The sequence below is a fragment of the Camellia sinensis genome, chromosome 14 (genome assembly GCF_055761805.1).
Source record: "Camellia sinensis isolate YWXY chromosome 14, ASM5576180v1, whole genome shotgun sequence".
Taxonomy (NCBI): domain Eukaryota; kingdom Viridiplantae; phylum Streptophyta; class Magnoliopsida; order Ericales; family Theaceae; genus Camellia; species Camellia sinensis.
This window is the reverse complement of record NC_138974.1, coordinates 49,350,115-49,422,203: the sequence shown is the minus strand read 5'-3', so window position 1 is coordinate 49,422,203 and position 72,089 is coordinate 49,350,115.

Below are 72,089 nucleotides of genomic sequence, written 5' to 3'. Positions count from 1 at the left end.
ACCGGAGAATGGCGTGGCTGCCGTATTTCTTGGGGAAGGGTTAGTGGTGACCATACTCACTTCGGAGGTCCTTGTAGTCGCAGCGCCGCTCGGGCCTACGTTAGCATTACGGTTGAAATTTCTGCGGGGTTGCTCCCGATCATTATCAATCCAACCTTGTCTCAAGGCGTCCTCGATCTGCACCCCCATTTCATGCAGATCAGCAAAGGTAGGAAAGGGGACTACAATCATCTTTTGCATTAGCCTCGGCTGGAGATTGCGCACAATCATCCGAATCTGGTCTTTGTCCGTGGGTCTTAAGGTCATCATCGAAGCCTTAGCTCGCCATCTGGTTACAAATTCTGAGAAACTCTCCTTGGGTTCTTGTCTCGTTGTCTCGAGATCTCGGGTCGTGATCTCGATTTGTGTGTTATATGAGTATTGCAGGATGAAGGCCTCAGCCATCTCGTCCCAACTTCTCTTGACGTCATCCTCCAACTTGGCGTACCACGCGGACGCTACACCCGACAGGGTACGGCCGAATAAAGACAGCTTCTGTAATCTGGTGAGGCCCATTGGCCTTAGGACGTCTGAAAACAGTCGCAGGTGTACCATGGGATCCTCAGATCCGTCAAAACGATCGATTTGGGGCATCTTAAACCGATCTGGCAGCGTCACAACTGTGTCGATGTATCCATCTCCAATGTCCGGAATGGACTTCGCACCTTGAGATTTCTTGAATAGCTTTTCAAGCTTGTGCATTTTTAACGTCATGGGGTCTACCTCAGACTCAAAGGGAGAATCCGATACATTAATGGGAGTGGGTGCCTTGGATTGTTGAGGCGGAATCGGGGGTGGAGCCTGCCCCGTTGGGATGTCTGTATCTTCTTGGACATTCCGGACGTTTGGTGTCTCTTCGGGTATTGGAACCCTTAATGGAGGAGGGATTTGCTGCGAAGGTGATGCCCCAGTTTGCTGTTGCAATCTCCCAATTAAATCCACTTGCTCACTCATAACTGTAGCCTGTTGCCTGGCAAATTCTGCCTGTCGGGCAGCATCTTGCTGCATCATTTTCATGCTTTCCTGAAGTTGGCGCACCATCTCCTCTAAGCTAGCCATACTGTTCTGCTCTGGTTGAATTGCTGGTATGCGTTCCCTCTCTGTGGGTGAAACGGGATCCTGATCCCTACTATACACAAGTGGGGTAGACAAAGCCCTCTGTACTGATTGTTGAACTGGTGTCCTCTGCTTAGTTGCTTTCCGTTTAGTAACCGGGGGTAGAGAATGGTACACTGGTTGTCCTTCTATCAGATCCTCAGATCGATGGAGCCGGCGACCTCTGATCCAGAGTGCTTGGGGAATGTCTACTGGGTTGGACGCAATGATGCTAAACTACCTAGCAAAAAGATAAATAAAGCAATAAATAAACCAACAACTGGACAGCACAACGGCATAAAATAAACAAATAATATATAGTTGGATATTCAAAACACATAGTCGATAAGCCAAACACACTGTTCCTTGATACTGATCACTGTTCTCAAAATCTCTATTCCCAATACTGAACCCTGATACCTGCAGATAACTGATTCTCTTAAAGCTGATACTGACGCCCTCAGGCCTGATGCCCAGACTTACAAACTGGTGTGTTCATTTCCCTGCAGAAATACATTCTAACAGCACATAGCAAGTAAAGAGAGCCAAAACACCCCTATGTTGGGGTAGGGTTTCCCTGTCCTATTTTGTCAGGAGCTAGGGTTTCACTACGCACACAGCGGTTTCAAACAACTTAGCATCGGGTAAGCAACCTGTCCAAGCTTGGAATGGTCACTATGGTTCCGAATATGCACTAGGTCGAATGGTCAAAAAGGGTGCCCCGGTAAACCGGGGTTTGTGTTCTCATGCTGTCAGAGCCCATAGCCGGTCAGCCTTATGGACATGCCTTGACAAGGCAAGCCTCCGGCAAACCGTTCAGGAATGGCAGATGGCAAACACTGTGTTCCTAGGCGCACCAATGCACATGCAATGCAAAGAAACACATAAATGAGATCAAAACAGGATATCACAAGTTCGAGTCAAGCTCTCTAAATTTCCCCAGCAGAGTCGCCAGAAACTGTGGACGTCCCCCGAACACCCCGGGAGGGTTAGTCCCGTTCTGTTCATTTGGGGTTACCACAGTTCGGACTCGATTTGTGTCACGGTTCTTAATCTGAACCAAAGAGTCCAAATCTGGCAAATCGTTTTGAGAAATGGATTTTTGAAAAAGTAATGCCGAACATGGACTGCTTTGCCAGATACAGAGTCGCCACCTAAATATTTTTAAAATGGGAAATTTAGGAAACCCTGACTCGGTGCCGAAGGCCACATGTCCGTCATCACCGGAGTTGTCTCGGCTCGGGAGCTTGGGTACGATCGGGGAAGGTCAGCTATGAGCACCCCCTTTCGCCCGGTCCGAAGACCGGCCTCTACTAACCGTGATATCCAGTTTTGAAAACGTTATGTGTTCTTATTCCAATTATTAGCCTAGAATTACTATGTTATGTGCACAGCAAACAAGTATAGACCAAATTGCCCAAATTGGAACAAAACATTCCATGTTCGTTTTGAAAATGGTTTGCTACTCGCAAGTAGGCTAAAATGCAGATTTTGCCACCCTCAAGTGGGTTTTTGGAAAAGACGGTTTTACCACTATCTAGTGGGCTTAAAACAAATATAGTTTTAACGCATTATCCCAATTTAAGCAATTTGACCTCCACCCACAGGCATTTAAGCAATTTATCTCATGTAAACACTTAGCCGCATGGCAAGCATACTATTATGGCAATCATTCACACGCATGCTGGATGCTAAAGCATAACCACTTACATTATACTCCGTGCCAAAACAATAAACTAGTTAGCAATTGTGCATGTCCTAGTTCATGTTATTTTGCCTAATGCAACACATACAAGATGCAATTTTAGTTAGGCTCGGTTAACCTAAATATTGGCATATGATATGCAACCAATTGATTCATGTATTCAATTTTGAAATTTGAAAATACGAATGCGGTTAGTATGATGTACCGAGCCTGGTGCATGTCAACAAATGCATGAATGCACGCATGCATATCATAAGGTATGCTAATTTCAAAAATGCCCTAATCTACCATCATAAGTAGGTAAATAAAAGGGAAGAAAGAAATGGGGATTGGAAGACATACACACACTCACCCACACTTATTACACGTTTGCCCTCACTCAGAGGGTTCGAATTAATATTACAGTCCCAAAATAATGAACAAACGAAAATATTACAAAGTTTCCTAATTAATTAAAAGAAAGGAAGCAAAAGAAAGAAGAGGGTGGCCACAGCCTCTGCCTCGGGGTGCACAGATGATGCATGCTCGGAACTTGGCTCGCCCGAAAAACCCGTACCGTACCCCTGCCTCCTCTGTTTGTACTGCCTCGTCTTTCTAAAAATTGCCAAAGCACTGGAGCAAGTTCCCTGCATCCAGCAGAGCACCACCGGCCAGACAGAATTACCACCGGCACTTCTCAATTACCATCGGCACTTTATTGGATTCATCGGCACTCCAGATAGTGCCGGTCGGCACTAAATTCTGCCGGTCGGCAGAAACTTCCTGCAGAAGACAATTTGACAGCAAACAGAGAACAGACAGTGCATGGTATGGAGTTCTTGGACACATGTAAGCATGGTCCTACTTCTTATCATATTTTGAACTCAAAGAAGCATGACCTTCGACCTTTGAGCCATCAATGGTGCATGATGACTCAAGGGATGAAATTTGCCACTTAATGTGAGGATGTATGCAACAAACAACATGAAAACCGAGGCCTTATCAAGTTGGAGTCAAAGGTCCCGATGACCGGGAATCGAGGCACATTGCATCACTTGAAGTATGAATGGTCCTTGATTCCCAAACTTAGTTTGACACCCCAAACCAAGTAAATGCAATGCATGTAATGCTCAACAAGGCTCAAATGTATCATGCCACCAAGATATAAAGCACAACAAGCATTATGCAACCAACATGACAAATGTACAATGCTAAGCATACAAGGTACAAAAATGATGCAAACATGGACCAAATTGACCATGGGATTGATGTGCTACAAGGCTTAATGGAGCAATCACGCAACAAACATGGAGCAAGCATGCAAGAGGGCTTAAAATGGTAAAGGGGCAGGCCCTCACCCTTCTCAAAACAGTGGCCAAAAGTGCTCAAAATGATGAACAATCAACTCATGTTAACAAGTAAGCTCATGGTCCCAAAGTTAAGGCACAAAAGGAGACAACTCCCCCCTACTAACATGACCTCTCATGGCATGATCAAAGCAAGTAAAAACAGAGTTTTTGCATGCAAAATAGGACCCCAAAAACTCCTAATATGGCAACTAAAGTATCCCCCATGAAACGAATGCGCTAAGGCTCACTCCTAGGCATAAGAGGACACACCCTCAAGGTATGAAAGAGGCCATGCATGCACACATACAAGCATGATTCTTGGACTAAAATGTGGTCCTTAAATGATGTTAAATCATGAGGATAATCACAAACATACATGTTAGAGGTCAACATGCTCAAAGCTTTTAAGCTAAAATACAAAGCAACCCTAACAAACATGTCAAGCATGACTAAATGGATAACCAATAAACCTTAAGCATGGAAAAACATCACTAAGAACTTCATGGAACTAAACCAACTCTCACAAGAATCATGGCTTAATCATGAGATGTATTTCTAAGCAAGATGGAGCAATACAAAGCAAGTATTACAAGCATACAAGGAAGCCCAAATCCGACCAAAAACAGAGGTTATATATGACCTAAGATGCCTAAAAAAATACTGAAATGAAGCCAAGAAACAACAAGCACACATGCTATCCTTTTGAGCCCAAAAAGCAAGGAAACAAAACCATAAAGGGAGAGGGGTGTCCCTCCCCTATGCAAGACTTCAAACCAACTTTTTTGACACTAAAATACACTGATTTTTAGTGATGAAAAGATCAAAATGCTGAAGTGAACAAAACCTTATCAAAGAGGCACCAAAATAGACCAAACAAGGCCTATGAGGGTGAGTTTGCACTCAAACCACAAAATGACCTTAATGAAAGTGCTAGAGCAGGAAAATTTAAGCCTTTTTCATGTTATACACAAGAGCTAAAACAGTAAACAAAATAGGTAGAAAACCAATGCAAGTTTGGGGAATAAAAAGGAAGATGCTCACCCTTGAAGAACCCTTGAAGAACAAATGGTCTAGCCTCCTTCTTTGGATCAAAACCAGTCCAAAACTCAAGAAACAACTCCTCCAAGTCCCTCAATCTCGGAGTAAGGTGTAATGGTGTGTGTAATGGTGCAAAAGTAAGGTAAAACACACCTTTTGAGCTAAAAAACACACACAAAGGAGGAGAGAGGGGGAGGTATAGAGATAATATGTATCTATATTGCTAAGGGCTGGTTTTTGCTTCTGTTTTTCTAACCTAGAACCAAGAGGAAAGCCCCTCTCTTATAGGACTCCCTCTTGCAAAGCTTATACAACAAGCTTGGCTAGAGGGAAATCCCTCCATACACGTGTATGGAGGGGAGAAGAGTTGGTGCCAGCTATCACAGCTGGCACAAAATATCTCCATAAAGTGGATGAACAGTGGTCGGCTGCCCAAAAATGCTATTTCGGCAAAAAACAGTGCCGACCGGCAACAAACTATGCCGACCGGCAAACAAAAGTGTCGATGGCAGAAAAAGACCAGCCGGTGGCCTCCAGCCACTGCCGGTGGTCTGTGGGGATGCCTCACAAGGCATTCCCTGCCTCTCAAAGGCAAGATGTAAGTGTTTGGTGCAAAACCAGACACTAAACGGTTGAGTTCGGAGATTCTGAGGCAGGGCACGCGAGCCGAGACCTCCGGGAACTCCAAACGAACACAAACATGGATGATCACCGGGTGTTCAAATGGTGACGTCCAAGTCTTGAGGACGGTCAAAAATGGGGTGTCTACACTACCCCATACCCGTATTGGTTTGACACTCCGTCAAAGTACATCGTCCAAGTTTCGTCTTTGATATGCAAAATGGCCTCATCTGGGAATAAGTACTCAACTGCTTCACCTCCTTCCACTGGATGATCGGCTAAGAACTTCACTACCGCTCTTCCCTTGACTGACTTGCGTGTTACGTATTTCAGGTCGAATTCAGAAAGCAAAAGCAACCAACGAGCTAGCCTACCTGTAAGTGCTGGTTTCTTGAAGAGATATTTGATGGGATCTAATCTTGAAACCAACATTACAGAGTGAGCTAACAGGTAGTGTTGCAACTTCCTGGTAACCCATACCAAGGCTAAGCAAGCCTTTTCCAACGGTGCTTAGCGGGTTTCATACTCCAGCATTTTCTTGTTCCGCTAGTAGATAGCCCTCTCCACCTTGTCCTCAGACTCTTGCGCAAGCATGCAGCCCATTGTAGCCTCAGTTACTAAAAGATACAAAATCAACGGTTTCCCCGGCTCGGGCGGTGACAACACGGGTGGGTTCTGTAAGTATTCTTTGATCTGTTCAAAAGTAGCTTGGCATCGGCCGTCCCATTGGAACTTCTTTCCTTTCTTCAGGAGACCAAAAAGTGGTTCACAAGTCAAGGTTAATTTTGAGATAAACCGTCTCATGAATTGCACTTTACCCAGAAAGCCTCGCATCTCCTTTTCAGTCCTTGGTGGTGGCATTTGTAAGATGGCCTTGATTTTAGAAGGGTCGACTTCGATACCTCTCTGTGTAATTAGAAACCCCAGCATTTTCCTTGCTGTAACACCGAAAGTACACTTCTGAGGATTCAGCCGCAACTAAAATTCTCTGATCCTTTGGAAGAACTTTTGCAAGGCAGTGTAGTGGCCCTCTCTTTCTTTGGACTTGACAATCATGTCGTCCACATACACCTCAACCTCTTTGTGGATCATGTCGTGCAATATTGTGGTCGTGGCACGTTGATATGTAGCTCCAGCGTTCTTCAACCCAAATGGCATCACCCTGTAACAGTAAGTCCCCCACGGGGTGGTGAAAGCAGTCATCTCTCGGTCTTCAGGTGCCATTACTATCTGATTATAGCCCGAGAATCCATCCATGAACGAAAGCAAATCATGCCCCGCTGTGAAGTCCACTAGCTCATCAATATGCGGTAAGGGAAAGTCGTCCTTCGGACTGGCTCTGTTCAAATCCCTGAAATCCACACATACTTGGATCTTACCATCCTTCTTCGATATCGAAACAATGTTGGCCAACCAAGTTGGGTATTCGGATACCAGCAGGAACCCTTCATCAATTTGCTTGGTGACCTCTTCTTTAATCTTGAGGGCCCAGTTCGAGCGGATCCTTCTGAGTTTCTGTTTAACGGATCGGGCCTTTGGGTCAAGAGGGATCCGGTGCTGTACAATCTCAGGATCGATTCGAGGCATGTCTTCGTAGGACCACGCGAAAACATCTTTGAAATCTTTTAATAAAGCGACTAAGCGCTCGCGTTCCTCTGAAGACAACGTGGACCCGATATGGACCAGCCGCAGGTCCTTCTTAGTACCCACATTAACTGTAGTGATTTTGTCAACCAAGGGTTTAACAAATCTCTGCTGCTCTTGATCAATTAGACGTTGTAAAATCAGAGGAATTTCTTCCTCGTTGTTTTCATCAAAATTTTGAAAGTTCTGAGTAATACAATAAATCAAAGGCACAGAAAAGTACTCAGAAACCACAGCTATTCCATTCTCATTAAGCATATCCAATTCGTCCGATTCCTCTGTTACAACAGACTCAAAAGAGAAAGAAAAAGACGACCTGGACAGGACTGTGGTATCCGGGTTATCACCCCCAGGATTACCAGACTCAGACTAGACAAGCTGGAACCTGATTCCGACTCAACAGATTCGGTGGAATCAGATTCCGGCTCACTACCTGACCCGGTGCTACTTGATAAAAATCCCTCATCGTACTGCCAGATGAGAGAGGGTACGATGGATGCATCCAAAATGTTTGATGGTAGGCCCGCAACCGTTTCATTACCGATCATGGACACCGAGAAGTTATCCCCCAAGCACTTTTATACAATCGGAGGATCTGAAAGTAGACAAGCCAATGCTATCCCCATTTCAAATTCGGTGCTCTCAGAATCTACATTTTTACACTGCTCAACCTCAGCTGATAGGTCTGTCTGCTCCTCGGCAATATCATCCCCGGATAACTGCAGGTCGAAGAAGATCTCAAAGCCTGGCATGCGCTTCTTCTCCGCATTCAACCATGGCTCTGGGAAGCCGCAGAATGGAAAATCCTCCCTCTCCCGAACGAACCGTCCGTTAAGGGTACCCTGAATGGGTCGGTGCATTAACTCATATGGCTTCCCCGCCTTCTTCGCTCTTGCTCTTCCAGCCATGTGTTGAAGCTTGTTCATGAGGTATATTGATTGTGCCCTGACATACACCCCCTCATCAACAACCAAGATGTTTTACACGACTCGAGCATCAGCCAGAGTAAACCCCGATAAGAATACATCCTCCGTGCCGTGCTCAATTTCCAAGACTGGTGTAGACACCTCCGGTGGCGGATGGATTGATGAATTTTCAAAAACTATAGCCACCCCCTACCCGTGAGGGTATTTCAACATCTGGTGCAAGGTGGAAGAAACTGCCTTTACCTGGTGCAACCACGGTAGCCCTAAAAGTAGGTTAAAGGTTGCGGGAACGTCCAAGATATGGAAATCGATCTCGTGTTGTCCTGGACCAACCTGGGTCTGAATTTTGACAGTCCCCATCACCTCCCTGCTTGTGTTATCATACGCCCGAATCACCTGGGCAGTTGGCACAAAGTCCGTGGGCTTCAACCCAATTGCATATGCCGTCTTCGACGGGCACACATTAATAGCGGATCCCATGTTGACAAGAACCACCGGTACCCACTTGCCTCTACATTCCACAGAGATGTAGAGAGGTTTGTTGTGATTTGCGCCCTCAGGCGGTAGTTGTTTGTCAGAAAAGGTCAACGTCGGGGAACCTCCTCCCAGAAAAACCAATCCAACTAGTTGCTCCGGTGTGGTGTCTATCGAGAGTTGGCCTTGTCCATGGCTGAAAGGATGGCCTGTCTATGTACTCGAGAAGCCATAAGCAGTCCCCAGATGGAGATGTCTGCTTGTATCTTTTTCAATTGTTTCAACACAGCCTTTTCTTCGAGTTGTTTCTCTTTCTGTTTATCTGTCTCCTTGTCCTTCCTGGACGCCTCTGGCTGATCTAGGTGTGGGGGATTGAAATACCACCCGCTCCTAGTCATATGGTTAACTTCGCCGATATACCAGGTATCATCCGGTTGATTGTTCCCCTAGTCCTCATCCGTGTGGGCAAGACATAGATCATCGTCTTCCCACCACATTCCCTCGGCAGCCGACAGACACCTGTCCGGCTCTGGTATGACTGTCCTTGTACTCACAGTATCTTTTGTCCATGTGCTCACAACACCCTCTGTTCTTGTGCACACAGTACTTTCAGTCCCCACAGGGGCTTTAGCTTTTCTGATTCTCTCGGAATCTTCGATCCCTTCCTGTTCCAGCTGCGTTAGCACAACCTGCTGTTCGATATTTCCTATATCCAGAATGTCCAGGTCCCGAGCGAAGTTCTTTGCACTTACACTCTCTGTCCTCGGCCCTTCTGGCCACAACTGGTGTCCTTGTCCCTAACAAGCCCTGTCCCGGCTGAGATTCCTCAACAACATTTGGTTGGTCATCAAGCCACCCCATAACCTCTGTTAACTCATTAAAACCAAACCAGTTGACTGCTGAGTCTTGTCTTTTGAAAAACTGAAGGTTGGCCATGTTCTCTTCCAAAGCTGCTAAGTCGTCTATCCTCTGATCAGATTCATCCCCTCGTAGTACACAAATTTCTCCCCCTGTCGGTAATTCTAGATTCGGCCCAGCTTGACCTGCTGACACAATGTAATCACTCGGATTATGTACCTCCTCAACAAAACTCCCAGATTTCTCTGATTCTGAACCAACAGCCCTATTTTCTTCCGAAATCATCCTTGTTCCACCTTCAATGATCACCACTATTGGTTTGGGTTGGGCTCGGGAGATGTCCAACATGCATAAGTCTATGTTGTCAAGAAGTAACACCTCTGGCTTAGGTAGATGGGAAGAAGTGATGTATATGCTGGGGTCGTATGTCGTAACCCCGGTCTGGATAAAGTTGATGCGTTTGGGGAGTGGAGCTTGGTTGTGTGGTGGGAGAGGGTTGGTTGTGACATTGGGTTTCTCTGGAGGCACGATCACCCTATTATCAATGAGATCCTGAATCTCATGACGTAATCGGAAGCACTGGTCGGTGTCATGACCGTGCTGTTGGTGAAACGAGCAATATTTGGCTGGGTTATGGGAGGAGGGAAGTTTCTCCGGCAATGGCCGCGGCTCTAGGGGCTTCAAGTGCCCTTTTCTGATTAAAACCCCCAAAGCTTTGGACAGGGGCATATATAGTGGAGTGAAGGTTCTTTGGCTTTTAGGTGGGTGTCTGGCTGTTTGCGAGCTACTACCGGACGTACCGGTGAATGGCGTCGCTGCAAGGGTTCTTAGGGTGTTGGTGGTGACCATGCTTACTTCCTGAGATCTAGCAGCTGCAGCACTGCTTGTGCCTGTATTCATACTGCGGTTGTTGAAGATTCTCCTGGGTTGCTCTCTATCATTGTCAATAAAGCCCTGCTTCAAAGCATCCTCGATCTGTACTCCCATCTCATGTAGATCTGGAAAGGTGGGAAAGGGGAGAACAATCATTTTCTGCATGAGCTTGGGCTGGAGATTGCGCACAATCATCTGAATCTGATCTTTGTCCGTGGGCCTTATGGTTATCATTGAGGCCCATTTCCTCCATCTGGTTATGAACTCAGAAAAGCTCTCCTTAGGCTCCTTCTTGGTCGTCTAGAGATCTCGGGTTGTAATCTCGATTTGTGTACTATAGCAGTACTGAGCAACAAAAGCCTCGGCCATCTCATCCCAACTCCTTTTAACATCGTCTTCTAGTTTTGCGTACCAGATGGCTACCACACCCGACAGGGTCCGTCCAAATAAAGAAAGCTTCTATAGTCTGGTGAGGCCCATTAGCCTTAGAATGTCTGAAAACAGCCGCAGGTGTACCATGGGATTCCCGGATCCATCGAATCGATTGGTATGTGACATCTTAAATCTGTCTGGTAGCGTCACGGCTACGTCGGTATACCCATCCTCAATGTCTGGGATGGACTTCACACCCTGAGATTTCTTGAATAGCTTTTCAAGCTTGCTCACTTTTAATGTTGTGGGATCCGTCTCAAACTCAAAAGGAGAGTTCGGTAGGTTGGTGGGTGTTTTGGATAGCTGGGGTAGAACTGGGGGCGGAGCTAGCCTTGTCAGAATGTCCGTCTCTCCCTGGACATTTGGTGCCTCCCCGGGTGTCGGAACTCCTGGTGGGGGAGGAGCTTGGTGCGAACTGCTGTAGCTGGGTAATTAGCTCTGCCTGTTGGGCCATGACAACGGCCTGCTGTTTGGCAAATTATGCTTGATGAACAGCGTCTTCCTAAATGGCTTTCATTCTCTCCTGGAGCTGACGCACCATGTCCTCCGTCTCTGACATACTGCCCTGATTTATCTGAACTGCTGGTGTATCTACCTCTGTAGTAGACTCGGAAATCCCAACCTGACTGTTCAAAGACCACTGATCTGGCAATCTCGGTACCGATACACTGTGCCTCACTGACCTCCGTCTAGCAACCGGGGGTAAAGAATAGAACACGGGCTGTCCGTCTACCAGATCCTCAGATCGATGGAGTCGGCAACCTCTAGTCCAGAGTGCTTGGGGAATATCCGCTTGGTCGGAAATTGTGCTAAACTACCTAGCAAAAAGATAAATAAAGCAATAATAAGGAAATAAACAACCAGACAAATGGACAGCATAACAGCGTAAATAAACACACAACACACAGTTAGGCATCACAACACACAGTTGATAAGCTGAATAGACTGTTCTCAAACACTGATCATTATTCCCAAATCACTGCCTCCAAAACTGAATCTGATACCCACAGATAACTGATTCCCAAAATACTGAATTGGTGCCTGCGGGCCTGATACCCAAACTTGTAAACTGATACATGCATTCCTGTGGAGATGCACTCTAAAAGCACATAGCAAACAAGTGAGAGCCAAAACACCCCTATGTTGGGGTAAGGTTTCCCTATCCTATTTTGTCAGGAGCTAGGGTTTCACTACGCACGCAGCGGTTTCAAACAACTTATAATCGGGTGAGCAACCTGTCCTAGTTTGGGATAGTCACTATGGATTCCGAATATGCACTAGGTCGAATGGTCAAAAAGGGTGCACCAGTAAAATCGGGGTTTGTGTTCCCATTGTGGCAGAGCCCGTAACCGGTCAGCCATATGGCACGCTTCTCGAAGTGAGCCTCCGGCAAACCGTTCAGGAATAGCAGACGGTAAACACTGTGACTTAGGTGCACCAATGCAAATGCAATGCAAAGAAACACATAAGTGTATTCAAAACAAGATATCATGAGTTCGAGTCAAGTTCTCTAACTCCCCAGCAGAGTCGCCAGAAACTGTAGACGTTTCCGAACGTCCCGGGAAAAATCTCGTTTTGTTCATTTGGGCTTACTACAGTTTGGGCACAAATGTCATGGTTCTTAATCTAATCTCACAATGTGCGATGTGAGATTGATAAATCACCAAAGAGTCCAAATCTGGCAAATCGTTTTGGAAAACTGATTTTTAGAAAGAAGTGCCAAACATGGACTGCTTTGCCAGATACAGAGTCGCCACCTAAATATTTTATTTTGGGAAAATTTAGGAAACCCTGACTCATGCCTAAGGCCACGTGTCTGTCATCACCAAAGTTGCCTCGGCTCGGGAACTTGGGTACGATTGGGGAAGGTCAGCTATGAGCACCCCCGCTCACCCAATCAAAGATCGGCCACTACTAAGAATGATATCGAGTTTTGAAAACATATGTGCTCTTATTCCGGTTATTAGCCTAGAATTACTATGTGATGCGCACAGCATACAAGTATAGACTGGGCTGCCTAAATTGGAACAAAACATCTCATGTTCGTTTTGAAAAACGGTTTGAAGGTGCTACTTGCAAGAAAGCTAAAACACGGATTCCAATGAATTATTCCAATTCAAGCAATCCAACTTTCACCCGCAGGCATTCATGCAGTTATATCACATAAGCAATTAGCCTCATGACAAGCATGCTGTCATGTTAACATTCACATACATGCAAGATGCTAAAGTATAAACACTCACAGTGTACTCCGAGCCAAAACAAGAAACTAGTTAGTAATCATGCATGATCCTAGTTCATGTTAGCAATGGCTAATGCAACGCATGCAAAATGCAACTAAGATAGGCTCGGCTACCCTAAGAATGGCATGTGAAATGCGACAACTCGATACACGTATTCAAGTTGGAATTGAAATACTATGCAATTAGTATGATGTGCCGAGCCCGGTGCGTGCAATACGAATGAATGTATGCAAACATGCTATCACAAGTATGCTAATTGAAACATGCCCTAAGACTAACCATTGAAAGCAGGTAAGTAAAAGGGAGAAAGACGTGGGGTTGGAAGATATGCATCACACACACGCACGCTTATTACAAAATTCGCCTTCGCTCGGAGGGGCCAAAAGAATAATACAAACCAAATAAATAATTAACTACTCTAGCTAATTAAATATTACAAAACCTTAATTAATTAACGAATTAATTAAGCTATTAAAGTAGTAAAGTTGCCTCGGGAAGAGGGTCAAATGCATGCATGCTCGATTCGTCTCACTCGGAAACCCATTGCCATGCCACATGTTGCCTCTATTTGCACTGTTCCGCACCTCTGAGAACTGTGAAAATCCTTGAGATGCCTCTGAATTACTCCCTGAGCATTGTGGGATGTCACCGGCCAAAAGATAGGACCACCGGCCATTAGGAAGTTGTCACAACCCAAACCCGCCCCTAAAAGTTCGGTCCATGACCGGCCTGTACGTAGGCCTCAAAATAGAAATTTTAGAATAATATTTAACCACATACGGGGCCTTAAGCGGAAGTAATATCAATAAAAGGCAACATCCATTGAGCTTGTGCATACATGATGGCTTAATTAATTTAGCATTTACATACATTCCCATAATTACATATACAATCACAAAATTATGCAGATCTCACACAAACTTAAATAAGACTCCAAAAATTACATAACTCCCAGTAATCAAAATTAAGGCCTCAACACGGAGGCGTACCCCAGGCGGCTTGGCAAACAGGTTGACCCCAATACAATTCTAGTGTGAATCCCCGATGGCTCACCTACATAAACATACATAAAAACAGAGTGAGCAAGGCTCAATGAATAATAATACGTGATAATCCAATAACCAACTTGAATCACAAGGTATATAAATGCAGAGAACTTATAGTTAATCTGATTTTGTACTAATTTTAGAATGGCCTTAGGCCCAGTCTTTAAACAAAATGGCTTTAAGCCCTTGAACAGAGTGGCATTAAGCCCTTAAACAGAATGGCATTAAGTCCTTTAACAGAGTGGCATTAAGCCTTTAAACAGAATGGCATTAAGCCCTTTTCATGCATGTATGAACTCAAGAGGTGGCTCGCACAGATTCTAGAGGTGACTCGCATTGCAGCACTTAGTTCCGTGCAGCATTTTGTTTCATACTAATAGATCATACAAAATGGCCATAGGCCCAGATGTCACAGTTTGGCCAAAGGCCTCACACATGTCACAGATCGGCCGTAGGCCTCTTAACTTTCACAGAACGGCCATAGGCCTCAGTTCATATATGTATGGACTCAAGAGGTGGCTCGTACGGATTCTAGCGGTGACTCGTATATCAGCACTTAGTTCCGTACAACACTTTGTTCCATACCAGAAATCCTTAGGTCTTAAAGACCGAATCATCCATATGGTGTCATAGTATAGCATAACATACATGAACCACTGTATTATTACCCCCGGGCAAGGGCCATAAGACAACGGTATTTTTACCCCCAGGTAAGGGCCTTGTTCTATGGATGCCATGAATATTTATATATATGTGGACAATCACTCATTGATTCAAAACGTAACATATCAGAAAATAGAGCATTTCTTATCATATCATGTCATTACAGTACACTTAACAAAGACAAAACAATTCACATTCTAACGTGGGTCGCATAATGACGTTAAACCTTTGTATTCATGTCATAGGTTCTGAATGACCTTAGGTCCATACGTAACACAACAGAATAATTTTAGATTCACACAGATACCATTGCTCAAGGATAAACATAAGTTCTATCTATTTTTTTAGAAGTAACGTAGTATGCTGATAAATAATAGAGGGTTAATATTCATTATTAACAGAACATAATGATTCCCAAGTCATACCGATGTACGCAAATCTTTCAGCGTTCACATTGATTTCCAATCGTCATAAATGTTCGTGTAACACTTACAAGGAACAGAGCGTTAGTAACAATAATTGTCAATGGCAAATAAAATGTACATTTTTGTACTATTACTCACAGTGGTAGGTCTCTGAAGCGGTGGAACGATGTCCTCGTCTTGACCTACAAACATAATGCACATAACAGAATATGAGAATAAAACCAATCTCTTTCTTATTCTTTAATCAATAGCCATGGTGGTTCTAGACTCATTAGTCCTTCATAGGTTATAATCCATGCCTCAAGATAAGAGGAAGCGATAGGAGAAAGGTTCCGACGAAGAAACGGTACAAAACCGGTAGACAGAAAATGAGCAACTCTCATTAATTTAGGCATAACTATTTCTGTATTTAGAATTTGGGAGTCAGACAACCACCATTGGAAACTAGACTTCCGGGGCTTCATTTTAGGCTCAAGAATCACTCAAAACAGAGTCCGAATGCAAAAGATATGCTTGTTCAAAGTTGGCTGAACAGAGCTGTCTCCCCCGCACATGCGGGAAACAGGGCTGCACGTGCGGGAGAACGTGCTTTTTTAGCAGATTCAATTTTGGTTTTGGTACTGTAGCGCCGCACGTGTGGGAAGACCCGCCGCACGTGCGGCTCTGGGCAGTTTGGAGTCCAAAAATGGCTCTTTTTGCTCCAACACTTGGTTCTTCCATTCTTAAGCTTAGTTTCTAATATAAATCACTTAAAAACATGTAAAATTGCCCCATAACATGATAATTTAACATTAACCAAATGTATTTTCATTTCAAACAAATCAATCTTTGTTTCAAGGTTCAAGATTCATGCTTAATCTTTCATAATCTTCAAGGGTCTTAGAACACCACCCACAACCCACAAATTCACTTAATTCTTGCTTGATTTTATTCTTTGGACAATTCTAAAGTGCATTTCATATGGTATTCATAAGATTGAGCCCCAATCATAAACAAACCATAGAACCCAAGGTCTCATTCCTTAAATTGAATTCAATTAAATACATGCTTAGAACCTTAACTTAAATGGTCTCAAATCTTTCCATATCATTATGATTTCATGAAATTAATGTCTTAAACACAAGGATTCAAGATAAATTATCATACCTTAGTTCAATCTTGGTCATCCTCTCAATTCTCCTCCATTTCCTCAAGCCTCCATGGTTGATTCCCCTTCTCTTTCTTCAATTCCCTTTAATCATCTCCAAACTCCCATGATTGTTGAGTTGTTTTTTTCTTCAAGAATCTTGGTCTCTTTCTCTCTCACGTTTCTCTTCTCTTCTACCTTAGATATTTTTGGCTCAAATATCTTGAGTTCCCAACACACATAACATGCCTATATATATATATATATAAATATACACACACTTAAGCTTTTCACAATAAGGAGGCCAAACACGCCCTTACGAATCGCAGAAAATCAAATTTCAATTAAACTTCCCAGGTGACTCTAAAAATTGAGCTGATCATAAATATGTCCTCTGTTCGGGTTTTTGAAGACTCTAAGGCCTTCAATTGGCAGTATTAAGTTAACCACCCAAACGTATTGGATTTCCAATTAATTTTCCCAAATAGGTCTAAAAATTCCCATTAACATACCCAAGTACTCAATTGTGATTTTTGAACCTGTAAACGTCGGTAATTTCAATTTTAAAGCCGTGACCCAACAGATAATTCTTCCATTCAAGCAGATATCATTAAATTAAAAAGGCATTAACTCACAAGGCATAAGGGTAATTTCAGATACAGATTTTGGGGTCGTTACAAAAGTGGTCACCGACCAAAAGTGGGGCCATTGGCTGGACTTTGGTAGCCGGCCGGCACTGAAGAGGGCCGACCGGCCATCTGTTCCTGTAGAACTCTGTTTTTGCTGCAGCAGAGGACAAACAGTGCATGGCAAGGAATTTACAAGACAATGTATGCGCGACCACCCTCCCTATCATGCTATGAACTCAAAGGGGTTTGGTTCTCGACCCTCGGGCCACCAATCACGCATTTCAATGCATGATGGCCAAAGGCGCCAAGTTTGCAAATCAATGTAAAATGAATGCAACGAAAACAAATGAATGCTATACACTCTATCATGTTGGGATCAAGAGTGTCGGCGACCGAGGATTGAGACGTGTTTCGTCACTTTAAGTACGAACACACCTCATACCTCATGTTTGGTTTGACACCGCAAACCAAACACAATGCAATGCATGTATGCAATATGGCTCAAATATGCAAAATGGCTCATGTATGCAATATGAGGCTAAGTTAGCAAAGCATGCCAAATGCAATGCAACCTAAACATGCAAATGTACAATGTGCTAAGCATGCAAGATGCAATATAATGTGACCTAACATGCAAGCTAAGCTAATGTAACGCAAACACACCAAGTATGCAACAAGATTATGTGATGCAACTAGCTAAATGACATGCAATATAATAAACACGCAAACATGGTATAATGCAAGCATGCAACAACACACAAATGCAACATGTCAAACATGCAACTATATGCAAAGATGGGCTTAAACCGAATTGGGAAGACCTCAGCCAATCCCAAAACAGTGGCCAAAATACCAAAATTAAGGCACCAAAATGCAAGATAAACATGCACACATGTTGGTCCATCAATTTAGGCCACGATGCACAACCTTCAAACATGAGCAAGATGTGATAAATATGAGGATATGGCATTTTAAATAAACTCTGAAATCACGTGAAGAATGACGCCAAATCGACTACACAATGCAAACATGGCATGTTAATGGAGTTAAAGCTCAAAGCTAGCTACGGGACTTAAACCATGACTATGTCAACCAAGCCCCAAATGGTCGAGGTGACCCAAAACAGTCTCGAGGAAGACCAAAATGAAGCTAAAACTCATATGGAACAAAGCCAAAACATGCTATGAAGAAAGGCACAAAACAAAACGCATACAAGGCCTAAAAGGGCAAATGCACTACACCTCTTATAACCGAACATGGCATGACTTAGACTAATGAAGTCAGAGTTAAAACAAGTCAAAATAAGCCCCAAAACCCACTGATATGGCAGCCCGAAGACTTAAACAAAGAGGCATGTGTAATGGCCTAAACATGGAGTATAAGACAACAACTCTTCAAAGCATTGAAAGGGTGTTAAATGCAAGCATACGAGCATGGAACATGGACTGAAATAGCATGAGAAGTGAGTCCAAATCACTGAAATAACCCAACTGAAGCATGTTCAAGACTCACACACCCAAGGCTAACAAGCCAAAATGCAAGGTGGCTATACAAAGCATGGCAAGCATGACCAAATTGACACCAATCAGAGCTTAAAAATGGTAAAACATGACTAAAAACTTCACAAAGCTAAGTCAAAACATGCAAGCATGGTGGTCTAAATGCGTGATGCATTTCTGGGCAAAATAGAGGAATGCAAGGCAAGTGTATTATGCATGCAATGGACTAACAATCCGACCAAAAACAGAGGTATAATATGATCAAATAACACCCAAAGCCCTTTGAAATAAAGCCAAACAAAGCTATGCCAACATGCTACTATGGTGAGCCCTAAATGTAAGCAAAGGAGACTCGAAGGGAGAGGGGTGTCCCTCCCCTATACAAGACCTCAAAACCACTTCTTCACCACTGAAAATCCTCTGGATTTCAATGGTGAGAAGGCGAATACACGAAGGTACCAAAGCTCAACAAGAAAGGTACCAAAAGAGGCCAAACAAGGCTTAAGAGGGGGTAGACAACCCCCAGCCCAAAAGCAACCTTAAACAAACATCTTAAGCATGAAAATACAGAACTTTTATTAGTTATACACTAAGCTTAAAACAACATGAAAGATAGGCTAAAAGCTTTAGGCAAAATGGGAAATAAAAGAAGTAATTCTCGCCCTTGAAGAACTCTTTAAGAACAGCAACTTCAGCACCTCCTTCTGATCAAAACCAACTCAAAAACACCAAGAACTACCTCTCAACACCTCAATAGCCAAGGTATAGTGTAACACCAGGTACTTTAGTGCAAAAATAAGAACAAAAACACACTTTTGAACACTATTCCACACACAAATGTATAGAGAGAGAGAGAGGAAGATATAGAGGGAGTGATATATGTGATATATATCTCTGATTTTTGCTCAACCCCTCTAAAGGAGAAGGGAGGCCCTCTTTTATAGAACAAAACAAGGCCCTAAGCTACTTGGAGAAGCTAAGACGAAGCGGTCAAGCTTCCGCAAGAAGCTAGAACAAAGGTTCAAGCTTCTTGGGGAAGCTAAGACAAAGGTTCAAGCTTCTTGAGGAAGCTAGAACAAAAGGGTGCAAAGGGTGAAAATCCTTCATACACGTGTATGGAGGACATATATGTGTGCTCCAGCTGGCACAACTGGCATGCACAATGCCTAAAAAAAGGCAAAAAAGAAGTCCCGGCCAGAAAATATGGCCGATTGACCAAGCAAACGGCCGGCCGACCAAAAACAATGCCGACCGGCCATCACCAATGGCTGGTAGCAACAAAACAGGGCCGGTGGCCACAAGCCAAGGCCGGTGAGGTGTGGGGATGACCAACAAGCCATTCTCTGCCCTCAGAAGCAAAAACAAACAAGTTCTTGGTCCACAACCAAGCACAGAACAAGCAAGTTAAGAGATCCTGAGGTAAGGCGCGCGGCCGAGACCTTCGGGAACTCAAAACGAACACGAACATGGATGATCATCGAGTGTTCAAACGATGACGTCCAAGTCTTGAGGACGGTCAAAAATGGGGTGTCTACACCAGGCTACCATGCTATCAAGGTCACGGGCATGCAAGACTGCCATGCCACCTAGGTCGTGCACATGACATGTAGCAAAAGTCCCGCGCAAGCCAGGCTGTAATGCTGACAAGGCCGCACACATGCTTGGCTGTCATACCACCTTGGCCAAGTGCGTCCCATGTTGTCGAAGCCACGCATAGGCCAAGCTGCCATGATGTTTAGGCCACGGGCATGTCATGCTGTAAAGGTCACGGGCATGCTAGACAACCATGCTACCTAAGCCTAAGGCTTGATATGCAACCAAGGTCACGTGCAAGCCAGGCTGCCAAGCTGCCTAGGCCGCAAGCAAGCCAAGCTGCTAAGGCTACGAGTAGGCCAGGCAACCTTAGTGGCTAGGCTGCGGGCATGTTACGCTGCCTAGGCCATGTAGGCCATACTGCCATGTTGCCAAGGCTACGGGCTTGACATGTTGCTAAGGCCATGCACAGGTGTAACTCAACTTTTCAAGCTCCCTTTCAGAAGAATGAAATAGCCCTTACTGTTCGAACTCCACTTTGTGTTGGTTCTGAATCTGATTTCACAAGTGCAATGTGAAATAGTGGAAACACAAAAAGTGTCCAAATCCGACAATTGTTTTTGGAAAATCGATGTTTGAATCAAATGCCAAAAATGGACTGCTTTGCCAGATTTCAGAGTTGCCACCTAAATATTTATTTTGAAAAATTTAGGAAACTCGTGACTCGTGCCAAAGGCGATTAGTGCGTCGTTACCAAAGCGTCTTGGTTCGGGAACTTAGGTATGAGAGGGGAAGGTCAATAATGAGTACCGCACTCACCCGATCAAAGATCGACCTCTACTAATCATGATGTGATTCTTACGTATAGTATATGTACTTATTTTATCTTTAACATACAAGTATAGACTAATTTCACAGACAGTTGGAACGTTTGATTTCATGTTTGTTTTAGAAAACAAGTGTTTTGCATATGTATCACTTGAAAAAGTGATCTCATATGTATACATTAATCAAAGTATCCCAATGTCAGTGAATAGCCTTCATCCACAAGCATTCAAACAGTTTATCATTTAAGCACTTAGCCTCATGGTAGTATGTTTGATACGACAGCAATCACACTTATGCAATATGCTAAAGTATAAAAACTTACCTTGTACTCCGAGCCAAAAAAAAGAACTAGTTAGAAAAAAAAAAATGCATGATCCTAACTATGTATTATGACTAATGCAACACATACAATATGCAATTAATAAGCTCGGCTACTAGCATGGCATGCGAGTCAATTCAAGGCATGTGATAGCGCACATATTCAAGTAAAGAGTTTGAATTTGACATTTGAATAATATGATGAGCCGAACTTTTATGCATGCAATACAAGTGGATGCAAACATGAGTATGCTAAATTAAACATGATGTCCCTATGCTAACCACCATAAGTAGATAAATAAAAAGGAGAAAAAATGGAGGTTGGAAGACATACAACTTATTACATATTTGTCCTCGCGAATGAGGGTCCGAATGTCCAAGTGTCCGAATGAATAAGTATTACAAATCTGAATGAATAATAATGAAAAGGGGCTATCTAATTTATTACAACAAATAATATGTAATGATCACGCGATGCTCCTCATGAATTACTCTGTCTACCTTGTTGAGATTTGTTCTGTTTCACATTATCATTGCTTTTGACCAAAAATGTATTGTTTGCAATTTATTGGAGCCTTGCCGACCCAAAACAAGACTTAGTCAAGCCCCAAATAAATCCAAGCATACCTTGTTTTCTTTGCGGAAATCTTTTTATTTTTTTATTTTTTTTGTGCCTGAGGTGAAACAGTCCAAACATGCAAGCAGGGTATTCCTAGCCATGTTTGTCTCTTCTACTCTTCTCTATCATGGAAAATACTCAAGAGAGGAGCGAACTCGGTTCCCAAACCATCTATGGTTGCAAGTTGATTGCATGATGATTTTGGACACGATAGGACAAGGATCAATAAATGCAATGCATAACGACCACCCTTCCCTCCTATCATGAAGCAAATTCAAGAAGGGAAGTACAGACGCTTCAAGGTTCATCAAATTATCATGAATTGATGTAAGACACACCTTGACAAAATAATAGATAACATCTGGCCGTAAAGACGCGTCAAGATTCATCAAAACATTATGGACTAATGTAAGACAAGCCTTCACACAATAAACTCAGTATAACGTCCGATCGAATTCAATCAATCATATTGGTTCTTTATGTTGGTTGATTCATTTTAAGCTCAATTTTATTAGCCGCTTTTATATTACCTTCCCTTTTCTTTAATCCATTAAGTCCACGGTGATATTTACATCCACTAAGTCCGAAATGCAATAAAGGAAAATAAGTGTCGACTTAACCCGAGTAAATAAACCTTATTTTCTTAGGAGGAAATTACAAAGGAAGAGTCAAACTTATTTACAAGTTAGGGATTTCAAGTCAAACTCAGGATGCAGAACAAGAACTAGTCAAACTCAGAAGAGTGATAATGACTTAGAAAAACCCATAGTGAGCGATAATGACTTGAAATCCAAACTTGATAATGAGTGATAGTGACACTTTCCTTGGCGATTTCCAAGGGTCAATTAATCCCTTAACAGTAAACACACTGATGATAAATTCTTTGAGGGAAATTATAAAGGACGAGTCAAACTCATTTACAAGCAATAAGGGATTTCAAGTCAAACTCAAGATGCGCAACAAGGACTAGTCAAACTCCAAAAAGTGATAATGACTTAGATAAACCCATAGTGAGCGATAATGACTTGAAATCTGAACTTGATAATAAGTGATAATGACACTTTCCTTGGCGATTTCCAAGGGTCAATTAATCCCTTAAAATTAGACACACTGGTGACAAAAAGAACTGAAAAATAAATGATTGTACTTTAGTACTAAAAAGTTTTTATGCCTTTGGTAATGAACCTCCAGAGAGATTAAACCATTAAGCATGAGAAAAGTTTCTTTCTTATACTTGAACCACAATCTTTATTTTTCACAACTTTTTTAATCAAAATACTCGAAGAATGGAGAGAGGTTGCAGAGGTGGTTATGCAAAATTGATTAATTGGTTAATATAACACAAACATATTATGTAAAACAAAATTATTGAAGTAAATTAAACAGCCCCCAAATAATATACAATAGTGCTGGAATTAAACTATAGAAGGTGCACAATCATAGAGAGATTAAAGCTAGTATAAGTATGAGGAAGGGTGGCTAACCCCTCCCCACTTTTAGAACTTCAAATCACACATTTAAGATGTTGATAAAAAGCCCCAAATCAGCCCCAAATCAGTGGCAAAAATTAGAGAAAACAAGTTGGAAACACAAGGACAAAAGCTTGGAATAAGGTTCAAGCAAGGGTGATTAACCCCTCCACCTTTGGGTAGCTTTTAATCACAAGTTTCAACCCTTAAAACTGTCCCTAAAGCATAAAAAACAGTAGCAAAAACCATGTTAAAAGAGCACAAAAGATAGGCAAAAACAAAGAGATACAAAGCTAGTAAGCAAAGCTAAGGAGGAGCGGCTAACCCCTCCACTTTTGGGACTTCTAAACCATATTTTAGCCTGTGAAAATAGTCCAAAAACAGCCCCAAAATAATGTATAAAACAAGAAAAGGAGGGAAAAAGAGTAAGAGAGAAGTAAGGAAAAAGATGTAGAATTGTATCTTTGAAAGAGAGGTAAATTCTTAATTAACAAACTTGATTCCAACACCCTCAAGTTTCTGAAATTAGCTTTGAAATCTCAACAAAAAGCTCCAAGAACCAGCTATAATCGTGTATGTATAGCTAAAAGTGTAGACACCCCATTTTTGACCAACCTTAAGACTCAGATGTCATCGATTGAGCGCTCGGTGATGGTGCATGTTGTGCTCATTTAGAGTCTCCGGAGTTTTGGCTGAGAGCCTTGCCTCGGGGCCTCTGAACTCTTTTGTGCTTCAGCTCGGCTTGTGGACTGAATTTTGTTTTCTCTTCTCGGAGGGAGAGAGAGGTCTTGTAGACCATCTCTTTGTGGTCGTAAGCCTCTTTTCCCGTTTGGAGACTAGTTTCCAATTTTTTGGAGCCTTTGGCCGCGCGCCTTGGCTCGCGACCACTTAACGTTCTCCGTTTGGTGTGGTTTTCAAACCACACCTTGTTGCCTCTACCTAGAGGAACACTGTGATCCGAGAGACCACTTTTGTGGTTGCATACCACTTTTGGTGCTCGTCAGCTAGTTTTCGGGGCTTTCGGCCGCGTGTTTTGCCTCCCGATCTCTCGTCTTGCATCCGTTTTGGTTTGTTTCTAGTACAAACCTTGTTTTCCTTGTTTAGAAGGTGGTACAAGGGTGGGAGACCAGTATTTCTCCTGGCCGACCACTTCTTCCTCTACCAGCCAATTTTCTGGTCGGAAATTGGCTTTCTTGGTCTTGGGGGCATCTTTTCTGGTCGGCCACCACACCACTGCATTGTTTTCATGCCCTAGACTCTCTCCCACCATGGCCAACCAGTTTTTTCTCTCAGAGACCACTTGAAGTGGTCGGCCAACCACTTTAAGTAGCAGGCTGACCACTTCAAGTGGTCGGCTTCTTTTTGACACCTTTTTGGAGATATTTTCCTCCAGCTGTAGCTAGAGGACATTAGGGACATCCTCCATACACGTGTATGGAGGGATTGCCTTGGTGCTTAGCTTCTCCTAGAAGCTTTGCCTTTCCTCTTCTATAAGAGGAAGGCTCCTCCTCCCTCCTCCAAGTTCAAAAACTTGAGGCTAGAGAGATAGATATAGCTTTATATCTATATTGCCTTGTTTGCTTCATTTTTGTGCCTTAAAGTGTTATTTTGTCTTACTTTAACACACAAACACACACTGAAACACCATCCTTTTGCTACTGAGGTGCTTAGGGCCTGGTTTTGGTGTTCTTGGGTGGCTTTGAGCTTGAAAAACCTGCTGGAGTTGCAGTTATAAAGAAGGTCTTCAAGGGTGAGTTTCTAACCCATAAATTCCCCTTTCTTGCTTAAGCTTTTTGCCTATCTTACATGCTATTTTAAGCTTAACTCTTAACAGATAAAAGTTCTGTTTTTGCATGCTTTTGATCTTTGTTTAAGGTCATTTTTGTATTTGGGGTTGTTTACCCCCTCTTAGGCCTTGTTTTCCCTTATTTTTGTACCCTTTTTGTGAGCATCGGGACCACCTTGTTTTGGCCTTCTCATCACTGAAATCCCTGGATTTCAGTGGTGGGGATGGTGTTTTGAGGTCCTAAATAGGAGAGGGTCATCCCCTCTCCTTGTTGTCTTGTTTACTAGCTTCATATGCCTCATGTTTGAGCACCTTTGTTAAGCTTGTGTTGGCTTGTTCTTAGCATTTATTTGTGGTTATTTTGCTGAGGCATACCACTGTTTTTGCGTGGTTTGGTCACTCCATGTATGGTTAATACACTTGTAGTATAAATCACACAAACTAGCTTTATCTGCTTCATGAAATAGCATGTCATTCTAGCTTGTTTTCTTTCCATTTTAGCATGTTTTTGGTGATGTTTTGCCATGTCATGACTCTGTTTGGTTTGGTTTGGTTGGCCCTTGCATGCTCCATACACTTGTAGTGTAGTTCTATGAAATAGCCTAACAAGCATCATGTTGTAACATGTCACTTTAGCATGCTTTTGGCTTAGCTCTGAGAAGACTTTGTTCATGTTTTAGCATGTTTAAGGTCTGATTTGTGTTGTCTTGGCAATGCATGACTTGCTTTGTATAGCTATGGTCCAACCTAGCTTGTTAGATTTGTGTGTTGAGTCCTCTAGCATGCATTACTTGGACTATTTGAATGATTTGGCATCACTTGTTATGTGATTTTAGTCCATGTTTTATGGTCATACACTTGCATTTATCACCTATTCCATGCTTTGGATAGTTTGTGTTTTATGCCTTAACATGAATCATTGTGTATGCCTTCATGCCTTAGCTTGCGAGCGATCATTTCAGTGCTTATTTGGGGTTATTATGCCATGATATAACTCTGATTTTTGTTGGCTAAGTCATCCCATGCTTGGTCTTAATAGGTGTAGTGTAATCCACCTTATTTGCCTTGTATGCATCATGCCTTATGCCCTCCATGCTAGCTTATTTTGGCTTCCTTCCATGCATGTTTTAGACTCATTTTAACATGATCTAGGACTATTTTAGGTTGCCTTGGTCACATGCTTCATGTTTTGTATAGTTGTAGTGCAAATGCTCTTGCTTGCCTCAAGCTTTGAGCACCATTGCATGCTTCACTTATGTTGTGTACATGATTTGGCATCACTTAACATGACATTTCAAAGCATTTAGCATTGCCATGTTCCTACCTCAATCATGCTTTAAGTGCCTTTGAGTGTTATGCATTGTTGCCTAGCTTATGCCTTAGCTCGTATACTTGCATGCCTAGGTATTTGAGCCATCATCTTAGCATGTTTAGGTCCTTATTTTGACCTACTTGAGCTCTGTCCATGCTTAGTTCATGCATTTGTACCATGTATTGCATGCCTCATGTGTAGTCCTCTTTGCTTGTCTTAAGCTTTAAGGACCATTGCATGCCATGCTTGTGTTGATTAAGTGATTTGGCATCATTTCTTGTCTAATTTTAGTGCACTTAGTGTTGCTACACTTCCATGTTTTTCACTCTTTAAGTGTTCTTGAGAGTTGCACCTTAGTGCCTTAGTTGGTGAGCCAATTGGCATGCATGCTTGTATGTGTTTTTGGTGCCTTCATTTTAGCATTATGGCCATTGTTTTGGCATGACTGAGGTCTGTCCATTTCGGTTTAAGTCCATTGAGTATATGGTTTGCATGTTGTTGCATGTTTGGTGCATTGCACATTGTTGCCCTTGTTGCATTGCATTGTGCATGCATGCATTACATTGTGTTAAGAAACCTCATGATTGCCTTGCATTGAGTATGCCATCTAGTTCTTAGCATTTAGCATTGTGTATGCCATCTTATGCCTTGCATTGTGTATGCTAGGTTGCTAGTTGCATTGAGTATGCCATGTAGTTGCATGTTTGCATGCTAAGGTTGCATTACATAGCATTGTGCATGCCATGTTTCTTGCTTGCATTGTGTTTGGAATAGGTGTTAGTCCAATCACGGGAAACTAGGGACGTTTCATACTTAAAGTGATGAAACGTGCCTCAGTTCCCGGTCGCCGACACTCTTGATCATACATGATAAAGTTCTAGGCCTTATGTGTTTACTTGTGCATTCATTTTAATATTGAATTGTGCAACTTCGCCTCTCGGCCATCATGCATTGAAATGTGCAATTGGTGGCCCGAGGATTGAGAACCCACACTCCCTTGAGTTCATGACATGATAGGGAGGGTGGTTGTGCACACATATCTTGCAAATACATTGCAATGCCCTTTCTTGCTCTTTGTTGCAGTGTGGGGGCCGAGAAGAGGGAGTCGTAGAGATTCCGGATAGTCGAATCTCGGAGAGTCGAGATTCGAAGCACTCGGCAATTGGCTCGCATGCTCAAATCCAACCCTATTCGGCCAAATAACCGATTAGGCAAGGGGCCAAGTGAAGGTCGGTCTATTATAAAATGTGTCGAATATGAGTTGGAAATGGACCTAATCCCGAGGCCCATGGAAGAAAATATATAAATAGAAGAACATCAGCTAGAAAGAGGTATGTGAGAATTGTTGTAATTTACTTAGAAAAACAAGCCTTCTTGAGTGTGGATTCTGACTTGTCCATCGGAGTGCTAATTCCGGCACCCCGACCGGAGTGTTTATTCCTTTTTAGGTGACCAGAAGAGGATCACAATCGTTCTCCAGGATCAGAAGAGTATTTCCAAACCACTTCTCCACAACTGGCGTCGTCTGTGGGAATACTCAATCACATCCATGGCAAGCGTGACGGAAGATCCTCCAACAGTCACTATCGACCCTTTACTGCAAGATGAAACCACTCCAACAAACATGCTTGGAACAGAGACTATCGTCGCAAGACGTGCCTTGAGTTTCGCCTCACCCTTGACTTCGGAGCATGAAGCAATGCAAGTGATCCTGCAACAAGCAAAGCAAAACGAACAAAGATTGGAGAACATGATCGCAGAGAACGAACATCTCCGTCAGGATTTCGCCTTGGAGGTGGCGAAGTCCAAACAATCTGCATACCAAGGCCAGGGACGACTCATGAGGGCAGCTGGTCAACGTTCTCGAGCCCGACAACAAGATACTGATAGCAACTCCGACTCATTATCCTCGGAGCCAAAAAGAAGGGACGATCTAAAATTTCCTCTGAAGAGAGTCCCCGTACAAGGCGTAAGCAAAGAAGGAACAACTCGGATGACGATCAACACATTCTTTTTGTACGATGGATTGCAAAGGCAGTGCTACCCAAGAAATTCAAAGCACCGTCATTCACCTTGTACGACGGTAAATTAGTACAAGATGGCCGGCTACAACGGTACGTCCGAAAAGGCAACCCAACCAAAGCAATAGCCTTGACACAAGATTCAAATGCGATCCGCGTGATCCACATGATATACAGCCTGCCAATGTCATCAACAGTGCACGCGATTCAGTCGAAGTCCAACCCTCAAGAGTAACTCACTCCAGCTAAACGGCCCCATGAAGCCGAAGTTATCACTTTTGATGATTCGGATTTGGCTGAAGTAACACTGCCCCACATTGATCCCTTGGTAATTGAGTTACGCGTAAACCGATTCACAGTTAAGCGCGTACTCATTGATCCGGGGAGCACATCGGAGATTATGTACTACAAGACATTCACCAAACTCGGCTTCTCCAAATCGGATCTCTCTCCGGCCCCTTATCCACTATTTAGCTTCAATGCCAATCCAGAGTACCCATTAGGGAAAATCAGACTTCCCGTTCAAGGAGGCTCCCGAACAGTGGATGTGGGATTCTTGGTCGTCAAACTGCTGTCGCCATATAATCTCATCATGGGGCGATCCTGGTTGCATACTATGCGAGCCGTGCCAAGCACCTATCATCAGCTGCTCCGCTTCCCTACAGAATGCGGTATTGAGCAAATCCGTGGCTCCCAGAAATCGACACAAGCATGTTATCTCCTCGCTGAGAAAACGCCAAAGGAACTACAGGTGAATTCCATTGAGTTGTCGGATCGAGAAAGCCTCGACGATGTCGGGCGGCTCCCAAATGAAAAGGCAACGGAAGACTTGGAACGAGTTCAAATCGATGGAAGCCCAAACAAGTTCTTCATGGTCGGCGCCTCCTTGAATCAGGCCGACAGATAGCAGCTAATATCTTTCCTGCTTAACAACCTCGATGTCTTTGCATGGACTCCGTACGAGATGCCGGGTGTAGATCCGTCAGTTTCACAGCACCATTTGAATGTCGATCCTAAGTGCAAGCCGATCATTCAGAAAAGCCGGCGGTTAGCCGCAGAGCACACTGCTGCCGTTGTTGATGAGGTTGACAGGCTGCTTGACGCTGAAGTAGTTAGGGAGGTGACATACCCTATATAGCTCTCTAATACAGTGGTGGTGAAGAAGAAAAATGGGACTTAGTGAGTGTGCGTCGACTTCACGGACCTAAACAAAGCCTGCCTAAAGGATTGTTTTCCTCTTCCTAGGATAGACCAGCTTGTAGATGCTACGACGCGCCATCAGCGTATGAGCTTCCTTGATGCATATAGAGGTTATCATCAAATCGCTATGCATCCCGAGGATCAAGAGAAAACTGCATTCCTCACCCCAAGAGGAACTTATTGCTATAAGGTAATGCCTTTTGGGTTAAAGAATGCAGGGGCAACCTACCAGAGACTGGTCACCACCATGTTCAAGGAGAAACTCGGCAAAACTATGGAAGTGTACATTGACGATATGGTGGTTAAGTCCAAAGAAGAGCAGAATCATATAGCCGACTTGGAAGAGACATTCGGCATCCTACGCAAATATGGAATGAAGTTGAATGCTTCCAAATGTGCGTTTGGTATCGGATCTGGCAAATTCTTGGGCTACATTGTCAACCACAGAGGAATCGAAGCCAACCCAAGGCAAATCACAACAATCCTGGAGCTCGGCTCCCCTCGTTCAGTAAAGGAGGTTCAAAAGTTGATGGGGATGGCTGCTGCACTCAACACGTTTATCAGCCGGTCCACAGATCGCTGCCGACAATTCTTTCATACACTACGGCAGGGCAAGGCCTTTGAATGGTCCGTTGAGTGCGAAGCCGCTTTCAACGGCCTAAAGACCTACCTCTGCTCAGTACCACTCCTGACAACACCCTCTACTGGCGACCCACTAATTTTGTACCTGGCAGTTTCTGACCAAGCCGTTAGCGCCATATTGATAAAGGAAAAGATGGGGGAGCAGCAGCCAGTGTATTATATGAGCAAGGAAATGGTTGACGCCGAAACACGCTACCTTTCGTTGGAAAAGCTTATCCTAGCCCTAGTTATGGTTTCGCTGGAAAAGCTCATCCTAGCCCTAGTTATGGCGGCAAGGAAGCTCATGCATTACTTCCAGGGGCATAACATTGGGGTGCTAACAGATTATCCCCTCCGATCAGTACTACGTAGTGCAGAAGCATCTAGACGTGTTTCAAAGTGGGCTCTAGAACTTGGCCAGTACGATATTCAATTTCTACCCAGAACCTCAATCAAGGGACAGGTGCTTGCCGACTTTATCGCCAAATTCATAGGGGGCCTTGCCGACTTCAAATCTGATGTCGCCGACTTCAAGTCAGATGAAATTCGACCAAAGCCGAACTGGAGGATTTATGTTAGGGACATCTGGCAGTTGTATTGTGATGGATCGTCCAATCAGCGGGGCAGTGGAGCTGGAGTTGTAATCATGACCCTCAACAGCGCAATAATTGAGCAGGCCGTCAAACTCGGCTTCGAAGCATCAAATAACGAAGCCGAATATGAAGCCCTTTTAGCTGGTTTGCGGAATGCGCATATTCTGGGTGCTCGGCGTCTGCTTGTGTTTTGCGAGTCAAAACTGGTGATCAATCAGCTAAAGGGGGAGTACGCGGTAAGAAATGACCGTATGGCGGCCTACATGAAAACGGCCAATTCCCTGTTGGCAAAATTTGACCATCATGAGTTGAACCAGATAACACGTGATCAAAACACCCATGCAGATGCCTTGGCTTGCCTAGCCTCCGCAGTCAACTCAAAGATTAAACGGACCATTGAAGTAGGATTCATCCCAGAGCCCTATCTTCTGAACAACTCCCAGAAGACAAGAAAGAAGCACACAAGCTGCGAAACAAAGCCATGCGATGCTACTTGGACCCGCAAGGAAGGCTTTATAAAAAGTCACTCTCTGGCCCATATTTGGAATGTGTGCACCTGAATAAAGTCGGGGAGCTTCTGACTGAAATACACAAAGGCAGTTATGGAGCCCATTCTCGCGGATGCTCTTTGGCCCATCGAGCTATAACGCAGGGGTATTATTGGCCGACAATGAGACCGGATGCCGAATGTCATGCAAAAAAGTGTGAACAATGCCAGAAATTCTCCCCATTAAACCATCTACCTGCTGAAGAGTTGAACTCAATCACCAGCCCTTGGCTATTCGCCTAGTGGGGGCTTGATATCGTAGGACCATTGCCGAGCGCCCCAGGGAACAAGTGATACCTGATCGTCGCAATAGATTACTTCACGAAATGGGTCAAAGCAGAGGCATTAACACACATCTGAGATGCTGACGTTAAGCGCTTTGTGTGGAGGAACATCATAACACGATTCGGCATTCCTAAAGCTCTTATCTCAGACAACGGCACCCAGTTTGATTGTGGCATATACCAAGAGTTGTGCAGTAAATACGATATTTGGCCTTACATTTCTACGCCGGCTTATCCCCAAAGCAATGGCCAAGCCGAAGCCTCTAATAAATCCATCTTGGACGGCATCAAGAAGAGGCTGGAGAAAGCCAAAGGCAGATGGGTCGAAGAATTACTGAGTGTATTGTGGGCTCATCGAACTACACCGAGAAGATCGACTGGAGAAACGTCGTTTGCCCTATGCTTTGGAACCCAGGCAATCTTACCCCTGGAGATTGACCACCTGACACTCAAGTCACAAGTCTTTGATACGGGCCGAAATGACACGATATTGGCTTTGGATTTGATTCTAATCGAAGAATGAAGAGATCGAGCCCTTGCATCAATGGCGCGGTACCAGCAGCAGCTAGCAAAGTCGTATAATCAACGGGTTCAGCTGCGCCGCTACACACCAGGAGAATTGGTCCTGAAGAAGGTGCTTCCAGCTGACAGGAAACCAGCCAATGGAAAATTGGGTCCTAACTGGGACGGCCCCTACCAGATTGATTCGATCGCCGGAGTAGGTGTATATCGGCTCAAAGACGTGTCAGGAAGGAGTCTGCCACGGCCCTGGAATTCCACGCATTTATGCAAATTTTATCATTAACCTGACTTGTGGGACATGATCCTTACTCCGAACTGTTCGCTATGTACATTTCTTTTCCTGTAATACAAAGATTCCCATTCACCTACTACAAAATCTAGTTCAAAGATGTTCCGATTAAAGTCTCCGAATTCGGAGCGTCCTTCGTGGATATCATGACTGGCCAATTAAAGTCTCCAGATTCGGAGCCCCATCGGCGAATGACATCTTTGGGCCGATCAAGCCTCCGGATTCGGAGCGCCCTTCGTGGATATCACGACTGGCCAATTAAAGTCTCCGGATTCGGAGCCCCATCGGCGAATGACGTCTTTGGGCCAATCAAGCCTCCGGATTCGGAGCACCCTTTGTGGATATCACGATTGGCCAATTAAAGCCTCTGGATTCGGAGCGCCCTTCGTAGATATCACGATTGGCCAATTAAAGCCTCCGGATTCGGAGCGCCCTTCATGGATATCACGACTGGCCAATTAAAGTCTCCGGATTCGGAGCCCCATCGGCGAATGACGTCTTTCGGCCGATCAAGCCTCTAGATTCAGAGCGCCCTTCGTGGATATCACGACTGGCCAATTAAAGTCACCGGATTCGGAGCCCCATCGGCGAATGACGTCTTTGGGCCGATCAAGCCTCTGGATTCGGAGCCCCATCGGTGAATGATGTCTTTGGGCCGATCAAGCCTCTGGATTCGGAGCGCCCTTCGTGGATGTCACGATTGGCCAATTAAAGCCTCCGAATTCGGAGCACCCTTTGTGGATATCACGACTGGCCAATTAAAGTCTCCGGATTCGGAGCCCCATCGGCGAATAACGTCTTTGGGCCGATCAAGCCTCCGGATTCGAAGCGCCCTTCATGGATATCATGATTGGCCAATTAAAGTCTCCGGATTCAGAGCCCCATCGGCGAATGACGTCTTTGGGCCGATCAAGCCTCCGGATTCGGAGCGCCCTTCGTGGATATCACGATTGACGTCTTTGGGCCGATGAACCCTTTGGGTCGTACGTAACATAATGTCGATTAAATCAGGCCGAACAATGTCCATACAATCGTCTGAAATACGTTTATTCAAACATTTATATAATAAAACACATGCAATCATGTGTGTGCCGAGCAAAACTTATAACAAAACATTGAAAATAAAATTCTTTTTCATTCAACCAACCAATAATTACATAATCTTAGACGCAATCCGCGTTTGAACATTTATAAGGAGTATTTTTATTCGGCGTCTCCCTCATCATCGCTCTTTTTAACTTCAAAGGCGGAAAAGGGCAAATGATCATGATGATCCAGGCCACATAAGTTGAAATCGACTCCCTTCGCTCGGAGAGCCTCCGCGGCCTGAAGAGCCGCGATCCAACCATGCTTAGAACCGCGATTCTCGTATTGGCAGACCTCCTCAGCAAGTGTCTATTTCATTTTGTTGATCCCAACCTTCTGGCCATCATGGAAACCCTGCTCGTAACCCTTGGCCCTCGCATTTGCTACGACAAACATGCATACCGTATCTCGGTCGGCGATGGCATGACTCAATAGCCGTTGGGTCACCCTCTCGTCCACAATTGGGTTAGGCTGACTCGCCACATGCAGATCGGAGACTTGAACCTTCCTAAGCTCCCTAAGCTCGCCCTCGGCCTTTTCCGCATGAGCCTCCGAACTGCGGACCCGTTCGCCCATTTTCTCCATTTCCCACCGTACGACGCGCAGACGTATGCCGACTTCGTAGGCGATGTACAGCCCCTTCACCGCCCCATGAATACCTTCTCGAAACACTGTGAAATCTCGTCGTCCAACCATCGATTGTTGGACTTCCGGTGGAAAGATCTGTCGAGCGAACTTGACCGTTACACCCGGATCATTGACGATGGAATCTGCCTCAGTCATCGGTTAATTCCCCACAAACACCGCAAAACTCAATGGTCGTGGCGTCATGTCTGACTCATTCCTCGGTCGTGGTCGGGGGGAGCTTCCTCGTTGATACTTCTCTCTTCAGGGTGATCTGCTTCGGTGGCTTGAAGGTTGACATTTTTCGCCTTCCTTGGACGTCTTTCCTCCCGTACACGCAGGTTCGCTGCTGTGATTCATCGCAGTATCTAGCTCAGCCAACGTTCGTCCCTCTCCTCTACTATTAAAGAACAACCTGTTTGACAATCGCCGTGGCCTTAAGCTAGTTCAAATTGAGTCTGAATAAGAATAAGTGGACCCACTGGCACGAACCCACCCCATTTATTCGTAGGTATGCAGCGACCCCGAGGCAATTTCTCCAAACGGCGGAGATTTATTAATCTTACTGGCCGAGCATCTTGGTCCCATGCCGATTGATATATGCCACAGTCACTTCATGCACTGATTTTTGGCTTGTTAAAACGGCCTAATTATCTAAACGACAATTATGGAAGAATGCCTTGAAATCCATGCACTGGCTGGGGCAAGGGCAGTGTCATGACCCGAACTCGGCCCCGTGGGTTGAGGACATAACCGGCCAGTAATCATGAGATTACCTACAGCCTCAAACCACACCAAATGTTTGTTAACAGAGTTAATGGGAGCCAAACGTAAGCAGTTTAAAACTTTGTCCATAGAGCTGTGCTTACATGGCACGTCAACAAACCATACATATGCATATTAATAGCTCACAACAAAATATGTACTACACAAGGTTCTGTACATACAGGATCATGTAAGTCTAAGTCAACCCAAGAAAACTATGTACAACATATTCAAAGACTTCGCCCACATGACAAAATAAAACAGAATGACAAAAGGCGAAGACGGGTCTCGTGCGTGAGACGCAAGGGCTGACTCTTCAAAACCTTTATTGTTCCACACAGACATCACTAGGGCTGGGTCTGGACTTCTCTTGGCTCACCTACAAACATATGAATGAGCGTGAGCGAAAGCCCAGTGAATAATATCAAATAAAGAAATTATACAAACGATATGTAGAACAACATACTTCAAACTGCCTTGGGCCCAATTCATACTTTCATTTATGTCAAACTGGCCTTTGGCCCATTCATTTATTCATGTCGAAACGGCCTCTGGCCTATTCATTCATTCGTGTCAAAACGGCCTCTGGCCCATTCATTTATGTCAAAATGGCCTCTGGCCCATTCATTCAAGTCAAAACGGCCCCTAGCCCATTCATTCATGTCAAAATGGCCTCTGGCCCATCCATTCATGTCAAAACGGCCTCTGGCCCTTCTATTCATGTCCAAATGGCCTCTGGCTCATTCATTCTAGTATTCAGATCAGACTGGCCTCTGGCCCACTCATTTGGTATAGCAAACATTGTCCACCAATCGAATCGATGAACTTATAAAACTTACCGAAAAGTAAGCAATTGGACAATAACATATTTCAGATATCTCTGTTAAGATATTACTCACAATGATCGGTTGGTTGGTTTGCCCTGGAGCTCGACCCTACACATTCTGTCACGCCCCAAACTCGCCCCTAAAAGTTTGGGCATGACCTACTCAGGAACGGACACTTAACCTGCCGTACATAACATATGGGGCCTAAACGGAAGCATTAAATATGAGAAGATAACATAAAGTAAACGAATTACATCCATTGAGCGACCACTAACATGCCAGGATCACAAACAGTGCATCAGATGATAATTACATACATACATACATATACAAACCCCGCCCCTTAAATAGGCGGATATCGAAAACATTGGAAACTTAACATATAATATACAATTAGAGTGCAAGCTAAAACTTAGCAAAACTCCAAAGAAATGATCAGGTTTCACCCAAATGCCTAGACACACAAAGGTTGGCAAAAGAGAGGCAAGCATCGAGGGTTAAGGTTGACCTCCAGGCTTAGTACCTACAACATCAGACAAAATACAGAGTGAGACAATCTCAGTGAATAATAGTACTTAAACAAATTGATGCCCACTAACAATATAATACATATTAATGCGTGTGTAAATGCAGAGGTCATGTGGTTAATATGATTCTGTACAAATTTTCAGAATGGCCTTGTCTGTTCATAACTTAACAGATTGGCCCTTGGCCTGTTGGGTTCACATATTCACAAATTGGCCCTCGGCCTTGTAGCTTCATGACTTCACAAATTGGCCCTTAAACAGAACGGCATTATGCCCTTATCAGAATGGCATATAGCCCTTATTAGAATGGCATACAGCCCTTATCAGAATGGCATACAGCCCTTATCAGAATGGCATATAGCCCTTATCAGAATGGCATACAGCCCTTATCAGAATAGCCATAGGCCCAGATGTCACAAATTGGCCATAGGCCACACAAATGTTACAGAACGGCCATAGGCCTCATAACTTTCACAGAATGGCCATAGGACTCTTCAACTTTTACAGAACGGCCATAGGCCCCAGTTCACATATGTATGGACTTAAGAGGTGGCTCGTACGGATTCTAGAGGTGGCTCGCATTGCAGCACTTAGTTCCGTACAGCACTTTGTTCCATACTAGAAATCATTAGAACGGACTAGTTCCGAAGTTACACAGAGACACACAAATTCTTTCAATCATTCACATGAGTCCACATGGTTAATTTACGTTTAATAGAATGCTACTGATTATTTACTAGCAAATGGTAAGTGCATTCTACAGATTAAACGATTCCAGAGACACGTAGGTACCGTAGTTTCGTAACGCACATGCATTCCTTTTGTTCATCATGAATCAGTACAACTGGCTTGCAGATAACAGAGTGTTAGTATTCATTAACAGTAATAAACAGAACATACTACCCACTCTCTTAGATTTTCCCCTGGTTTATCATAAGTTGACATAATTGTCCCTCGAATAACAGAGCAATAATATTAACGATGAACAGAAGGTAAATGCTCCATTACATCAATAGAGGTGGAGCCACTCACATCACAATGTGGGTCACGTAGTCATGTTATTGATATTCAATTCTTCCCTCAGGTTAAAGCATATGTAGATCAATCCGATATTTATCATTTCTTCTTGTCAACTAAAACCATAGTATTAATAGTTCGTATGTCATTCTTATGCGGAGTCAAAGGTAATCTATAGGTTATAATACCTTGCTGATAACCATTAGCCGTAACCGGAATACAGAGTAATTTCAGAGTCATATTGATGAACACAAAATCTTTCAACGTTTACATAAGTTCACCCCGGCTCTCAATCAACATGAATATTAACATAATAACTTGCAAGGACAGAGTGTTAATAGTAAGAACTATTAACGGTAAGCAAATGTTCAATTACGGTACTATTACTCATAGTGCATTGATGGAGCGGTAGCCCCTCCCGGTAGATGCCCTACACATGCGCGCAAGACAAGAATTAGTTCGTTTCCTTTTCAAACTATTTTCTGATTCATTTCACTTTGAATGAATTTACAAACATTAAAAGGCATCAGATACATATTTCAACAACATCAGAGGGTTAAGCACGTAAAACGGAGCAACCCGAGTTTTTCACCATGGGCCGCACGTGCGGCTGTGAGCCCCGCACGTGCCTTTTTTTCAGTGTTTTCAGCCCAATTCTTCCCTGTTTTCCACACATGCGGCTGTGAGCCCCGCACGTACGGCAAGGCTTCCCGCACGTGCGGCAATAACCCCCCGCACGTGCGGCGATTCTGCCCTGTTTCAGTCTGAAATTCCAACAAAATCTCATTTTTTGACAAGTGTTTATAAGGCTCCAAAGAGGTTTAAAACTCATGTTACTAGGATTCACAACACATAACAATTCAACTATAACTTAGACCTTCAATCTTTAAAGCTCATAAACACACAATTCAATTCCGTAAATTTCCATCTTTACACACACTTAGACATGGATAGCCATTTGTTTAACAATTGAGTTCAAGCATGCCAAGAAGAGATGAAATGCAATTTCCTTTACATGGTTCAATTTGACACAACCAAGAACATGATGAAACCCTTATTCAACTCTTTAGGTGACACACACAACAACACAAGCCTTAATTTACATGAATACCAAAGAAATTCCTCACCCAAACGCAAGAGAGAAGTCAATTAAAGCAAAACTTCCATACCTTGAGCTTTAGATTCACAACAACACTCTTAACTTCTCAATTTTCTCCTTGTAGGACTCCTTCTCAACCTTTTCCCTCTCTTCCTCTCTAATTCTCTCTCTCTCAGGGGATATTTGTGGAAAATGGGTTGCCAAGTCAAATATTTAAGGGACCATTATAATTATAAAGTGAATAAGATGAAATTTAATCAGTTTAATCATTCCAAATTGAAATTTCACAGACATGCTTATTATTACCTAAAAATTATGCTGATCTCGAATATAAAATAAATTTTGGATTATCAAGCCTCGAAGGCCCTCCATTTCTGATTCAAACATTTTTAATTGTGACAGATGCTTTCCGTACTAAACATGTATAGTTTCAAATCATAAGATCCATGTGCTTAAACTTAATTTCTCATGAAACTTTACATTAAGCATTTAAATGCACAGAATAAGGGACTGAAAGTACATCAGAAAACATGTACGAGGGTCGGGTTATTACACATTCCATGAACACAAAAGGGTCACAAACAATTCGATCCGTTCTAAATTCACATTTTCCTCTTTAGGCTTCATTCTTATCTCTTTAACTCAATTACAATGCTCAATGCATGCCTAAGAGTACTTGGAAGTGAAAGAGAACAGAAAATGAAACACAGAATGTCTTTTCAAAATTTCAGAAAACAGGGTCCCCGCTCGAGCGTGGACTTCCTCGCTCGAGCAGACCCATGAGGTTTGCAAAAGTGCTGGTTAAATCAAATTTATGCTCGAGCGCACACTCGGACGCTTGAGCGCGAACTCGGTCTACATAGCTCCTCGCTCGAGCGTGAACTTCCCCGCTCGAGCGGACGTCAAGTCTACAGAATATACTGGGAGCTCATATTTCCCGCTCGAGCAGCGGTTCCCCCGCTTGAGCAGACATAAAAAATTCTGGGTTTTCCAGAACATGTTCTTGAGCTTCAACTTGATATTCAAAGGCTCTAAATGCATGATTCCAGCTCAAACTCCACATATACATGTACTAACATGGTATAAACACTAAATTAAAACATTATGAAGCTTAATTCCATGAATCAAACACATGCATGGCTCAAATTGACCCAAACTCATTACCAACACATTAAATTCAAACATTCAAGACCAACACCTCCATGATTTGCACATGCATGTGGGAGACACCCATTATTCTGAACTTAATTGGTGAAGAGATGATCAAATACATGGACTTAAACCAAAAATTCAACATGGATCATACACATTGTGCTCAAACATGGAAATTTATAGCAATTCCTTACATGCATGTGTTCTATGACTTTCAATTCAACAAAACCAACTCATTTCTTGCTTTAGATCACTATTTGATCTTCAATTCACAAAATCACAACTCTAATTCATATGTTAAGGGTTGATTACTCACCTAGGAGCTTTAATCTTCCCAAACTTATGCTTAATTCTTGAGTTACACTCCAAAATCTTCAAGCTTCTTGAGAAACCTTCAATCTCCTACACTCCCTCTCTCTAATTCGGTTCTCTCACTCTCTAAGGAGCTCAAAATCAGCCAAATGAAATAAAAGAGAGATATTGCGTGTATAGTTCCCTTAAGGTAAGTCCCACTAATCAAAAATATCAATATTAAATAATTAGGCAATTAATTAATCGTTCTGAATCTAATTATTTTGATCTGACTCAATTTCTAATTAAATTTCACCATAGGCTCTAAAAATTACGCTAATCACAATGGCGTAGTCAATTTCGGTTCTCATGGCCGATAAGACCTTCAATTTAATTTCTAGAGCAGATAATCAAACAGACATTCCTACGGTGAATAGATAGAAATTCAAAACCACATATTTTCACAAAATGGCACACAAAATCATATGAAACACATAATCACATTCATGTAAAGGACCAATTAACATATTACGGAACAGGGATATCACAGGCAGATTTATTAATCTAACCGGCCGAGCATCTTGGCCCCATGTCGATTGATATGTGCCACAGCCACTTCATGCACTGATTTTTGGCTTGTTAAAACGGCCTAATTATCTAAACAACAATTATGGAAGAATGCCTTGAAGTCCATGCACTGGCTGGGGCAAGGGCAGATATATTAATCTAATCGGCCGAGCATCTTGGCCCCATGCCAATTGATATGTGCCACAGCCACTTCATGCACTGATTTTTGGCTTGTTAAAACGGCCTAATTATCTAAACGGCAATTATGGAAGAATGCTGTGAAGTCCATGCACTGGTTGGGCAAGGGAAGATTTATTAATCTAACCGGCCGAGCATCTTAGCCCCATGCCGATTGATATGTGCCACAGCCACTTCATGCACTGATTTTTGGCTTGTTAAAACGGCCTAATTATCTAAACAACAATTATGGAAGAATGCCTTGAAGTCCATGCACTGGCTGGGGCAAGGGCAGATTTATTAATCTAACCGGCCGAGCATCTTGGCCCCATGTCGATTGTTATGCACCACGGCCACTCCGTGTACTGATTTTTGGCTTGTTAAAACAGCATAATTATCTAAATGGCAATTATGAGAGAATGCCTTGAAGTCCATGTACTGGCTGAGGCAAGGGCAGATTTATTAATCTAATCAACCGAGCATCTTGGCCCCATGTCGATTGATATGTGCCACAACCACTCCATGTACTAATTTTTGGCTTTCTAAACGGCCTAATCATGTAGTCGACAAGTATACAAAATGTTTTATCCAAAACAGCAACCAAACAATTCTGTTCATTAGTAACAGCAAAGTATAAAATGATTTTCATTAAGTAAATTGGACACAAATTGTAACCATTTTACATTTGAAAATTACTAAACAAAAAACTATAAAAAGTTGAAAATTACATGCAAATCCTAAAACAAAAACAGAAGCCGCCCAAATTGGCCCTCGAAGTCAGACTCCTGCAGCTCAACATCCACTTTCTCGTATGGAATTGGCATAGCCAATGTCACATCAGCAGCAGCAAGGGCTTTGAGCCAGCCGTGTTTAAATCCTCGATTCTCAAATTTGGGGACTTCGTCCACATATTCATCAAAAGCAGACTTCTTCCCAACATCGAATGCGCTGGCAGCCTTCAGGTCGGCTGTTTCCTTCGCCACCTTCATCTCTTCCAACCCAGCCTCCAATTTAGAGATCGCCTCTTGGGCCAATTTAAACGCGTCGTCGCTCGTATTCACCCTCTTTTCGGCGACTGATCTCAATTCTTCAGCATTGCGGGCTCTCTCCATCTCGGCCTCGGCATGGGTGCCCTCCGTCTGTGCGCTACTCCTTTGGCCCTCAACCTCGGCTTGTAAATGGCCAATTAGCTCGACGGCATCATGATAGCAACGGCCCATATCGGCAATCCTCCCGAAGGCCTGCAAAACAGAAAGTTAAGAACAAAATAATATTTGCGTAAAGAGAAAAGACAAAGTCCAGATATATACCAAAAGAGCCGATTGCGCGGCCAACCCAATTGCAACCAGATCAGGCTTTGCCCGAAAAGCTGCCTTGTCAGCAAGCAGTGAAACGGATGTCGCCAAGCTGAGTGCAACCGCTGGATCTTTGATTACCGAAGCATCGGAGGAGATCGGCATATTTTTTTATCTTGCGTTGAATAACAAAAGGTACAATCACATCCGACTCCTCCAAACGAGGTCGTTTATCGGTACGGTCTTCTTCTGAGCCGGCCTCGACGTCGGCAGGGCATTTCTCCACCCTTTGCTCAGCTTCTACATTTGCCTGCACAAAAGGTTCTGCCTTGGTACTTCCGTTCTTTGTCATCCCCTCAATAATAGGCAAGGAGGTCTGGGACTGAGACTCGGCAGCCTGAATCTCCACCGCCCTTCTCCGCGCGGCCATCCTTTCCGTGTTTGCCTTCTTGGCAAGTTTAGTGAGGCTCAACTCAGCCATATCTTCTGGGGATGCGCCGGGAAGGTCCTCCAGACCGTGAAAAATATCGTCGTACGGACGGTCCTCTCGACCCGAAGTGGATAGAGGATCAGCCGAATTGAGCCCGGCTTCTTCAAATGCGATAATTCCCATCACGATCCTATAGAAGTTGACGCTGGGTTGGGAAGGGATTAACCCCCAATGGCAAAGCACAGCCCTAAGGAGTGGGTGAAGGGGAAAGCGGACCCAACCCTCTGTGATTGATAGAAGAGGGAAGACGATCGTGGTTTCATCAACCCTCTCCATATCAAGGGTGCCGTCTGCCACAAATGATAGATGGACATCATCAGGAATGGAAAAATAGCGTTAGAAGCCAGAAATTCAATCCAGTGAGAGGAGATCTTTTAAATGTTACGCCATTCCCCCAGCCAATAGGATTATGCTAAGCCAAAAAACAAAGCAGAGAAGGAGAGAACTTACAAGAGGCGAAGGAGATATAGAAGAGTAAGAAGTTGTAGAGATAGTTCGGAAGGCAATCCAGCAACGGGCGTCTAAAAGCATGTAAGCATTTGAAAAGACGTCGAAATTTCAAATCACAATAAATAGAAATGTACGAAGAGGCAGGAAGTTGAAATGATAACCAGGAAGCGTGTGTATAGAAATTTGGGTTGGAATACGGTCAGCCGCCGAATTTTGGCTCTAACTCTTCGAGTTCGAAGCCAAACATTCCAGCCAACTGTCATTAGTGGAGTGCTTGGGGGGCCGAGAAGAGGGAGTCGTAGAGATTCCGGATAGTCAAATCTCGGAGAGGCGAGATTCGAAGCAATCTGCAATTGGTTCGCAAGCTCAAATCCAACCCTATTCGGCCAAATAACCGATTAGGCAAGGGGCCGAGTGAAGGTTGGTCTATTATAAAATGTGCCGAATATGAGTTGGAAATGGACCTAATCCTGAGGCCCATGGAAGAAAATATATAAATAGAAGAACATCAGCCAGAAAGAGGCATGTGAGAATTGTTGTGCTTACCTTAGAATACAAGCATTCTTGAGTGTGGATTTTGACTTGTCCGTCGGAGTGCTAATTCTAGCACCTCCGACCGGAGTGTTTATTCCTTTTCAGGTGACCAGAAGAGGATCACGAGCATTCTCCAGGATCAAAAGAGTATTTCCAAACCACTTCTCCACATGCAGCAAATTGTAGTTCAGCAGCAACAACTGGTCGGCCAGCCAGAAAAACTAGCTAGTCGACCACTTTTCTGGTTTTTCAACAACCAAAAGTGGTCGGCAGGTGTTTGGAGAGACCAAAAATGGTCGGCCACCGTCCCACAAGACTTCCAAGGTGAGGTTTCAACTTTCTAGAGCTTGATGCAAGTTTCTGAGAACAGATGAAAACAGAGCCAAATCAGGGCATCGCATTGGATTTCCGAACGAGGCGACCGAGCATGCATCCAGTCTTCTCCCTCCGAGAACCTCCTGTTTTACTGCTTTCCTTAGCTTCCATGCTTAGATAGCTAGTTTACGCTTTGGTTTGTACTCTTAATAGTTAATGCGTTAGCTATTCAATTCGTTTTATAATAATTAGTTAACTAGGATTAGTTAATTAATTGTGTGGTAATAATTAGTTTAATTAGCTTAGATTAGCTAGTTAGCTTCTTATTCGATGTCTCCCTCGAGAGAGCCAAGGGTTGTAATAAGCGTGCGTGTGTATGATGCATGTCTTACAACCCCCATTTCTTTCTCCCTTTTACTTAACCACTTACGATGGTTAGTTTTAGGACATATTTCATTTAGCATAACTTATTCTCGCATGTTTGCATCCATTCATCTGTGTTGCATGCACCAGGCTCGGCACATCATACTAACTGCATTGTATTTCAATTCCTATTTGAATACATGTATCAAGTTGCATCTCACATGACACTCTTAGGATAGCCGAGCCTATCTTAGTTGCATTTTCGCATATGTTGCATTAGCCATCTTAACATGAACTAGGATCATGCATGATTTCTAACTAGTTTCTTGTTTTGGCTCGGAGTACACTGTGAGTGTTTACGCTCTAGCATACTGCATGTGTGTTAATGTTGCCATGAAAGCATGCTTACCATGAGGCTAATTGCTTATGTGATTAATTGCCTGAATGCCTGTGGGTGAAGGTTGGATTACTTGAATTGGAACAATTCATTGAAATCCGAATTTTAGCCTAATTATGAGTAGCAAAGTTCAAACCATTTTCCAAACGAACGGATATGCGATGCTTTGTTCCAAATTAGGTGATCTAGTCTATACTTGTTTGTTGTGCACATCACATAGTAAGACTAGCTAATTAACCGGAATAAGAACACATGTATCTTCAAAAACAAGATATCATGCTTAGTACAGGCTGATCTTTGATCGGGCGAGCGGGAGTGCTTATTAAATGACCTTCCCCAATCGTACCCAAGTTCCCGAGCTGAAGCAACTTTGGTGATGACGGACACGTGACCTTAGGCACAAGTCAGGGTTTCCTAAATTCCCCCAAAACAAAATATTTAGGTGGCGACTCTGTATCTGGAAAAACAGTCCATGTTTGGCATTTCTTTATTAAAAATTAGTTTTCCAAAACGATTTGCCAGATTTGGACTCTTTGGTGATTTATCAATCTCACATCGCACATTGTGAGATTAGATTCAGAACCGTGACATTTGAGTCCGAACTGTGGTAAGCCCAAATGAACGAAACGGGATTCTCCCGGGGCGTTCGGGCGCATCCATAAAAAGGTGATATGAAATCAAGGAAGCTTTTGGATGGAAGATGGATGCCCTATTCAATGTCTAAGCCTCTTGGAAGGTGTTCTCACCCTCTAGATTCTGAAAATATGTTGTGAATTCTCTACAAGAAAGCTTTAAATCCAACCTTTAATGGTGTATGGAGAGTGAAAGCTGATTTGGAGAAGAAAAGAAGCTTGAAGGTTCAAGGAGGCTCTAGGATAATTCATCAATGTCTAAGCCTCTTGGAAGGTGTTCTAACCCTAACATCTGAAGTGGGAGGTCCTATTTATAGAATTTGAGATATTTTTGTCAAAAATATCTTCAAAAATGGTGAGGTGGCAAAATACCGTGCATGGGAGAAACCTACTGTAAAGCACTGTCTGGCGCTATTGATGTTCGGCCGGACTTCACTGATCCCCGGCCGGACCTCAAAATCTGCATTCAGGTCCGACTTCAAATAGGCATATCTCTCTCATCTGGACTTCGTTTCAGGTGCTTCTTGAGTCTAAATTGAAGCCCCGGAAGTGTTCTTTCCAATATAGGTAGCCTCATCTCTGAAATCTATGTGTACAAAGAGATATGCTTGTTTTAGTGAAGGCTGCTCAGTTTTGTCTCAATCGGATTGATGCCTAACTTCAAACAGCCATAGCTCCCTCATTCGGACTCGGCTTTAGGAGATTCTTGAGTCTAAAATGAAGCCCCAGGAGTCCAATTTCCAATGGTAGTGGCCTCACATCTAAATTCTATGTGTGAAAAGAGAGATGCTTGTTTTAGTGATGGCTACTCAATTCTCTCTTAACCGGATTGATGCCTGGCTTCTCTAAACTAGTTTTCTTCCCTCCCCTCCTATTTTCTTCAACTCCAAACCTATAAAGAAGATGTTTTGAAATATTTTTCAAAGAGTTCACCTCTCTTCTATGTATTTCCACTTTGTCCTTACTCGATTTACCGAAAGGTGTAATGTTTTAAACGAAATGCGAGTCTCAAAACATCGTAGAAGCATTTGGAAAAATATTTTGAAAGGAGGGTTTTAAGGTTTAAAATAGTTTGGCCAAAATGGGGTGTAAGGTTTGGGATTAGAGCTCGAATCCAAATTTCTTCACCAAGAATTCAAAAAATTGCACCGTGTAACTTTCATCATTGGGTGTTCGGAATCAAGCGCCCAAGTCTTAAGGGCGGTCAAAAATGGGGTGTCTACAACAGGCTAAGTGTAGACGCACCCGTGGGCCTCACTACAGTTTGGACTCAATTTGTGTCACGGTCCTTAATCTGAACCAAAGAGTCCAAATCCGGCAAATTGTTTTGAGAAACAAATTTTTGAAAAGAAGTGCCAAACATGGACTGCTTTGCCAGATACAGAGTCGCCACCTAAATATTTTTATGGGAGAATTTAGGAAACCTTGACTCAGTGCCAAAGGCCACGTGTCCGTCATCACCAAAGTTGCCTCGGCTCGGGAACTTGGGTACGATTGGGGAAGGTCAGTTATGAGCACCCCCTCTCGCCCGATCAAAGATCGGCCTCTACTAACCGTGATATCTTGTTTTGAAAGCATTATGTGTTCTTATTCCAATTATTAGCCTAGAATTACTACGTTATGCGCACGGCAAACAAGTATAGACCAAATTGCCTAAATTGGAACAAAACATTTCATGTTTGTTTTGAAAATGGTTTGCTACTCGCAAGTAGGGTAAAATGCAGGTTTTGCCACCCTTAAGTGGGTTTTTAGAAAAGATGGTTTTGCCACTATCTAGTGGGCTTAAAATTCACAGTTTTAATGCGTTATCCCAATTTAAGCAATTCGACCTCCATCCACAGGCATTCAAGCAGTTATATCACATAAGCAGCTAGCCTCATGGTAATCATGCAATTATAGCAACACTCACACGCATGCGGCATGCTAAAGCATAAAAGCTCACCTAGTACTCCAAGCCAAAACAGAAACCAGTTAGTAATCACATGCATGATCCTAGTTCATATTTGAAATGGCTAATGCAACAGATGCAAAGATGCAATCCAAACAGGCTCGGCTATCCTAAACATGGCATGTAAAATGCTGCAACTAACAAATACTCAACTTGGAATTGAAATACGAGTGCAGTTAGCATGATGTACCGAGCCTAGTGCATGTAAGACAAATGTATGGATGCATGCATGCTAAGCATAAGGTATGCTAATTTAAATATGCCCTAGTCTACCATCATAAGCGGGTAAATAAAAGGGAAGAAGACGTGGGGTTGGAAGACATGCACACACTCACGCACACTTATTACACAATTGCCCTCGCTCGGAGGGTCCGAATAAATATTACAGTCCGAATAAGTAATACTAAATTAAATATTACAAAATTTCTAATCTAATTAACAAATTAAATGCAAAGAGAAGATGGCCGCAGCCCCCCACCTCAGGATGCGTGAATGATGCATGCTCGGATTTATCTTGCCCCGAAAGCCCGTACCATACCACTGCTGCCTCTGTTTACACTGCCCTACTTCTCTTAAAACTGCCAAAATCCTGGGACAGGTTCCCTGAACCCTGTAGGACGCCATCGGCTGAAGGGAATACCTACCGGCCATGGAACTTATCCATCGGCTGGGGTTTCATATTATTGGCCATCAATCCATGGCCGGTCGGCAGAAACTCCCTGCAGAAACTGGTTTTGACAGCAACAAGGACAGACAGTGTATGGCATGGAGTTTCAAGCAAATGTGTACGCGGGCACACTCCCTATCATGGAAGGGACTCAAGGGAGCATGACCCTCGACCCTCAGGCCATTAATCATGCATTTTGATGCGTGATGGCCTAAGGAGCCAAGGTTGCAATTCAATGAAAATGCATGCAACATATAAATGAAGGCCAAAACCCAATCATGCCAAAGTCAAGGGCCTCGGTGACCGAGAGTTGAGATGCGTTACATCACTTGTAGTATGAACACTTCTTAACCCTCACACTTGGTTTGATACCCTAAACCAAGTAATGCAATGCATGTTATGCAAACATGGCTCAAAAATGCAACATATCACAAAAAAAACAAGGCATGCCAAATGTAATGCAACATATCATGGCAAGCATACAATGTTCCTAATATGCAATGCTACAATGCAACTCATCACGTAATGCTAATATGGTACAATGCACGCATGCAATTAGAGGCAACAAGTCAAACATAAAACCATGTCCAAGAAGGGACTTAGACTGAAATGGGAGGCCTCGAACACCCCCAAAAACAGTGGCTAAAAGTACCTCAAGTGATGGACAAAATGCACTACAAACATGCAAGCCAAAAGAGGGCCCAAAGCTGAGGCATAACAAAGGGCATTCTACCACCACTAACCCAAACAAACATGGCATGAACTATACAACCAAAAACAGAATTTTAGCATGCAAAAGAGCTCCAAAAACCCACACATTATGGCATCCCAAATGGAACAAGCACCTAGGCATACACAATGCACGTTTCAAGGCATAAGAGGGTACAACTTCAAAGCATAAGAGGAGCGATGAATGCAAGTATACAAGCATGGTTTAGGGACTGAAATGATATGCTAAGTGATTCCAAATCACTGAAATAGCCTAGCCAATGCATGTTCATGACCCATACCCTCAAGGCTCATGATCCAAAATGCAAAGCAACTATATCAAGCATGCTAAACAAAACCAAATCAGTGGCCAACAGACCTCATGCATGGCAAAATATGGTCAAGGACTTCACAAAGTGAAGCCAAAGTATGAGAGCATGGTAGTCAAAAGTCATGATGCATTTCTAGGCACAAACAAGGGAATACAAAGCAAGTATGTTAAGCATGCAAAGGGCCACTAATCCGACCAAAAATAGAGATAACATGTGACCTAAATAGGACCAAAAACATCTGATATGGAGCCAAAAACAACCAAGCATATATGCTACCCTTATGAGCCCACAATATGCACAAATGAGACACAAAGGGAGAGGGGTGTCCCTCCCCTATACAAGACTTCAAACCATCTTCTTCACCACTGAAAATCCATTGGATTTCAGTGGTGAAGAGGCTAATACAACAAAGCAAATAAGGCTTAAAGAAAAAGGGACCAAAAGGGGCCAAAAGAGACCTAAGAGGGGGATATCGACCCCCAATGCCAAAACACCCTTTATAAAAGCTCTTAAGCAGGAAAATATAAGGCTTTTTTTAGTTATACACAAAGCTCAAATCAATATGCAAGATAGGTCAAAAGCCAATGCAAGATTGGGGAAACTAAAGTGAAAGTCTTACCCTTGAAGAACACTTCAAGAACAGTTGGTCCAGCCACACTCTACTGAGCAAAATCAGTCCAAAACCTCAAAAAACAACCCCCAAAACCCCTCAATCTCGGAGCAAGGTGTAATGGTGTGTGTATTAGTGCAAAAGTAAGGTCAAAATGCACTTTTAGGCCAAGAAAACACACACAAGGGAGGAGAGAGAGGGAAATATAGAGAGAGAGTGTGTATATAACAGATGTATATGTGTAGACACCCCATTTTTGACCGTCCTCAAGACTTGGACGTCACCGTTTGAACACTCGGTGATTATCCATGTTTGTGTTCGTTTGGAGTTCCCGGAGGCCTCGGCTCACGTGCCTTGCCTCAGGATCCCCGAACTCGACCGTTTAGTGTCTGGTTTTGCACCAAACACTTGTATCCTGCCTTGGAAGGGCAGGGTGGGGCTTGTAGACCATCCCCACCCTTCACCGGCAGTGGCTAGATGCCACCGGCTGGTTTTTGCTGCCACCGGCAATATAGTTTGCCGGCCGGCACTCTTTGTTGCCGGTCCGCACTATTTTGTGCCGGTCGGCACTTTGTTTGGCCAAGATGGCATTTTTTGCCGGCCGATGGCTGTTCATCTGCTTTTGCAGATATTTTTTGGACAGCTGTATAGCTTTTGCTCCCCTCCATACACGTGTATGGAGGGATCTCCCTCTTGCAAGGCTTGTCTTGTAAGCTTTACAAGAGGGATATAGAGAGGAGCTCTCTCTAAGGCAAAAGGAGAGCCTTTAGACATTTTTGAGGAGAGAAGACAGAGGAGAGCTCTGGTTTTCTAGGGTTAGGGTTAGACATACACAACCTATCTCTCTTTTCCTCTCATTTTGCACACTAGGTGTTTTGTGTCTCATTATTGCACACAAACACCTAGTGTTTCACCTTCCTCTTGGAGCTGAGGTTCTAAAGAGTGTGTTTTGAAGTTTTTGTCTTGGATTCAAGCTCAAGGAGGCCATTGGAGCATCTTTGTTGAAGAAGGCATCAAGGGTGAGAAACTAGTCCTTTTTTCCCCCTTTTTTGCATTGATTTTCTACTAGTCTTAGAGCTGTTTTTGTGATTATTGTATAACATAAAAAAGTTCTATTTTTAAGCCCTCTTTATTGTTTATTAAGAGTGTTTTGTTGTTTGAGGGTTGTTGACCACCCTTAGGCCTCAAAAGGCCTCATTTTGAGCCATTTTGTGTTAGCTCCGGGATTTTGGTGTTGAGGTCTCTTCACCACTGAAATCTTGAGGGATTTCAGTGGTGAAGATGATGCTTTGAAGTCCCAAGAAGGAGAGGGCCACCCCCTCTCCTTGTTGTCCTTGAAGAGGACCTATTTTGGCCTCTTAAGGAAGCCTATGCTTGAGTGTGTGTTGAGCATATTTGGTTTGTTTTTCATGCTTATATATCCATGATATAACATGATTTCAAGTTGGTTTTGGAACTCCATGCATGTTTAGCATAGTTGCCATGTAATGCCCTATTTGTGCCTTAACATGTTCTAGGTTGTTAGCCTTTGTTGGAGCATGTTTTAGGCTTGCATTTGTGAAGTTTATGTGCTTATTTTGCCATGTTTTAGCTCTATCCATAGTCGTTTGGGTTGATCTTTGCATGCATTATATAGCTCATTTGTATTTGGGCTTGTTGGCCTTGAGTATGTGCATGTGTAGCATGCCATCTTTGCATTGTTTTGGTGATTTGGAATCATCCCACATGCTATTTCAGTCCCATTTCCATGCTTGTTTGATTGCCTTGCATGCCTCTTTAATGCTTTGGAAGCATGTGTTGCAATGCTCCATGTTTTGGCCATGGTGTATGCCTTTGTATTTGGGCCACTTAGATGCCATCTAAGGAGTCCTTTGGCCTTGTTTTAACATGCTAAAAATCTGTTTTTAGTTGTTTAATGCATGCCATGTTTGATCATGATAAGTGTAGTTCAATGCATTATTGATTTGCCTTGAACACTTGGACTATTCTTTGCATGTTTTGGCTTAATTTATAACTTGATTTGGCATCATTTTATAACATAATTTTAGGGCTCATGTTGCATGCTAATTAGTCCATGACTCCTCCTTTCAAGTGTGCTTGAATGTTGTTTGATTCATGCTTAAGTGTTGGTCCTTATGTGCATGCGTGTGTGTATGCCATTTAGCCCTCACTCTTTAGCACTTATGGCTACTGTTTTAGGCCTTTTTAGAGTTGCTTAATTCATGTATAAGTCCATCTTGCCATCCATTTGCATTGTCATATGTATGCTTGCATGATTGCATAAGTGCCTTGCCATGTCATGTTGCATTCCTAGCTTGTATGCCTAGGTTGCATTGCATTTTGCATGCATGCCTTGTTCCTTGAATTGGTGATAGGAATTGGGCCTAATTTGCTTGATTGGTTTGCATGCATTTGAAACCAAAGTTGCATGCTTGGTTCCTTGGGCCATCATGCATGGAAATGCGTGATTGGTGGTCTGAGAACCGAGACACATGTCCCTTTGAGTCATTACAATGATAAGAGACATGGTTGGTGCATACATGCCTTGAAATATGCTGCCATGCCTGGTTTTGTCCTCTGTTGCTGTGAGTTGCAGGTTCTGCAGGAATACTCTGCCGACCGGCAGTGTAATGTGCCGACCGGCACTATTTTCTCTGCCGACAGCTTCAACTTTGTGCCGATGGCCATACAACACTGCCGGTGGAAATTTCATCTAGCCGGTGATGATCCCCTCTGTCCAAGGATGTAGTCCTGAGGTTTTGACAACCTCCAGAGGAGGAAAGGGAGGAAAACAGAGGCAGCTTGCGCATGGTGGCGCGCTTCCCGAGGCATTTTCCCGCTTTATTTAATTAGTTAATTTGTTAATTAATTAATTTGTAATATTTAATTAGCTTGCGTAGTTAATTAATTTGTAATATTTATTCGGTCCCTCCGAGCGAGGGCAAATCTGTAATAAGTGTGTGTGGGTGGTGTGTATGTCTTCCAACCTCACTTCTTTCTCCCCTTTTACTTACCCGCTTTAATGGTTAGTATTAGGGCACGTTTAATTTAGCATACCTTATGCTATGCATGTGTGCATCCATGCATTTGTATTACATGCATTAGGCTCGGTACATCACGCTAACTGCATCAGTACTTCAATTCCGAACTGAATATGTGTTAATTGTGCATTTTCACATGACATGTTTAGGATAGCCGAGCCTATTCTAGCAACATTTTGTATGCGATGCATTAGGCACTTAACATGGACTTGGATCATGCATGTTTGCTAACAAGTTCTTTGTCTTGGCACGGAGTACTATGTAAGTATTTCCGCTTTAGCATATCGCATGAGTGTGAATGTTACCATGACAGCATGTTTAACATGTGGCTAGATGCTTATGTGTTAAACTGTTTTGAATGCCTGTGGGTGAAGGCCGGATTGTTTGAGTTGGAAAAACTCATTGAAATCCGTGTTTTAGCCTACTTGCGAGTAGCAAATTCCAAAAGCATTTTCAAACCAAACGGATATGCAATGTTTATTTCCAAATTAGGCAATCTAGTCTATACTTGTTTGCTGTGCGCATAACATAGTAATTCTAGGCTAATAAATGGATTAAGAACACGTAAAGTTTTCAAAAAACGGATATCACGGTTAGTAGAGGCCGGTCTTCGGACCGGGCGAAAGGGGGTGCTCATAGCTGACCTTCCCCGATCGTACCCAAGCTCCCGAGCCGAGACAACTCCGGTGATGACGGACATGTGGCCTTCGGCACCGAGTCAGGGTTTCCTAAATTTTCCCATAAAAAAAATATTTAGGTGGCGACTCTGTATCTGGCAAAGCAGTCCATGTTTGGCACTACTTTTTCAAAAATCTGTTTCTCAAAACGATTTGCCAGATTTGGACTCTTTGGTTCAGATTAAGAACCGTGACACAAATCGAGTCCGAACTGTAGCACGAGGCCCCACGCGGGCGCTGTTACAATATGTATATAAGATCTAGTTTTTTATGTTCAAAAACTCCAACCCCAACAATGGAAGAAGAGAGGTGCTTAAATAGGCAAAGGGAAATGATTTAAGCTTCTCAAAGAAGCTAAATGAAAGGGGCAAAGGGGGCAAAGGAGTCAAGGCTTCTTGAGGAAGCTAAGACAGCTGGCCAAGCTTCTTGAGGAAGATTTGACAAAGGGTCAAGCTTCCTCAAGAAGCTTTGACCAAAAGGGGGCAAAAGGGGCAAAACAGCCACTTCACGCACGGGAAGGAGTGTTGGTGCATTCCAGCTGGCACAGCTGGCATGCACCAAGTCTGAAGGGTGCAAAAGAGTCACACCGGCCAGCAAAAAAAGAATCACCGGCCAGAACAAAGTGCCGGTCAGCAAAATATAGTGCCGACCAGCCATTGTTTTTAAGAAACCACTGCCGGTGGCACCAATAAATGGCCGGTGATGTGAGGGGACAGCCGGTGGGGTGTGGGAATGGCCAACAAGCCATTCCCTGCCTTTCAAGGCAAAAACACAAGTGTTTGGTGCAAAACCAGACACCGAGAAGTCAAATCGAGAGATCCTGAGGCGAGGTGCGCAGCCGAGACCTCCGGGAACTCGAGGCAAACACAAGCACAGATGATCACCGAGTGTTCCAACGGTGACGTCCAAGTCTTGAGGACGGTCAAAAATGGGGTGTCTACAGTTGCCCCTCTTTGACAGAACTCGAAAGTCATAACAATGACGGGAGTGAAAGTCAAAGCCCGGAGACGACCCATTTTTGACAAGGTCGAAGACTCAGACAAACATGAAAGACAAACAAGATATGCGCCCGAAGGCGGGGGCAAGATGCAAGACAATGCACAGAGCCGGACATAACTTATGATCATGCAAAGAAAGCTGTAATGAAGCACACATGCGACATTTTTAAGCTAGCATACACCAATGCAACTACATTACAAATGCAAAAAGGATGTAAGAGAATTATGCAATTCTCGATATGTCTCACTCAGAGTATAGCACACCTGTCTGGTTCGTCGGGTTGCACCAGCCTTAAATGAACCGTACATACAATATCGTGCCTGCAAAGAAAACAAACTTAACAGGTACAATGTGATTAACAACACGCATATTAATGTACTTGAAAATGCATGACAACGCAAAGCAAGTGGGAAGTATAACAATGCTGTGAAGGCACAGACATGTAAATGGAGCACGCGGTCTACGCAGGCAACGAAATTGATCATAAGCATGCGGTCTACGCAAGCAATGAAATTGGTTTCAAACGTGCGGTCTACGTAAGTAATGAAATTAATTATAAACATGCGGTCTACGCAAGCAAAACATGCGGTCTACGCAAGTAATGAAATTGATTACAAACATGCGGTCTACGTAAGTAACGTAATTAATTATAAACATGCGGTCTACGCAAGCAAAACATGCAGTCTACGCAAGTAATGAAATTAATTATAAACATGCGGTCTACGCAAGTAATGAAATTGATTACAAACATGCGGTCTACGCAAGCAAAACATGCGGTCTACGCAAGTAATGAAATTGATTACAAACATGCGGCCTACGCAAGCAAAACATGCGGTCTACATAAGTAAAACAAGCGGTCTACGCAAGCAAAACATGCGGTAATCAATTCGAAGGTTCATGTTTCAAAAGTGTGCTTTCCCGCATTGTCTCGAGTGATGAAGGTGCCAAACCATGTAGTTGACCCGAACAAAGGTACGGAAGGTGCATTGACCGCAAGGGGAGTTTTACTGGTATCAATTCCGACCCTTTGCTACCCTGCCATTCTATGCTTTACTTTCCTTTTTACTGGTAGTTTAAACACATTGCACTGCCTCGGGTAGGTTTTATTCTTTCTCAAAATTACATATTTTGCAAAACACGTGATGGGAATGAAACGACCATTTTGTTCAAAAGATGTTGCATTTGTAAATTTTCTTTGCATCGCATCGCAAGGTATCACACCACAATGTGAACGAAATTGAACTTGTTTTGAGCATTGAGTACTTGCATCGTAATAATCAGGTAGTGAACCGACTTACAACTCGATAAGTAAAACCAAGGCATGATATAACCAATCAAGTGTGAGTACAACTCGATAAACAAATCAAAGACTTAAAGAGAGTGAAATACAACTCGATAAGCAAATGTACAATAACTTGATAAGCAGACAGGTGTGACTCCGCAAGAATCGATCACCGGAGGGGGGGGTTGGAGGTGGTGGAGTTCCCCAATCCCTAGCGTAAACAGCTCAGGCAACAAGGAAGAAGACCATCGGCCAGGGGTAGAGGCCATCGGCCACAAGAAATGGTCATCGGCCAGAAATTTGTTCGGTCAGCAAAAAGTGATGGCCGGTCGGCACAATATTTGGCCGGCCGGCTATGAATGAAGGAATCACCAGAATGTTGACACCTGTCCTCCACCCAACCTTATCTCCTACAAAAGACCTCAACTTCGTAGTTTTTTTCAATTCCACACTGATTTGCTCTAATGAAAGAGTTTCTTGCTCAAAATCTTACAGCTTGGATTGCTAGCTTGGATGGCTCGGAAAAGTTGAATTTCCGGGGTTTCGATATAAATGCACTATTCACTCTGGGTCGTACCCCGTTGCACCTTCCGTTTCTCTATGCCGCGGCGAGATTTTGGAATCCGGTGACGCATGTCTTTAGCTTCGCTGGACAAGAGATATGTCCTACCTTCGAAGATTTCCGAGCCTTAATGGAGTCCGAGCGCGACGAGGAGCTCCTGCCCCAACTTAATTCTGGCCATGCCCAATCCTTAGGGCAAATGTGTGGACTCATTATGCATGACGCTCGGTCTCTGATTTGTGACGGGATGCTGGATATTTCGAGTTTGATCGATCGGTTTTCTGATGCCGGTGATCGCAACAACCATCATTGGCAAGGCTTCCGGCGACATGCCCTCTGTTTGTGCATGCTATCTCATTTTCTATTTGTCTCAGGCTCCGAAGGGTCTAGTGTCCGGTTGACCGAGGTTGCCCAAGGCTTGAAGGAGGGCAAGAGCTGTATTGCCATGACTCTGGCTGAGACGTTGATGGGTTTAGACGCCTTTTATCATCGTGAGACGACCAGATTAGCAGGGAGTCCACTACTACTACAGGTAATGTTTCCCACCCAATCTCACATATGTATCGCTCATATCACTCGGCCCTCAAGCTCGATTTTTCTCACAAAAACCCTATTCTCACTTTTCTCTCATCGTACATCTCTCTATTTTTTTCTTCTCTCATTTTTCATCCCTTCCCAGGTATGGTTGATGGACAAACTGCAGGTTGTGGACTCTTGGCCAGCATATTTAGATCACGGCTACTTCTTCCGGCACCGTCTAGTCAATGCCCTTGATGAGGGATGGTGGTTCGCCTTGGCTCAGCCTTCCGACAATGAGTTACAACATGTCCCGGCAGACTGGGATTCAATTGATTGGTCTCACTCACTGTGTATGCTACTTCCCATTTTGGATTCGGCGCCAATTTGGCCATGATCAGACCTGCCCGCCAGAGGGGATAGAGTATCTTGCTGCATTCCCAGCCCGAGGCGCACAGCTTGCTCGGCAGGCCACTGCATGGAAGACGAGAGAACTCCTGGCCCCCGCTCCTACTTTCAGTTGCACTTTGTCTGATGAGTGCTTGGATTGGCTCAATGAAGAGGCACAGGAAGGGCCCAGCTTGGCATCAGAGGCTTCGACCAGCTCTGGGAGGGGGCGCAGGAACACCTGACTTGACTATGCCTCGGATTTATTGCTTTATTAGTACTTTCAAGTTTTCTTTATAAATGTAATAAAAAGCAACTTCGATTGTATGCAAGAGCAGGAGAACACTGCTTTGAAATCAATGAAATTGAAGGTTGTGGCACTGAAAATTTTCCGCTTTGGTCCAAAAATGGTCTTAGTTGTAAAAAGATTAATTTGAACAAAGTCAACTTTTATTAAAACTTTTCAGAAACATTTTCGATATGGATCAGAACTGGACACGCCTAAGATCTGTCACTGAGATGCACAACCCCAGATCTCTGCAACTGGAAAGTTGCCCCTAGTCTAAAGAGTACCGTGGCACTGCATGGTAATGGAAAGTTGCCCCTAGTCTGAATAGCACTGCACTGGAGATTCCAATGGATGCTGATAGACAAAGATGACTGAGATGATCGAATGGACAAAGTTGATCGGGGAAAAGGTTACGGCTGAACTCCAGGATGAAGTTGCCTACGTATCTCAAAGATGCGAATCAAGCCTTACGTAGTTCAGACTTAGGTTCACTCGGGTATTTTCACTTTCCTTTTACGCTCTAACTTTTGCCAAGGTCGCCCTTTGCGGGTTTTCAACCTTGCAAGCTCAGTTTTTATATTTTCTAATTTTTTGTGCTCTAACTTTTGCCTAGGTCACCCTTTCGGGTTTTCGGCCTAGCGAGCCTCTCAGGGGTAATATTTCTTCAACCTGTCCATGTTGATCGGTTGGGAAAATTCTAGGCTATCTAGGTCCATCAGGACCACAGCTCCACCTGACCAGATAGCTTTGATGATATAGGGACCAGTCCAATTAGGTCTGAACTTGCCCCTTGGGTCGTGGATGGGAGCTCGGTTGTCCTTGAGCACCAAGTCTCCTTCCTTTAGATTCCTAGACTTAACTTTCTTGTTGAAAGCCCGGGCAATTCTGCGCTGATAGCCTTGAACATGGTGCAGTGCTTTCAGTCTTCTCTCATCAAAAAGCATGAGTTCCTCAAATCTACTCTGCTGCCAATCTGCTTCGGCTATTTGACACTCAGCCAATACTCTCAATGACGGAACCTCAATCTCGATAGGTAGAACGGCCTCCATCCCATAAACCAATGAATATGGAGTCGCTCCGGTAGAAGTTCTAATTGAAGTCCCGTAGCCCCACAGAGCAAATGGCAGCTTGTCTGGCCAATCCCGGTAGGTTTCCACCATCTTCTGCAGTATGTGTTTGATATTCTTGTTGGCGGCCTCGACCGCTCCGTTGGTTTGCGGCCGGTATGTGGATGACTTATGAAAAGCCACGTTGTATTTCTCCAACAAGTCAATCACTTCCTTCTTGAAGTGGGAACCGTTATCCGAAATAATCTCGTTTGGGACCCCGTAGCGGCAGTTGATGTTGTTTCTGATAAACTTTGCAACGTGTGACGCCTTCAACACAGCATATGATTGGGCCTCGACCCACTTTGTAAAGTAATCTATCGCGACTAGGACGAACTCATGCCCATTCGATCCCTTCGGAGTGACAGCCCCGATCACATCAATTCCCCAAACTGAAAACGACCATGGTGAAGTCATGTTGTACAGCTTCGACGGCGGGATGTTCATGCGGTTTGCATGGATCTGACATTTGTGGCATCGCCGAACAAAACCGATACAATCCTCCTCCATGGTGGACCAGTAGTAACCTTGTCTGAGGATCTTTCGTGCTAGCATCACTCCGTTCATATGCGCACCGCATTCTCCTCCATGGATGGCCTCCATCAGGCGCTTCGATTATTCGGCTTTGACACACAGCTTGTGCATTCCCAGATGACCTCTCTTATACAGCTTACCCCCACAGATGATGAACTGAACGGCCATTCTTCTGATCGCCCTCTTATCCTTGGCATTCACCCCTGGTGGATACGTCTCTTTCTCCAAGAGGTTCCAAATGTCGTAACACCAGGGGTTTTCGTCCTGAACTTCGTCTATGGCGGCGATTGATTCATACGCCGGTACAAACTTCTGATCAATAATAACCGGACGCATCCGGACTCTAGACGGGATGTCTATCATGGAAGATAGAGTTGCTAGCGAATCTGCGAACCTGTTGTTCTCTCTTACTGGATGAGTGAAAGTTAGCTTCTCAAACCGAGGAATTAACAAGTCCAAGGTCTGGTGGTAAATTATCATTTTTTCTTCTTTGACTTTCCAGTCTCCTTTTGCCTGAGACACAACATGGTTCGAATCCCCGATGACGTCTAACCATCTTGCCCCTAGTTCCAGGGCTGCTTCTAAATCGGCAATACATGCCTCATATTCTGCTTCATTGTTTGAGACTTTGAACCAGAGCTTGAAGGCTAGAGGGAAACGGGAATTGTCGGGTGCTATCAGCAACACTCCTATCCCATACCCGTACTGATTTGACGCTTCGTCAAAGTACATCGTCCAATACTCATTGTCGATGTGCAAAATGGCTTCGTCTGGGAATAGGTATTCAACTGCTTCACCCCCTTCCACTGGATGATCGGCTAAGAACTCTGCTACTGCTCTCCCTTTTACTGACTGACGCGTCACATACTTCAGATCGAACTCGGAGAGCAACAGCAACCAACGGGCTAGCTTACCCGTAAGCGCTGGTTTCTCGAAAAGGTATTTGATGGGATCCAGTCGTGAAATCAACATTACGGAGTGAGCTAATAGGTAGTGCCGCAACTTCCTGGTCGCCCATACTAAGGCCAAGCAAGCCTTCTCCAACGGTGTGTAGCGAGTCTCATACTCTAGCATTTTCTTGCTCAAATAGTAGATGGCTCTCTCCACTTTGTCCTCTGATTCTTGCGCAAGCCTGCAACCCATCGTGGTCTCAGTCACTGAAAGATACAATATCAACGGTCTCCCCTGCTCTGGCAGCGACAACACGGGTGGGTTCTGTAAATATTCTTTGATCTGTTCAAAAGCAGCTTGGCATTGGCCGTCCCATTGGAATTTCCTTCCTTTCTTCAGGAGACCAAAAAGTGGTTCACAAGTCAAGGTTAATTTTGAGATAAACCGTCTTATGAATTGCACTTTACCCAGAAAGCCTCGCACCTCCTTTTCAGTCCTCGGTGGTGGCATTTCTAAGATGGCCTTGATTTTGGAAGGGTCGACTTCGATGCCCCTTTGTGTAATCAGAAACCCTAGCATTTTTCCTGCCGTAACACCGAACGTACACTTCTGAGGATTCAGCCGCAGCCGGAATTCTCTGATCCTTTGAAAGAACTTTTGCAAGGCAGTGCAGTGGCCCTCCCTTTCCTTGGATTTGACAATCATGTCGTCCACGTACACCTCAACCTCTTTATGGATCATATCATGCAATATTGTGGTCGCAGCTCGTTGATACGCAGCTCCAGCATTCTTCAACCCAAACGGCATCACTCTATAGCAATAAGTCCCCCACGGGGTGGTGAAAGCAGTCTTCTCCAGGTTTTTGGGTGCCATCACTATCTGATTGTAGCCTGAGAAACCATCTATAAACAAGAGCAAAGCATGCCCCGCTGTAAAATCCACCAACTCATCAATATGTGGCAAGGGAAAGTCGTCCTTCGGACTAGCTCTGTTCAAATCCCAGAAATCCATGCATACTCGAATCTTGCCATCCTTCTTCGGCACTGGAACAATGTTGGCCAACCAAGTCAGGTATTCGGATACTAACAGGAAGCCTGCGTCGATTTGCTTGGTGACCTCTTCCTTAATCTTGAGAGCCCAGTCCGGGTGGATCCTCTTGAGTTTCTGTTTGATCGATCGGGCCTTGGGGTCAGGAGGGATCCGGTGCTGTACAATCTCAGGATCGATTCCAGGCATGTCTTCGTAGGACCACGCGAAAACGTCTTTGAAATCTTTTAATAAAGCGACTAAGCGCTCGCGTTCCTCTGAAGACAACGTGGACCCGATCTGGACCAGCTGCGGGTCCTTCTCAGTACCAACATTCACAGTAGTGATTTCATCCATTAAGGGTTTAACAAATCTTTCCTGCTCTTGATCAATTAATCGTTGCAAAACCGGAGGAATTTCTTCCTCGTCGTTTTCATCAAAATTTTGAAAATCCTGATTTAAGCAATAAATCAATGGCACAGAAAAATACTCAGAAACCACATCCACATCATTCTCATTAAATACTTCCAAGCCGTCCGATTCTTTTGTTACAATAGACTCAAAAGAGAAAGAAAATGACGACCTAGACAGGACTGTGGTATCTGGGTTATCACCCCCAAGAATACCGGACTTAGAATCAGTCGAGCTGGAACCTGATTCTGACTCACAAGACTCGGTGGAATCAGATTCCGGCTCACTACCCGACCCGGTGCTGCTTGATAAAAATCCCTCTTCGTATTGCCAAACGAGAGAGGGTGCGATGGATGCATCCAAAATAGTTGACGGTAGGCCCGCAGCTGTTTCATTCCCGATCATGCATACCGAGAAGTTATCCCCCAAGCACTTCTGTTCGATCGGACGATCTGAAAGTAGACATGCCAGCGCTACCCCCATTTCATTTTCAGCGTCCTTAGCCTGCGCTTCCTTACTCTGCTCAACCTCAGCTGATAGATCTGTCTGCCCTTTGGCAACGTCATCCTCAGGTAGCTGCAGGTCAAAGAAAATCTCAAGCCGCGGTATGCACTTCCTCTCCGCGTTCAGCCACGGCTCTGGGAAGCCACAGAACGGAAAGTCCTCCCCCTCCCGGACGAAGCGTCCGTTTAGGGTACCCTGAATGGGCCCATGCATCAACTCAAAAGGCTTCCCAGCCTGCTTTGCTCTGGCTCTTCCAGCCATTTCCTTTCCCTTCCTTATCCAGTCCTCTTTGGTGGGTGCACTGCAGGCCATTTTTGGGCACTGCCGGCCATTGAGATGCCCTACCGGCCATCAGTAAGCCCCTGCATTGATGGCCGGTCGGCCGGCCACCAATGCATCAGTAGATATTTTCTGATATTTTATGCCAACTGTTTGCACAGTTTGGAGCTTCTACTTGCATGTGGATGGTTGGATCTTTTTGAGAGGATTTTGTATCTTTTACATATAGAAGTCTTCCTTTTGCATGCAAAAGGTTGGAAATTTTGAAGACAAAAATTTCTCTCTCTCTCTTTCTCTCTCTCTAGAATCCTCTCTCTCTCTCTAAATATATTGCCTTCAAGCCTAAATTCTCTACACTTTTGCTTGTGAGCTCTTGATCAAACTTGATCATCTTTGTGTTGAGGTTGCTTAAGGTCCTATTTGAGCTCTAAAAGAGGATTTTTGCTTGGTTTGACTTGCCTTTGTTGCCTAAATAGCATCTTGTCTACAAAGAGGTAGAACACTTGTATTTTTAGCTTAATTTAAATACTTGTTTGGCCATCTTTGCATGCAGTTTTGAGGCTGGTTTTGACCTCTGAAATCTCTATTTTTTATGGTTTAAAATGGTGGTTTGAGGCTTGTTTTGGAGTTAGGGGTGGTCCACCCTTCTTGTAGCTTGCTTGTTAAAGTGTTGTGCCATTTTTCAAAGCTTTCAAAAACAACTATTTTTGGCCTTTTAACCACCAAATTCAGGGGGAATTTCAGTGGTAAAAAGTGTGTTTTGAAGTCTAAAATATGAGGGGGTGGCCTCCCCTCCTTGTGTCTTGTTTGCAAGTGTAGATAGCCTAACATGTGAGCATGTTTTTCTACCTTTTTGTGACTTGATCTTAGCATGTTTTAGCCTCTGATTTGGCATCATTTAACTCTGTTTTGAGCTATCTTGATCATATGAAACTTGTCTTGCATGGTTGTAGTGCAAATGCCTTCACTAGCTTTGTGTTTTAAGGCCTCCAACATGTTTTTCTTGAGATGATTGCATGTTGTAGCATCATTTAACATGTGATTTCAGCATATGTAGCTCTATCACACTCTCACTTCTATCACTCTTTCATTACTTTTGAGAGTTGTGTTTTGAGCCTTTCTTGCGAGCCAACATGTGCACATGTTTTTCTTGCCTTTTATGCTTCTATCTCAGCATGTTTTAGCCACTGTTTTGGCATGTTGTAGCTCTGTTTTAAGCTGGTTTGCTTATTTGAGCTTGTTATTGCATGCCTCTAGTGTAGTGCTCTTCACTAGTTTTGTTGCTTTTTGCTTTTCAACATGTCTTGCAAGCATTGCTTGCATGATTTAGTGTCTTTTGCATGCCATTTCAGCACTGAAAAGTCTACAACCTCCCTCTATTCTTCACTTTTTGATTTGTTTTGAAAGTGGTCTTGAGTCTCTTGTTGGCTTGAGTGTGAACTTGAGGCTCTCATGCCTACTGGTTTTAACCCTCTCTTGAGGGTTCCTCCTAACCAATAGCATGAGGACTCTTTCATGCTCATGACGTTTGTGGTTTAAGCCATCTTTCTAATTAGAGGACAATCACTTTGGACTTAACCAGTTAAAGAATGACTTGGTAATGTAAAATGTGTAAACAAAATCGAACAAGTAAAACATGACCAAGATAGGCATGTTGTGTTTGCATTGCTTGTGTTCAATCAGACATTATATTGAACACAAGGTAGATTGGAGCATTTCAAACTCAAAGTGATGAAATGAGCCAATCTCCTTGGTCTCCATCACCCTTGATCATGCATGATAGCGTGGTGGTCCTTTGTGTCATATTTGTGCATTTATTGAAAGTATACAACTTGGTTCTTTGGCCATCATGCATTGAAAATGCTTGATTGGTCGCTTTGGATCCAAGAGTACCACTCCTTTGATGTTTTGAGATGATAAGGAGGGGTACAGTACAAACATATCCTTGGAAAACCCTCCATTTTCCTTTGTTTGTGCTCTATTACAGTGTGGTGATTCAGCACACCAGTGGCCGGCAGTGGCTCATTGATGGCCGGCAGTGGCTTCATCCTTGGCCGACATAGTACACTTTTGGCTGGCAGATGGCCAGCAACAACCATTCATGGCTGGCAAGCCATTGGTGCAGTCCTCAACATTGAATTGGTAAGGTAGAGCAGAAAGTTCTTGGAGCATGCTCAACCCTGCAAAACAGAGCCTCTCAAGAGCAAACCGATGGGCTTTTCGGGGCGAAAACTGAATGCATGCATATTCCATGTTCTAAAGCAAAGCTAAGGCAGTGTAGTTCAGTGCTTTAAATGTTTAATTAGTGTATAGTGGTTTTGTAATTTAATTAATTAGTTTGCTAATTAGTTAAGTGTTGTAATAATTAAGTAGCTCAGCTTAGCTATTTCTTTAATTTGTTTCGTACTAATTAGTCTAATTAGTTTAATTAGATTAGTTTGATTAACTTAGCTTAGTGTAGCTTAGCACTTATTCATTCGGACCCTCCTTCGAGAGGGCGCAATGTTGTAATAAGTGTGCGTGTGTGTGTGCATGTCTTCCAACCTGTCACGCCCGAAACCCGCCCCTAAAAGTTTGGGCATGACCACTACGGAAACGGACACTTAACTCATTGTACATAGGATATGGGGCCTGACCAGAAGCATTAGTAAGAAAATAACAATACATATAATCTCCATTGAGCTACATCTACATGCCAGGACCTCATATGCATCACATGCACCATAGAAAATAGATAAGGTTCCAAACTATATCTCGCAGCATCGGTTATATACAAACATACATACAGTTCTAGCCCCACCATGGACTTATACAAGAATCATTTAAGTTCTATACATTCAACCTCAATTGGGTAATCAAAAATAAGCAAACAACATAACAGACTTTACATAAATAAATGGCTTCGCGTAGTGCCTGGACCCACAGAGGTTGACAAAAGAAAACAGTGGCATGGCTAGGACTGACCACCTGGTTAGTTACCTACAGAAACAGACATAACACAGAGTGAGCCAAGCTCAGTGAATAGTAATACATAAATAAAACAATGCTTGACTTGAAATATAATACATCAAAGCATAAAAAGATACACACATAGTTGGTCTGAATCCGTATTAATTTCATGATGGCCTTGGCCCATTCTTGAAACATGGTAGCTTGCAACATGATATCTTGAAACATGATGGCTATAAGCCCTTCGACGTAATGGCACAAGGCCCTTAAACATGGTGGCGTTAAGCCCTTGAACATAGTGGCACGAGGCCCTTCACATATTGGCTTAAAGCCCTTAAAAGAGTGGCATAAAGCCCTTATCAGAACGGCATAAAGCCCTTGTCCGAATGGCATAAAGCCCTTATCTTGCATGTATGAACTCAAGAGGTGGCTCGCACGGATTCTAGAGGTGACTCGCATCGCAGCACTTAGTTCCGTACAGCACTTTGTTTCATACTAAGCAATCATACAGAATGGCCATAGGCCCATATATTAACAGATTGGCCATAGGCCTCATAACTTTCATAGAACGGCCATAGGCCTCATAACTTTCACATATGTATGGACTCAAGAGGTGGCTCGTACGGATTCTAGAGGTAACTCGCACTGCAGTACTTAGTTCCGTACAACACTTTGTTCCATACCAGAAATTAGTAGGTCTTAAGAACAGAACATTTCACACCTTGTCATGGCATAAACATATCGATTAAACATAACAGAATATTTCCAGGTTCATAAGAATATACTACCATAATAGTGCACATTATACCCCATGGGTTCTTATACATTAACATAATTATCTTATGCGTATCAGAACATTAACAATACCCATCAACAGTAGTCATATGTGTCAATACTGTACGATCAGTAGGAACAGAATAATTCACCTTATAACGGAAGTCACATGATACATGTACTGATTTCCAGTTCCTTTCTCAGTAGTCATTAATTTATAAAACGACCTGTAGCTTTATTTGTGTATTTCCGATGAACATATTAGGTAAACAGCTATATCATAAGGCATAAGGCGTGCATGGTAACATACAGACTATAGAAGTCCCTGATAGGACCTTCAGAACCTCATATTTCTGGTGAGCAGGGTTTACATTCTTAAGTCTTTTCCAAACAACATAACGTTACCGTAATCACTTGCAAAGATCAGAGTGTTAACAATAATAATCATTAACGGTATTAAACGTATAATTACAGTACTACTACTCACAGTGTTGTAGCGGAGAATATAATTCCTCCCAGAGTGTGTCCTGCACACATACATGTCTCACAAAGTTAGTCCAATTCTTTCCTAACTTCACATTTCATTCGGTAACTTCCAGTAAATTAAGAAGCATTTTAAAACTTTCAAATACTATTTTTAATCATCCCAGAGGTTCAAACATATTAAATGAGGTAGACAACATTTTTCAGCTTGGGCCGCACGTGCGGCTGTGAGCCCCACACGTGCGGCAACCTCTCCCGCACGTGCGGAAAATCCTCCCGCACGTGCTTTTTAGACAGAACCAAAACTCCAAATTTCCCATTTTCCCGCACGTGCGGCGATTGGTCCCGCACGTACGGCCATGACCCCCGCACGTGCGGCGATTCTGCATCATTTCTGTCCGAAATTTCCAACAAAACCCAATTTTGGTGAACATCAACAAGACCCAAAATAGATCATTTAATTACCAAAATATAACCCAAAGATCATATAATTAGTAGGCACAACATGTAACAATTTAGATGAATTAGAGTTCTAATCCACACTCAAATCATAATTCAATTCTCTTTAACTTATAACACCTCTCATGTAAAATTAGGCAAGTTCCCTATGAGAAATAAGTAAGAAAAGATAGTTTTTCTATCTATACACAACCAACTTCATTCTACGTCACTTAAGTGACAACATATAACCAAAGTTAAGCATGATCATACACCAAGTCAATTCCATATCCTAGGTTACATAATTGTGAACTCAAATTCTAGGGAGAAGGCATAGAAGATGAGTGAACTTACTCTTTGACTTTAACTCTTGCAAACCCCCTTCAATTCTCTAGCCTTTGATGCTTGGTAAAATCCTTCCCTAGATCCTTTCTCTCTATTTCACACTATCCTCTCATAAGAGATATGGTTAGACAAAGTTCTTGAATTAAACATGTATGGAACTCAAGCATATATGTATATCTATAGGCACATAAAGACAAAATTCAATCGTTTAATCATTCCAAATTGAAATTTCACAGAAAATCTTATTATAACTTAAAAATCATACTGATTTCAAATGTCAAATCAATTTCGGATTATCAAGCCTCTAAGGCTTCCAATTCCTGATTCAAACATTTTAGTTGTGACAAATAATTTTCTTATCAAACAACAGGTAGGAATCCATATTGCCAAAATTCACTTAATTAATCCAATAAGCATTCAAAAACACAGAATAAAGGACGAAAAAGATACCAAAATCATGTACGAGGGTCGGGTTATTACACAACCCCACGTCTTTCTCCATTTTATTTAGCTGCTTTCGATAGTTAGATTAGGGCACGTTTTGATTAGCATACCTTATGCTTGCATGTTTGTATCATTCATTTGTCTTGTATGCACCGAGGCTTGACGCATCATTCAAACTGTATTGTATTTCAATACCTATTTGAATACGTGTTTCAAAGCATGTTATCAAATTGTTTCATTCATATGCCATCTTAGATAGCCAAGCCTATTAATTGCATATTGCATGTGTTGCATTAGGCATCTAGCATAGTTAGAATCATGCATATTTCTAACTAGTTGTTGTTTTGGCTTGGAGTACGTTGTAAGTTTTACGCTTTAGCATATTTGCATGAGTGTGAATGTTGCCATGATAGCATGCTTGCCATGAGGCTATTTGCTTATGTGATTAACTGCATGAATGCCTGTGAATGAAGACTTTATTGCTTGAATTGGAACAATTCGATGATTGTGAGTTTTAAGCCCACTTTGTGAAGTGGCAAATCATCATGTTTTTAAGCCCATTTGAGGGTGGCAAATCCGCATTTCTAAGCCCACTTGAGAGTGGAAAATTCAAAACATTTTCCAAAGAAACACATAAGTTGAATTCGTTCCGATTCTTACGATTTTAGTCTATACTTGCTTGTGTGCGTCACATAGTAAAGTTAGCTAATAATCAATAAAAACACATGTGTTTATCAAACAACATATCAAGCTTAGTAGAGGCCGATCTTTTGATCGGGCGAGCGGGGGTGCTCATTTAAGGACCTTCCCCTTTCATACCCAAGTTCCTGAGCCAAGGCAACTTTGGTGATGATGGACACGTGGCCTTTGGCATGAGTCAGGATTTCCTAAATTTTCCAAAAACAAAATATTTAGATGGCGACTCTGTAATCTGGTAAAGCAGTCTAGTTTTGGCATTATTTTATTTAAAATTTGATTTTCCAAAATGATTTGCTGGATTGGACTCTTTGGTGTTTATTGGTCTTACATTGTACTTTGTGATATTAGATTCAGAACCGTTACAGGAGTCCGAACTGTAGGAACAATTGGAGCTCTCCGAAAGGGGGCCCGAAGAAAGTCGAGTCTACACCCCCTCCCCCCCCCCCCAAATTATAGTAGCTTGTTAATCCTTTTTCTATCTGGCAGTAGGAAACATCACCTATACTCGAGGAGTCATAATGGGTTTTTTTTTAAAAGTAACGTGTTCTTTCACAAATTTTCAATTATAACTCGAAGAAAATATATTAAGACACCATAAAAAAAATATAAAAAAAAATCTGGCCATCGAAATATTTTATATCTATTTTAATATTTAAAAAAATAATGAAAATGAGTAAAAATAGTGAAAAAATGATTCCAATAATTAAAGGATGAGGCACTTGTAATTATAGTAATTTTTTAAAAAAAATTAAAATTTTTATATATCTTTTTAAATTTTATAAATAAATAAATATTTTAAAATTTTAAAATATTCAAGAAAAATAGCAAAAAAAATAGGAAATGACATTTAAAATTAATATCACCTGCGCTGCTGCCTTGGTTGCGACATGTAATACTGCCTGGCTACAGCTTAGGTTACTACCTGTTCTACGGCATGTGCTGCTAACTTAGATGCGGCATGTGCTGCTGCATAGCTGTGCCCTGGGCCGATGCGTTGGTTGTGCCTTGTGCTACTGTTTAGGCTGTTGTCTTGCCTGCGGCCTAGGCTACGATCTGGGCTATTGTTGGGCTGCGGCCTAGGCTGTGGCCTGTGCTGCTACCTGGCTACGGCTATGGCTGCTGCCTGTGCTGCTGCTTGGTTGCGACTTGGGCTGCGGCATGTCCTATTACCTAGCTGCGGCCCGGGCTACGACCTGTGCTGCTGCTGCATGGCTGCGGCCTGAGGCTGCGACCTATGATTCTGCCTTGGTTGCAACATTTGTTAATGCCTGGTTGCGGCCTTGGCTATGACATGTGTTAATGCCTGGCTGCGGACAAGGATGCTGCCTTTGCTACCTTGGCTGTTGTATGTGTTACTGTCTTGCTGCAACCTGGGCTATTATCGTGGCTAAAAAATAACTGGTGGCCGGGCCACTACCTATGCCGTTGCCAAATCATAGATGTGTGTTACATGCCGGCCAGGCGAACCTGTGTGCAACTCGCACACCCTGGTCAAGATTATAGCACAAGCCGCACACAGGCCATGCTGCCATGCGCATGCCAGGCCGCAATGTTGTCTGTTCCTCCATACTGGTCGGGGATACTGTGCCATTGGAATACGTGACTGGTCTTGTGCTGGACTAGAACTAAATGACCGTTCCCGAACCAAACTGGACATAGGTGAGCTGAGGGATGACTGTTGTAGGAACTAGATTAGTGAACTCTGCCTAATTCTCCTCTCGAACCAGACTTAACTTTTCGTGCTCCTTTCAGATATGACTAGCCCACAGTTCAGACTCCCATGGTTTTGAATCTGATTTCATAAGTGTAACGTGAAATAGATAAACACAAATGAGTCCAAATCTGAAAATTCCTTTGGAAAATCGATTTTAAATCAAAATACCAAAAATGGACTGCTTTGCCATATACAGAGTCACCACCTAAATATTTTTGAGAAATTTAGGAAACTCGAGACTCATGCCAAAGGCCATGTGTCTATCATCACCAAGATTGTCTCGGCTTGGGAACTTAGGTACGAGAGAGGAAGGTCATGAATTGAGCACCCCACTCCCCCGATCAAAGATCGGCCTCTAGTAATCACGATGTGATTTTTATTTACATTATATGCTCTTGTTCTGATTATTAGACTAACATTACTATGTGTTGCACACAAGTATGGACTAATTTGCAAAAATTGGAACACTTTGATTTCATGTTTATTTTGAAAAGTGTTTGTATATGTACCACTTGAAAAAGTGATCGCATATGCACATTACTCAAATTATTCCAATTCAAGCAATTAGCCTTCATCCACAGGCATTCAAGAGTTATAGGATTTAAGCATTTAGCCTCATGGTAAACATGCTAAACATGGAAACAATCACACGCATAAGACATGCTAAAGCACAAAAATGCTCACCTCATACTCCAAGGCAAGCCAAAAGAAACAAAAGAGTTAGAAAACATGCATGCTCCTAGCTAATGTAACATGACTAATGCAACACATGCAAGATGCAATTAATAGGCTTGGCTACTAATTATGACATGTGAATAAATTTGATAACATGTGGTTTAAACACGTATTCAACGAAGTAATAAACGACAATGCTTTGTTAGAATGATGAACCGAGCCTTGATGCATGCAAGACAAGTGGATGCAAACATGGGAAATGCTAAAAGAAACATGATGTTCTAAACTATCCATTATAAGCAAGTAAATAAAAAGGAAAAAGACGTGGGGTTAGAAGACATGCACCTTATTACATATTTTCCCTCGTGCAAGAGGGTCCAAATGAATAATCTAGCTGTTTCCTAGGAATTAACTAACTATTACAAACCAAATAAAATAAATTAGCTACACTAGCTAATTAACTAATTTATTATAACAACAAATTTAACTAACTATTCTAGCTAATTAAATAAATGCAATACAAAACTCACTATCTATTCTAACTAATTAATTACAAGCTCGCTACTCTGAGTACGACACACTAATATCATTGCGACGGATCCCGAGAATCGAGGGATGGCTCATGCATGGATGCGGATTTCCACCCGATAATGCTCTCCGTTTTGCTACCGGAATGCCTCTGTTGCACAGTTGGAAAATTGCACTATTTTTTTCCCCTCAGCTTCTGTTCTGCTGGAAAAAGGGGACTACCTGCCTAGAAAAAGTGGCCAGGAACCCAGAAGTAGTGGCCGACAGGCCACTAATAGTGGGTTGCCATCCAGTAAAAGTGGTCTGCTGACCACTGATATTGGTTCATTCCTAGAGCAACAGAGGACAAACAAAGCACAAACTAGAGTATTCTCATGAGGTGTTTGTCCACCTTGCCTCTCCTTATCATCAAACAGCTCAAAGGAGGGGTAGGCATGATTCGCAAGCCATCAATCAACGCAATTTCAATCCATGATGACTTATGAACCAAGGGACATAATTTTAATAAATGCATAACAAAAGACCAACAAAACCTCCTCCCTATCATGGATTGATCAAGGGAAGTGGTTAACCTTGGAAACTCAAACCATTTCATCACTTAACAAGTATGAAATGACTTAAGTCTCCATGTGTTCAATTAACATTCGATTGAACACAAACCCTTTTATTATCTTGTTCCATTTTAGTCCAAGTTTTATTACCCCATTTTAATTACCTTCCATTCATTAATCAATTGAGTCCAATAATAAGCTTTAAGTCCACGAATGGAGAGCAGTACCAAACCAAGTGTTGTTTTAGGCATGAGAGAAGTGTCATGTCGTTGGTAATGAACCCGCAAAGGGATTAAACAATTAAGCACAACACCCTCAATCTCAAGCTTAAACAAACAATCGGTTTGAAACAACTTTCAAAACAAAGAAAAAGACAAGAAAGGAGGGAGGTTACAGAGGTGATTAGAAATGAATACAAGTATAGAAAGCAAGAAATTAACACTATCAACTCAAATAAGTTGGTGACAAAGGCCTAAACACCAAGCCTATGAGGCCCATTATACTAC